Below are 72,089 nucleotides of genomic sequence, written 5' to 3'. Positions count from 1 at the left end.
GTTTTCTAGGACCCACCTTTCGTGGTCCAATTCACCTGTTTGAGTCACCGATGCCTGATGTGACATCGGCCTCACTCTGCTGCCAATGACACATCGGTACACCCTGGTGATTGACACCCGACCACTAATCGGCACCCGGCTCGTGCCGCTTGTGAGACACTGTCTCATGCCACTCGTGGGACCTAGTTTACGTGTCCCACCATCACTAGCAGTCAACAATGTCCGAGGACTGGTCGGTACACTTTTTTTTTATATATAAAATGAGACAACTTTTTAAAAATATTTTTAAATTATAATAATTATATTATGAAATCATATTTTTAAAAGTAACATGTATTAGAAAAGTATTTGGAATATAAAATTGTAGTTTATATTTCTAAGAATAAATTAAATTACAATAAGAAATTATTTTAATCATTAATATTTAAAAAAAAATACTGAAATTTAATTGTAGATGAAAGCTAGTGAGAATACAAATCTCATTATATATGAAATGACTTATGTTTATTCTTTAAAATGTACAATTTTTTTTATCGATTAAAATAGATTTTAGAGTATTTAAAATTTTAACTTTCAAATAATTTTAAAGTACTTTAATTATTTCAAATTTATAATAAATTAAAAAAAATTATTTGTAGCATATATCACACATTAGTATATTAATTAGTGCAACGGATAAAATAAACTATTTGATTTTTTTTCTATTTCTTTCTTCTAAAACAGTAGATAACCTTCCACAAAATCTCATCGTGTCAAGACAAAACACGTGAATTTTACCATAAACGAACGGAAACTTAAAACTAAACAAGGTGAGATACTAAAATATGAACTTTTGGTATTTAGTTTGGTCCTTTATCTTCTTGGTTCGTTGGTTAGAGAAGGGCTTTTGTCTATTGTTGATAAGGGTTTAAGTTTTCTTGGGTTGATGAAATTGTTTTTGCTTGTCTGTGTTGGATCTTGATGTTGAAATTTAGAAGATGTTGATAAAGATTTTGGTTTTTTTGGTGATTTCTTTTAAAGTGGTTTTGTGGGGTTTCCTCCATCAATAACCTACTTTGACAATTTTTTCTGGATATGTAATCGGTGATGGTTGTATCTGACGCACTCCCAAGTATCCGAGGAAGAAGTGCTTTTCTAAGGAAAATACTGACACGGTTGTTGAGGCTAAATTTTATTTGAGATACATTTGGTCTATGACAATTTAAAGATAAGTAAACATTTTCATATCAACAAAACACATAAGTTTCTAAAAAGTTTTTGGTAAAATTTCTTCTTCAATGAAACAACACACAAATACAAAATAATAGAATGGAATTTTTTTATATTTACCACGTGCAAAATAAAATGCAAAAGAGGAAAAAAAATTCTTACCAATGGTATTTATTTCAGATTCTTAGGATTTCAAGAAAAATAATTCAATAGATTGCATAATAATTATGTTTTCATTATTCCTCTTTAGTTTTTTATATCCAAAACATGTGTTTTTGAAAAAAAATTAAATTCAAATTTTAATAACGATCAAATTTATCATATTTTAATATTATAAAAAATAAAATTAAAAAAAATATGTAGATAAAATAGAGAAATTGATGGAGATCAAGCTCAAGAGGACATGGAGGCCAATCATCAAGCTCAAGAAGAGGTGGAGGCACAAATGGAGGACGCCCATGGAGGTCAAAGTCCACCTCAAAGGATTACAAGAAGCATGTTCAAAGCTTTGGGAGCTAGAGGACATTTATTTTCTCTTTTTGTAATTTCTTTAGTTGAAGGTGCTTAGAGGAAAACATTAGAAACCTCTTTTGTTTTAGCATCTTGTAGGTTTTAATTAGGAGCTTTAGGGGGGTGTATTAGTAGAGAGGTGTAGGAGTAGAATAGGAGGTGCCATAGGATGTTTGTTTTAGGCGCCGGTTTCTAGAATAGTTTAGGAGGGAATTTTAAAATGTTTTAGCTTAGTTTTTCAGCACCTTAGGCTATATATAGAGGTGCTCTCTTTGTAAAATTCAGATTGGAATTAATCTAAGAAAACTCTACTCAAATTTTGAGTGACCTTTGGAGAGCTTTTGGAGCCTTCTTCTCTAGTCTTATCTTGATGGATCAATGGAGTCCTCAAGTGGCGGCATCACTCTCATCTAGGAGCATTCCACACTTCTAGTGGCGAGATCATCCATCCTCCTTCCATCTTCATGAGCATTCTCTTCTCCTTCCTTTCTTCTTCTTCAATTGTTCATGTTGCTTTGTGTTCTTGAGTTTTTCAGTTTCGGTTATTCTATTTTCCAGCACTATGTTCTGTTTCTGTTTTTAATTTCTGTTTTGGTTCGGTTCATTTGATCATTTGTTCAATTCTGTTCGGTCAATTCCAGTTTTAATCTCTTTGTTGATTCAATTTGACAATATTTGGTTCATCCAAATGAGTTTGGGATTTGGTACTAGTTATTGGTGAGTTCTTGTCTTAGAACAATGATCAAACTCTAAGAAAAGTGCCTCTATTTTTTCCAGCTCAAGGTGATTCCTAAAAATGTCAAGAATCTTGTTCTATGTGGCTATTGGAATCACATCATGTGGTATCATGAGTCTTAGGTTCATTCTTGTTTAATTGTTGAGTTGTGTGCACTTTATTTCAAGAGCTCTTTTAATTTCTTGCAATTTAAGTTTCTGTTTTAGAATTTTACTTGAGTTTTCTTGCTGTTTTTCTTTTACACCAAGTGTTTGTGAAAAGGTTTATAGCACTCATTCTTCTTATGAGTATGGTTGCTCTTTTGGAATGGCATTATCCTTCCTAGAGTTTACCTTAAGCTTCCTTTCACTTGTTACAATTTGTGATGTGTCTTTTAATTTTTGAATCATGTCAAGTTTTGTCTTAGTCATGTTATTCCATATATGTCATTACTTCTAGTAGTACTTTTATTGTTTTGATTGTTTCTTGCTTTGGTGTCATATAATTTTCTGATTTGATGTTGATCCTTTGTGCATTTTCTTTTTAGATTTGAGTTCATACTTGTATTCTAGACCTATACAAGTTCCAATACATCATTTTCTATTATGTCTTTGCTAGTTCATCATTCTGTTTTTTTATTCCTATTAGGATTCCTCTGTTTCTGAAAAATGTGCTTACTGTTTTTCCTTATTGCAACTGATTTACGTACTGTAAAATTCTGAAATTCTGGATTTGAGATATTCAAAGTGTTAGAAAAGAATAGAAAAAAGAATCATTAAAAAATATGAAGTACACAAAAAATGATAAATAAAATAAAAAAAGTGTACATTCCTGCCAAAAAAAATACGGTAATCTGGCAGCGATTTTAAAAAATTTATTTCTCTCAATTGGCTTACTGTTTTTATTTGATTCCAGTGCCATTTTTGAGTTAACATCTTGAAGTTTCTGTGGTATAAATTTCTTAATCCAGTTCGCTCTACAACGTTCCAGTTAAATCAGTGAATATCAAGCACAGTTTGCATTTTTAAAAAAAAAAATTTCCAGTAGCTAAATTTTTTGTTTTCTTCATCTACTCTAGTGCTTTTCTTTAGGTATTCTTTTGTGTGCCTACTTTTCTCATTGAGTTCTTTATTTTTCTTGATTGTCTTTCATTCTTACTCTTTGAGTTTGTCTTACATATAGTATTCCTTTTGCAATTACCTTTCCTTGCTTATACTTTTTCTTGTTTGTCTTTATTGTTTCTTTGGTTTTGTGGTGGTTTGCTCTTAAGATTGGTGTGCTTGCTTTGACATATTTCATTTGAGGATTCCAAGGCCTCAAGATCAGATTGGTGCAAGAACATTATTTCTTTGAGAGTGATATCTTTTTCAGCCTTAGTTCATTTCCGCAGTTTCATTGCCAAAAGCTCACTGTTTTTGCTAATTTTTAACTTGTTTGCTGTTTTTGTGTGTTTGCTGTTTTTTAATTACAAATGGCTGGATTTTCAAGTGATGCATCCTACAAACAGAATTCTCCTTCCAAAGCTTCCATTCTTGGTGAATTACATGAAGCTCAAAGAACAATTAGACGGTTGGAGGAGAAAATGCTAAAGATGGAGGTCCAACAAGCTAGACCATCTCCTTCTATCCATGATGGACATCATTCTCATAGACCATCTTCAAGAGCTTCATCAAATGATGTTGGCCGTGAAGATGAGCATAGGAGAAGGAGACCTCCACCCCAAGTCCATGGACAAAGACATCATCACCAAGGGGAAAGAATTCACTACGGCAATGGCTTCTACCATGATGCAAAGTCCAAGCTTCCTTCGGTCAAGCTCCCTTGTTTTAATGGTTCTAGTGATCCAAATGTGTATTTAGATTTGGAGGCTAAGTGTGAACAAATTTTTGAGATCCATGAGATCCAAGATGAGCATAAGCTCAAGCTAGCCACCCTAGAGTTTAGTGATTATGCCATGAAATGGTGGCATGGAATTGTAAAGGACATTATCTATCACAAGGGTCCTCCCGTGGACTCTTGGAACTCTTTAAAGGATCATATGCGCGCTAGGTTTGTGCCCCCACATTTTAGGAAAGACCTCATGTTGAGACTCCAACGGTTTCAACAAGGCACGCTAAATGTGGATGAATATTATAAGGAGCTTGAGACGCTTGTGCTTAAAATTGAATTAGAAGAAAGTGAAGAAGCCATGGTTGCTAGGTTTGTGAGTGGTCTTAGGAAGGATATTCAAGACATTGTTGAGTTACAAGAGTATTCATCATTGGGCTCTTTAGTTCATCTTGCAATGAAGGTGGAAGCCCAACTTGCTAAGAAAAACTCTTTTAAAAATGCTTCCAATGATGGATACTACTCCAAGTCTTGGAGAAACAAAACTTCTTTTTCTAAACATCCTTCCAAAGATTCTTCTTTCAAACCCAAGGAATCTAAGCCATCTACTTCTAGACCTAAGTCTCCCACTAGAACATCTAACACTAAATGCTTTAAATGTATGGGTTATGGTCATATTGCTGCAAATTGTCCTTCCAAACGAAGTATGTACATGCATGAGGGCATTGTAGTTAGTGAGCATGATTCAGATTCTCCAAAGCATTCATTGCATTCTCATGCATCTAGTGAGGAAGAGAGCGAATGTCCACTTGAAGGGGACTTGTTAGTTGTGAGAAGACTTCTTGGACAAGTTTCACAACCTTTTGATGAAAGTCAAAGGGAAAATATTTTCCATACAAGATGTCTTATTCAAAACAACATTTGTTCCTTGATAGTGGATGGGGGTAGTTGTGCAAATGTGGCTAGTACAAGAGTAGTAGATAAGCTTGGATTGCCTACTATCTCTCATACAAAGCCCTACAAATTACAATGGCTTAGTGAAGTAGGAGAAATAATAGTTAATAAACAAGTCCTCATCCATTTCTCCATTGGAAAATACAAAGATGAGGTATTATGTGATGTTGTGCCCATGGAAGCCACTCATGTTCTTTTGGGAAGGCCTTGGCAATTTGATAGAAAAGTTTTACATGATGGCTTTACCAACAAACTATCTTTTGAATTCCATGGTCACAAGGTTACTTTAAAATCTCTCTCTCCAAGAGAAGTCCATGAGGACCAAGTTATCATGAAGAAAAAGAGGGAGAGTGAAAAAGATCAAAAAAATAAAAAGGATAAGAGTTCTAAGCCTACACTCCTTGTGTCTAAGCGTGACATTGAAAGGGAAATAGTGGCTCATCATCCTCTTTTTTTAGCCATCCCTAGAACTCTTAGAGTAGAATCACTTGTTGATAGTCCTCATTGCTTGGAAAATTTGGTAGAAGAGTTCAAAGATGTGTTTCAAGATCCTCCAAAAGGACTTCCACCTTTGAGAGGGATTGAGCACCAAATTGATTTGATACCGGGCTCTTCTTTACCAAATCGTCCAGCATATAGGACCAATCCAAGTGAAACCAAGGAAATTCGCCAACAAGTTGAGGCTTTGATTGAGAAAGGGTGGGTGCAAGATAGCATGAGTCCTTGTGTTATGCCTATCATCTTAGTGCCAAAAAATGATGGCACATGGCGAATGTGTTCGGATTGTAGGGCCATAAATAACATAACCATTAAGTATAGGCATCCCATACCTAGACTAGATGATTTGTTGGATGAATTACATGGTTCTAAAATCTTTTCAAAGATTGATCTTAAAAGCGGCTACAATCAAATCCGTATCAAACCGGGTGATGAATGGAAGACGGCTTTTAAGACCAACTTTGGTTTATATGAGTGGTTAGTTATGCCTTTTGGTTTAACTAATGCACCAAGTACCTTCATGCGCCTCATGCATCATGTTCTTAGACCTTTCATTGGTAAGTTTGTTGTGGTTTACTTTGATGACATTCTCATTTATAGCTTATCTTTGAATGACCATAGGTTGCATGTTAGGCAAGTTTTGGAAACCCTTAGGAAGGAACATTTGTATGCTAACCTTGCTAAATGTATGTTTGCTCTTGATCATATAGAATTCCTAGGGTTTGTTGTAAGTTGTAAAGGGGTCCATGTGGACAAAACAAAGGTGGTGGCCATTCAAAATTGGCCTACACCGAAATCTTTGAATGAGGTCCGAAGTTTTCATGGGCTTGCTTCTTTCTATAGAAGATTTGTCCCAAACTTTGGTACCATTGCCGCACCACTCAATGACATAGTGAAAAAGGATGTGGTCTTTCATTGGGGAGAAGCACAACAAAATGCTTTTGATACTTTGAAAGAAAAATTGACTAATGCTCCCATCTTGGCCCTTTCTAATTTCACTAAGACATTTGAGATTGAGTGTGATGCTTCAAGCATAGGTATTGGGGCTGTTCTCCTTCAAGAGGGCCACCCCATAGCCTATTTTAGTGAGAAATTGAAGGGAAGTCATCTCAACTATTCCACCTATGATAAGGAATTATATGCACTTGTTAGGGCTTTGTTTACTTGGCAACACTATCTTTTTCCCAAAGAGTTTGTGATACATAGTGATCATGAATCTCTTAAATATTTGAAAAGCCAAAACAAACTTAACAAGAGGCATGCTAAGTGGGTGGAATTCATTGAGCAATTTCCTTATGTGATCAAACACAAGCAAGGCAAAATAAATATTGTGGCGGATGCTCTTTCTAGAAGATACACCTTGCTAAATCTTTTAACCTCTCAATATCTTGGTTTTGATCACATTAAGGAACTTTATCATGATGACCTTGATTTTTCTCCCATCTATCAAGAGTGTCTTAAAAGAGGACACAAAGACTTTTTTATTCAAGATGGCTTTCTTTTTAAAGGAAAACGTCTTTGTGTTCCCCAATGCTCTATTAGATTATCTCTTGTTAGAGAAGCTCATGAGGGGGGTTTAATGGGACATTTTGGGGTTGCTAAAACTTTGGATGTGTTGCATGAACATTTCTTTTGGCCTCATATGCATAAACATGTTCATAGTTTGTGTGATAAATGCATAGCTTGCCGCAAAGCTAAGTCTAAAATGCATCCCCATGGTCTATATACTCCTCTTCCTATCCCTTCAATGCCTTGGGTAGATATATCTATGGATTTCATCTTAGGCTTACCCAAGACATCAAAGGGAAAGGACTCCATTTTTGTGGTAGTGGATCGTTTTTCAAAGATGGCTCACTTTATTCCTTGCCACAAAGTGGATGATGCATGCCACATTGCAAACCTCTTCTTCCAAGAAGTGGTTCGCTTGCATGGGATTCCTAGGTCTATAGTGTCCGATAGAGATCCTAAATTCTTGAGTCACTTTTGGAAGACCTTGTGGGGCAAGTTGGAACTAAGCTTTTATTTTCTACCACTTGCCACCCACAAACTGATGGTCAAACCGAGGTGGTGAATAGAACTTTAGGACAACTATTGAGATGCTTTATTTCGGGGAATCCTAGAGTGTGGGAGAATTTACTACCCCATGTTGAGTTTGCATATAACCGAGTAGTAAATTCTACCACCTCCCATTCTCCTTTTGAGGTGGTCTATGGGTTTAATCCCCTAACACCTCTTGATCTTCTTCCTATTCCCCTTCTTGAAGATGTCTTGTGCAAAGATGGAGATGAAAAGGCTTCTTTTGTGAAAACTTTGCATAAAGACATCAAGAAGAGAATTGAGAAGAAGGTTGGCAAGTATGCTGAACTTGCCAATAAAAGGAGAAAAGCATTGTTGTTTGATGAAGGCGATTGGGTTTGGCTTCACTTGAGAAAGGATCGTTTTCCTACTCAAAGGAAGTCCAAACTAATGCCTCGAGGGGATGGACCTTTCCAAGTCCTCAAGAGGATTAATGACAATGCTTATGAGTTAGATATGCCTCATACTTTCTTAGGTAGTCATACTTTTAATGTCAGCGATCTAACTCCTTTTTCTATAGGTCTCCAGAATTCGTGGTCGAATTCTCTCCAACTCGGGGAGTATGATGGAGATCAAGCTCAAGAGGACATGGAGGCCAATCATCAAGCTCAAGAAGAGGTGGAGGCACAAATGGAGGACGCCCATGGAGGTCAAAGTCCACCTCAAAGGATTACAAGAAGCATGTTCAAAGCTTTGGGAGCTAGAGGACATTTATTTTCTCTTTTTGTAATTTCTTTAGTTGAAGGTGCTTAGAGGAAAACATTAGAAACCTCTTTTGTTTTAGCATCTTGTAGGTTTTAATTAGGAGCTTTAGGGGGGTGTATTAGTAGAGAGGTGTAGGAGTAGAATAGGAGGTGCCATAGGATGTTTGTTTTAGGCGCCGGTTTCTAGAATAGTTTAGGAGGGAATTTTAAAATGTTTTAGCTTAGTTTTTCAGCACCTTAGGCTATATATAGAGGTGTTCTCTTTGTAAAATTCAGATTGGAATTAATCTAAGAAAACTCTACTCAAATTTTGAGTGACCTTTGGAGAGCTTTTGGAGCCTTCTTCTCTAGTCTTATCTTGATGGATCAATGGAGTCCTCAAGTGGCGGCATCACTCTCATCTAGGAGCATTCCACACTTCTAGTGGCGAGATCATCCATCCTCCTTCCATCTTCATGAGCATTCTCTTCTCCTTCCTTTCTTCTTCTTCAATTGTTCATGTTGCTTTGTGTTCTTGAGTTTTTCAGTTTCGGTTTTTCTATTTTCCAGCACTATGTTCTGTTTCTGTTTTTAATTTCTGTTTTGGTTCGGTTCATTTGATCATTTGTTCAATTCTGTTCGGTCAATTCCAGTTTTAATCTCTTTGTTGATTCAATTTGACAATATTTGGTTCATCCAAATGAGTTTGGGATTTGGTACTAGTTATTGGTGAGTTCTTGTCTTAGAACAATGATCCAACTCTAAGAAAAGTGCCTCTATTTTTTCCAGCTCAAGGTGATTCCTAAAAATGTCAAGAATCTTGTTCTATGTGGCTATTGGAATCACATCAGAAATCGTCTTTTTGTATATTGCTATAAATAACTTATATAACATTTTCATTATTTTAATATTGTTGGTAGATATTTTGCTTAATTCTTATTGGTATTGAAATCATTTTCATTATTATCTATGAGTACTAAAAAACTTTTAAACCAAACAATCTATTTCAAATTTTATAATTAGAAAACAATAAAGGGAAATTTTACAGAAACCGAAATGAAAAACATAAAGTCATCTATTTTATTATAATCATTCGATTGCCTTTGTATTTTTATTAATTTATTGCAACGTGTAATAAAATGAGTTATTTAATATTTCTATCAAATTACAGAAAAGGTATTTCATTTTGATGAAAATCAATTTCCACAGCAGGAAGTTGAACCTGGATTTCAACAACGAAATTAAGCAGGTGTGCTAATGTGTATAACATTAATAATATTTATGCCAATTTATTTAATTATTTATTTTTATGGCACTTTTTTATGTAAATTTATTACACTAGGTTAAAGTTTACCCTTTTTAAGTTTTCCAACTAAAAATAGTATTTTTTAAAAATACAAAATAAGTATTATATATATATATATATATTTAAACTTATTAGTTAGTATGATACTTATAATTTTTACAAATATAAGCATTATGTGTAGTTTGTGTTGCTTGAATCTCAATAGTTGACTTGACCCTTATAACAGAGAATAACTTTAACATCAATAAGACCAAAATTGTTTAAAAATATTAGAACTAAATTACATAAAATGTGTAATGATTTGCAAAGAACTAGACTGAATTACAATATTGATTTAATTATTAAATATCAAATCATTCCAAAATAAAATTATTTGAACTAAACTAGACTATAATTTATAAGATCGAAAAATATATTAGCTATCCTCAATAATTATTTAAATAATTCGAATAGTTTTTAATTTAACTTAGTTCACTCGAACTATTATTTAATTTAATTTAATTTATTTAAAATGATTATAAAATTTAATTAAGTTTTTCCATCCTACTTTTAAAGTTTAAATTAATTTACTTCATTCATTATACCTCCTCTAGATGACACAAAAAGTGTCTTGGCTGCAAGAATAATCATAGTTAACTGGCAATTGAACAAGTTGCAGGCTACTTTTAGGCAAAAAAATGCAGATGATTAATGAAGAAATGGCCTCTTTTCCATTAGGATAGATGCATTAGATGAAAAGGAAAAGTATATGTGAATCTCTCACTTTCAAAAGTTTTTCTGCTAAAATTTTTAGACAGGTATATCAATTTAAAACTGAAAACCTTATAAACAGATGCCTGCCCCTCCGATACCTAACATTCAAAGTTTCCATTATTCCCAACATTATACCTCCTGGAATATCACTTTGCACTGTTAAAGGCCAACAAAGCAAATAAACTCACCAACCACTTTATCCTCTTTTCAAAGTGTAAGAAAATTGTTACACTAAACGTCTAATTTAAATTATTCTGATTTGTTTTTAGCTAATAAAGTGGACCTATTTAGTTTATATTATATATTCTATATATCATCCCTTATAATATAGTTTTTTTTAACAATATGTTAAACATAATATAAATTTTAGGATTAAGTATATTTTTATCTCTAATAAATTATCGGTTTTGTTTTTCTTTTTTGTCCTTCACAACTTTTTTTGAACTTTTTCACCCCTAATAAATTTTTATTTCTTTTTTTGGCTCCAGAACACTTTCTTTTTATTTCACTATTCAAAAGTACTATTGAAACAGCTTTTGGAATAAAAACGAAAAAAGAGTTCATTAGGGATGAAAATATTAAATAAAAATTACTAGGAATTAACAACAAAATTCAATACTTCATAAGGGACAAAAACATATTTAAACCGAAATTCTAACTATGTAAAAAAAGATAAATATATTATAATAAAGTCAACCTGAGAAGATTTAAACTAACCAACCAACCTTTATGTATAGTCGTCTTCCAAAGTCCGCGTGGTAAAACAAGGAATAACCAGTATGCTGCATAGTCTTTCGAAGTCCAGCATTAAATAGTGAGTGAAACATGTATAAAAAGGAAAATTAAGTAAACGCTTGCCTTGTAGTGAGTGAACATCGAATTATAAAACACCTAAAAGCTATGAGGATCTCATATACCAAATCAACAAGCACTTTTTGAACTTGATATTAGACTTTCATTTAACACAAAATATACTAAGACTCCTCCTTACCTTACTAGTTCTAGTTCACCAGATTTTCATTCGAACAGGTGAGTGCTGCACTATTTTATCATTCAATTTAAGCTCCAAATTGGTTCAAATCGAATTTTTCTAATTACTTTTTCAAAATACCAATTCAATCACTTTAAGGTTTGGCTGGTTGGAAAGTTTGGTTTTGGAGCCTTGATTGACGGCTAAGGATTTGCTCCCGATTTTCCAGGTTTAATCAGTTGACTCAGTTCACTTAGGGAAAAGCTGGGCCCAACTACAAATAAATACAAGGTAAAAGTAGTTTATTAAGATCTACTTTGAATGAACTTATCAATAAGAATCTATAACCATAACAGAACCTCAAATTCTAGCCTTAAAACTGTCTTAATAGTAGGATTTATAATTAAAAAGTTCTCATCAGAAAGTAATCAATTGTAGGCCCTAAATCACATTAATTGATTCTGTTAACAGGCCCTCCAATGAGGATAGTGTAGGAGATCGTACCTGTGCACTCACAATTCATGTCTGCAGCTTAATCAACCAAGCTGATTTGAGGAGACAACACTCATCCATTCTAAGAGAAATTTATATTACAATTATGTCTTGTAGAAGTTTTGTAAGATACTATTTTCATATGCTGGAGACTGGAGAGCCAAAGAGTTTCTATTGAGTATTGAGAAAGCCAATGTCATTTGTCATATATAAGTAATAAGTGATACATGCACAATTTACTGATGTATTTGTTGTTATTGTACCGAGAATGAGAGGAATATTCTGTACAGTTAACTCTACACAAGTGACCTAAAACAAACATAAAAGAAGCAAAACTGGGAGGAAAGCAGAAAGAGATAAATAAATACCAACAAAATACTACTGATCCTCATTGTGTTGGCACCAAATACTGAACAACTTGAAATCATTGTTACTGCTCCTGCTTCGGCATCAAACAAAGAAGCAGACATCATCAGGAATATAGAGCAACATTAGCATCGTCTTTCCAATCCAGGCGTCTTTAGATAAATTCTGGCAAAACACTGGTGGATTCCTCTTAAGGGGATAAACAAACCCCTGAACTATCAACAGGATTCATTTAACTCCTACACATAGTAGTCTCATGAAACACTGCCCGCAACTTCAAGACTTCTCTGTACATCTGAAACTACCTATATAAACCTGCGATTGAATAACTACCCTGCCAATTTTAAAACCAGGAAGCACAGTGAATCCCACCTTGGCCCTCCCCTTGTTTGGCCAGGTCAACCTCTTTGTCACATCTTCCATGTATATCATAGAAAACTCCACACCTCTTTCCACTTGAAAAATCTCAACTGCGGGTTCAAACGTGTAGGACAACTTATGCAGTGTCCAAATGGCACTCGCCATTCCAACAAACGCCTCATAAAACATACTCAAGGACCGCCACGAGTTCAACACAGCCTCCTTCTCCTCCAAATTGACAAAAATGGACGACTCCATCGATGGATGAATGAGCTTCTCATACTTGTGTTCGCAAAACCGCGAAAACTCACAACCAGGGTGAATACCCAACAAATCCATGGGATTGCTAGACACATGCTCAAGCAGATGCTTCAAACAACTATCTCTTTTGTCCACATCCGAACAAACTTGTTCGTTGGACACTGTTTCTTCCATTCCAAAATTTAAGGAGTCAAAACCATGAAACATCCCTAAACAAACGTAGGACAGAAGCGCGTACTGGTTGTGACCTTTCTTGGAATAATCAACATTGGGATGAACCGCGTTGGCCGCTAAGCCCAAATCCCACCCTGCTTTCCTCATCAAACCGATTAAAATCTTGGTAAACCTATGTGTCGCTCTAGAAGCATCGTGCAACAATAAATCGAACACCTTAACAGTTAACAAGACATCAGAAGAGGGGCTCAAAGCGCTAGTACAAAGCTTCTTAGACAAAGTCACGTTACCCCTGTGAATCTCGTCGAGTTTGACTCTCAGGGCTACCACCTCGTCATGCTTCTGCTCCAGCTCCCATTGCAAGCGGTTCGAGACGGTGCCGAGGGTTCTCAATTTGCTCTGATTCTCCTCCACTTCGGCTTCCAAACACGAACCGAATGGAAAACCACGATGTTCGGGAGCGAGGTAAAATTTCTTCAGTTCCGAGAGCCTCTGCAGATGCGAAACCAACACCTTGTCCGCACTCATCACGTGCTCCTCCACGAACGGCACGTGCGCGCTCTGGAGCTGGAAGTAGGAAGCTTCGAAGGCGGAGACGGCAGCAAAGACCGAAGAGGTCAGGGCGTGTGCCGTTTCTTTGATCTGAGCTTCGGTTAACGGCGGCGCCTTTTCGGGCTCGGGAGACTCGATGGCCGGAGGAGGGATCTGCGGCGGCGGATTTCGAGATTCTGGCGGGGATTGCGGAGGCGGGGATTGCGGTGGCGGGGATTGCGGAGGCGGAGAGTGCGGAGGCGGATCGAAATTGTGGGAGGGATCGGGGTCGGGTTTGATGACAACGACTTTTTGGTCGGGAATGATCTCTTCGGTGGAGTCGAGGAGAGAGAAACCGTCGATGTCGTCAAGGGGAGAAACGTTTTCGTCGGAGAAGAATTCGAAGGTTTTGGTCTTGAAAGCGAGGGCGAATTTCTGGAACATTTCTGAGATTTGGGGGGGTTTGGCGGAGGAACCATCCATTTCAGGCATCTTGGTTGGGAAGTAGAAAGGGAGAGGGATTTTGAGAGAAAGGCTTAATTAAATTCTGCTATGGTGTTTGTTGGTGCGTAATCTTAGTGCCAGCTACTGAATGATGGTGGTGGGAATGTGCTTTGGATGTCTTGGAAGGAAGGGCACATGGGGTTAGTTCGGTGCTTTCTTTTTCTTTCAGACATTTCTTTTTTTTATTTTCTTAACGTGCTCTTTTGGGCATCTTCTCTTCTGTTCTCTTCTGTGTGTACTGTTCTCTCTAGGTTATCACTTTTGAAAGGGGAATTCTATAATTCTCATTCTCGTTAACGGTAAAGTCAAATAAAAGAATGCCGTGGCAGAGGTGCCAATTCGTCTCATTCTCACCGTTAATCTTTACTTTTTGTGGAAACAAAATTACCACTGCTACTCATTTCACTCATTTTAAGCAAGAGGATGAATTGGTTTTGAATATATGCTAAAAAGATTAATTACTTCTTAAATTAAATCTAATTAAAATAAATAAATGCAAATGAATGTGTAATAAGAATGATAAAGATAATATATAAAAAAATCAATACACAAGAATAATATGTAAAAATTAGAAAAAGGATTAGAAAAATTAAACAAAATATATACCGATCTAGATCACAATGGATTCTACATTTAGTCTTAAATATTCAACCTTAAAACAACTAAAATCAAGTATATTTATGTGTCTATGACAAACACTCGACATATATAAGATAAGAAATTGTACTAGTCGGACGTGTTTGGGGTCCGACCCAAACACCTAAACTTGTTATCCTCATTAGTCAGGTCTATAAGGACAAAATACTTAACTCGACCCAAGATAATAATACGTCAAGAAGTGGGCCCAAACAACTGACAGTCTATATTAAAAAGATAATTAAAATAAAAACAACAGAAGGAATAACATATGAGCTAGGCACAAATATTACTTTGAGGTTCAATGAAAATAAACAGTTAGAAATAATGTTCTACTTGCACCCCTAAAATAAAGGGAACATATTGACAAAATATCTTTATGTTTATGAACTCCTGAAGTGAGATCTACGAAGGCTATAAAAGGGCCTCGAAACCCTAAACAAAGGTAAGTTTCAATCTAATGATACTACACCCATACAGATACTCTATATTTAGATACTCATAGTTATATGCTCTCACTGACTTGATCGTCAGAGTCTTGTCAACAAGTGGAGCTCTCCTCACTGTGAATTATTAGCATCCCAAAGCAACAACAACAAAAGAGAAAAGTCAACCCGAAGTCCACCATCAAGGTCCGATCCAGGTCAGCCGGCGAGAACATAAACAAAAGTAGATCAACTCCTCAATACACTCAGGGAGGATATGTCCAACTCTTGGACCACACCAATAGAAAATCAACAAACCACCCTCGAAAAAATTTCGAGATGACATAATCTCGAATTAATCCACTAACACAATAATAAAACTATATTACCATATGCACAAAAAAAAAAACAAATACTATAAGAATTTTAGTACCAATACGCAACCTTAAAAACTCTTTGACAAACTAAAAGAGAGTTTAAACATTTCTTTAAAATTCTTGGATACACTATTGAAGCAAATGAAAATAACTCAGATTAATCTCTCTAAATGTTCCTAATCATTCTTTGTAAAGTATAATATATGTTATCTCAGATTGAACCAAAGATTCAATTTATAGAAGTTTCGAAAAGTTGTTTAAAAATTGATTTAGATACATTTAATCGATTGTTTTATGTTGTTAATGGATTATTCTTATAAGAAAATGAGTTTCAGACAAACATGCTCTTTATTTAAATTGATTATAATCTCAATAATCAGTTATTTTTTTCTTCAATGTTTTTGGAAAAACTTAAGAACATATTGACTTATTATTAAACATGTTACTCAATTATTCTAAAAGACTAGTCAAAACTCATTTGTTGATTTTTTGTTTTAATTCATTATCAAAATTGATAATCAATTATCCTATTCTGGAAATATATCAAGAATAAATTAATTGAATACATAAAACCTTAATATATTAAAACAAACTTAAAACATTTTCTAATGGAAAAATATCTTCCATGCGCATGACATGTTCTCCTTCTTCAATGTTTTGGTTTGAATTTCTTCTATAAATGATGAATGACAATGAAGCATGTTGATGGCATTTTCATGAAGTTCTTCTTGAATCAATGTAGAGTATGGGGCGGAAGCAATGAATGAGAGTGAGCAAGATCCTCCTAAGAGTGGTGTTGATCTTGTAGGTGCATGATAGGTATGGGTATTGAGTGGTTCGGCCAGCTCAAGGGAAAAGATGAAGGAATTGAAGTTTAGAGCCTAGGATTCTAGGGAGAAGCAAAGTTGAGCACAAATGGGCAGCATAACTTTACTCACAATAAACTTGAAAATACAAGGTGTAGGCTCCTCCTTTTATAGGCTAAGGAGGACCATAATGCAACCCTAATGCTAGCCAAATGAAATGTAAATGTGAAGCACATGGGTGCACATGGCACATGGGTGCACAAATGAGCACATGGAAAGCTTCTAGAAAGTTTCACTCAAATATGCTTTCTACACTACTCTATTTACTAAGTACCCCTAATGGGCCTTTATGCAACAAAGCCTTCTCTTCACAAAACCGTAGCTTGGCCCATGTATATGTGAAGCTAGACGGTCTAGGACTCTTCATAGATGCTCCTTATGTAGCCGCTCCACTTCATGGCCTAGACGCTCCTCATCATGGCTAGACGCTCATTTTTTAGGCTAGACGCTCTCATCATGGCTAGACGGTCTTAGTCTTGGAAGCTTGGCTTTCATAGTGTGGTGAGCTTGGGCCTTCCTCCATCATCCCCTCCCTCTTGAAAAGGATTTGTCCTCAAATCCAAGGCTTTTGCTAAGGGAATGGTTGTGGTTGAATGGTGTCCATCATCTCCTCCGTCTTGAGAAGATCTATCCTCAGATTTGCTTTCTTGATCTTGGATAGCAGCCTCTTGCTTCGTCAAGATGTGTCCTCCAGGATCAAATATCAACCTATGTGAATCTTGAAACAAAGCAAAGGAGTTAGGGTGAGCCTTTGGAGAACAAAGAAGTGTGTGAAGTTGCCATTTTTGTTTTTCTCTTGTTTTGGCCAACTTCTCACAATACCTCTCTTTTGAGGGTTGTAGGTGCTCTCTAATCCTCTTATATTTTCTAAAATTTCCAAAAGTAGTTACTTTTCCTTTAGGCATAAGCCTTTTAAGAGATGGTAACAACTTTAAAATGGTAAGAGGACATTGGCCACATACAACTTCAAATGGAGAAATATGAGTAATCTTGTGGACTACTCCATTGTATGCATGTTTATAAGGAAAAGGATTCTTATCCCAAGATTTGTGAGTGTCTTTCATGATTTCGTGAAGCATAAAAAGAAGAGCTATGTTTGCAAATGTTGTAGCTCTTTCATTTGAGAATAAATCATGGAAGCTTGTCACGTTTCTTAGGATGAGTTTATCCACATCCATGAAAAATGAAATAAGATCTTTTGTCGTCCTAGGAAGATCTAATTTGAAATGTGTGTCTTCCCAAGGATTTTTTACAAAAGGTGAAGGAGGATAGAGTTCTTGGGACTTCGCTTTAGGTGTAGTTTGAAAACAAGAGGTATACCTAAAGTAATGTCTTTGAACTTCTTTTCTCATGGGTGACAAAAGTTTTCCTCTTAAAAGCTCTAGAGTTTTATCAACTCTCATTTGTCCCATGAGTTCTCTTTCTTGTAGACTTTTTCTCTTATGTGCAAAGAGAGTCTCGTTGGTACAACCATGGTTTATGAAAATTTGTACATTTTGCAATGGTTGTCTCAATAAGACATGGCAAGTTGTTCTAGGCACTACTTCATACAAAAATTGGTAGGTGCTTATAGATAACTTGTCATTCCCTTGGGGATATCTTAACACATTTGAGAAATAGTCTTGATCTATGCAAGCTTCTTTTAAAGACTTTTCTTTTGTGCTTATGCTTGCAAGTGTTCCTTTACAAAAGGAAAGGCTAGGTTGTTCAACAAGAAGCATGTTTGTAAAGGTATTTTCTATGTACTTGACTTGTTGAATGACATTGTGGGAAGGAACATTATTCTCCCACGCCTTTTGTTTCCCAAAATTTTTCTCTTTTTTCTATTTTTTCTTCATCCCTTTTGTGTTTCATTTGTATTTGGTCTTTTACCACTTGGGAATGTGGTAAAGGACTAAGTACAAACCTTTTGTGCTTGTGGATGAAAGAAATCTCGTTAGTTAGACCATTATGCGAGGTTTTCTTATCAAATTGCCATGGTCTACCTAATAAGATGTGGCAAGCTTCCATAGGTACTACATCACATAAAACATTGTCTTTGTAGTTACCTATAGAAAACTCGATTTCCACTTGTTTGTCTACACGTAGTTCTCCATCCTCATTGATCCATTGTAAATTGTACGGTTTTGGATGAGGAACTACTTGTAGTTTTAGTTTTTCAATCAATCTAGTGCTACAGCAATTGCAGCATGATCCACCATCCATAATAAGAGAGCATATATTTTCTAAAATATTGCATCTAGTATGAAAAATGTTCTCTCGTTGTGTCTTAATGGATGCACTAGGTTGATTGTGGAGGATTCTTTGAATCATCAATAAGTCCCCCTCCAAAGGATTTATCCTCTCTCCTTCGCCTTTTCCTTGTGTACTAGGTTCATCCTCACCACTTGTGTACTCATCTCTTCCCTTTAAAAACAAAACCCTTTGGTTTGGACATTGTGCTTGCACATGCCCTCTTCCAAAACATTTAAAACACTTGGTGTCCCTAGCACGGATGTATGGGGTGGAGGCATCTTTTACTAAGGGTTTGGTAGTTTCTTTGGATTCCTCTCTAGGTGTACTACCCTCCCTTTTAAAGTCTTTCTTGGGATAAGAATTGGAGTAAGAACCCACCCTTTGACTTGAAGTTTTGCGCAAATTTTATTGTTCAACTTTAATGCAAAGTTGAACCAAATCATTCAAGTCTTGGTAGGGTAATAGTTCTACTCTATCCCTTATCTCAAGATTGAGCCCACTTAGAAACCTAGATATGGTGGTGGTTTCTTCCTCTCTAATGGATGCTCTCATCATGTAGAGCTCCATTTTCTGCCTATACTCTTCCACACTTAAGTTCTTTTGTTGGAGTCTTTGGAGCTTGTCCATCAACTCCCTATGGTAGTAGGAAGGTATGTGGCGACGTCTTAGGGCTCCCCTAAGGTCATTCCAATATTCTATGGAAGGCTCCCTATGAAGACGTCGGTCACTCTCTAGAGAGGTCCACCAATACATGGCATTGCTTTGGAAACTAAGGGTTGCTAAGGGTACCTTCCTCTCTTCACTCACCCTATGGCAAGCAAAGAGTTGCTCTACTTTCATCTCCCAATCTAGGTAGGCCTCTACATCTTCCTTACCATAGAAATGGGGTAGGTCTACCCTTACTTCCTTTGGGCTCTCTTGCTCCCTTTGTCTAGTTCTTCTAGGGGGTGGTTGGTAATAGTCATTAATTCTAAGGCTTCCCTCCCCTAGAGTCTCATTACTTTTAGAATGGGATGCATGAGTTTTTTTTTATTTTTGTGAGTTTTGTGATTTCTCTTCTTGAGCTTTAGCCAACTCATTGATTTTATTCTCATTCTCCAATTGTCTAAAAGAAATTAATTGGACCGCTTGTGATACTTCTTTCAAAAGAGTTTTCAAAGATTTTACTTCACTTTCTATAGACTTCGGAGAGTGAGGAGAAGAAGACATGGCTAAAACTTTGTGTATATAGGTGTTTTACTTTGAGAAAGTTTAGGAAAGTTAAAGAAGGTAGTTTTCCAGGTAAGGGAGGTGAGTCACAAAGGACTACTTAAGTACCAAGCCTTTTCCTTGCCAAAAATTATCCCTCAATATCTTCACACAAGACTTTCTCTTAGTGAAACACTTAGAACACAAATAAGTTGAGAAATAAATGCAAGAAAACAATGCAAGCTAACTATGCAACAAAACTAGTCGGTTTAGCACAAAATTTAAACAAAATTAAACATGCAAGCGTAGCTATGAAAGCAAAAGAAAAGCAATTACAAACAAGTAACAATTACTAATCACGAATGCTATACTATTCGGCCCTAGGTGAGGCTTCTTGGACACTTTGAGCCCTTGAAGACACACTCACCGTCTAAAACGTAATTAACAAGGTAATTAACAATAAACCAAGTTGCAAAGGAAAAAGAGAACTCCCTTTGTTGATCCTCTTTTTGGTTAGTGCACTTCCTTGTTGTCTTTGCTTGTTGATCTTCCAAGTGTTTGTAGTGTTTTCTCAAGAATGCTTGTTTCGGCTTTGGCCTTGTCTTCTCCTTAGAATGATGGCCTTTAATCCTCCAATTTCCAGCACCTAGCAAAGGGCTAAACCTTAACCAAATCAAGTTCCCATTCACATAGGCACCAAAGAAGAATTAAATTCCAGTACCCAAATTAGAGGTCAAAGAACAAAAGCAAGAAACAAATTTAATTGAATAAAACAGTACCACCAAAAGGATTTAGATTATGACAACTAGAAAGAGAGTCAAGTAATTAAAGCAAACAAATAAAGGTACTCAATTAAAGGTTGGCACACAAAAGAATTCCTAAAGAAAAGCACTAGATTAGATGACCAAATAAAAAAAACAACACCACTGGAAAATGTTGTGGGCCAGAAACGTGTTTGTTCCCCGATTTATGCTGAGCTGTATTTTTAAAATTTGACTCTGAAATTTGTTATGCTAGATATTCAGGATCTTATCTAAAATCTGGCTTTGGAATCACTCAAAACGCATGCACCATTTTTTTTTAATAAATTTTTCAATTTTGGTGTTCGGTTAGGCCAGCTGGAGCGCTTCAGATTTGCACTCTGATTTTAAAAGATTTATCATTTTTTTTCTGTTGCTTCTTTTGACCTAATTCTTTTTTTGTCCTTTCTATAACACTTTAAACTTGCATTTTCCAGAGAATCAAAATTTTCCTATGAGTGGAAATATTTTTCTGGGTTAAAACAGCCAAAACAGAGAAGGTGAAAACAGGGGAATCTGAAAACTGGAAACAAAAACAGCAAGATACCAAAGTTTAGACACAAAGGAAATTTGTGAAATAGAATTGTGTAGAATCTAAACACAATATGAACTCAAACTAAAAATTAAAAAGGCACCAAAGGAGCAAAGAACAGCATATTCAAGCAAAATAAAGAGACCCAAAATCAAGAAACAATCAAGCCAAATAAAAGGACTACTATGAATTGTTGACAATATGGATGAACATGACTTGACAAAACATGTATAGATTCAGAAAATTAAAGACTCAAAGCATAATATGAACCAAAATAATGAAAGCAATAAAGACTCAAAGCCTAAAAGAAAATAGCAACACAAAGGTGTATGGAATCCTATCACAAATTGCACAAGAACTTGTTCAAGATCAAATGAACAAGAGTGCTTCGGTTGTGATGGCATTTTCATGTGTTCTTCTTGAATCAAAGTAGTAAAAAGTGATGCGGAAGCAATGGGTGAGTGAAACAAAGCCCTCCTAGGAGTTGTGTTGGCTTTGAAGGTGCATGATGAGTGTGGTGTTTGAGTGGTTCGGCCAGCTCAAGGGAGAAAGGTGAAAGGATTGAAGTTTATAGTCTAGATTTCTAGGAGAAGTAAAGCTAGTGCACAAAAAATGGCAGCATAACATTACTCAATTAAACTTGTCAAATACAAGGAGATAGCCTTCCTATTTATAGGCTATGTGGACGTAAATGTTAAGCCCCATTTCTAAAGAAAATAAAACCAAAATTAAATCTAAATTCTAAGGTGCAATGACCGGCCATACACAACCCTAGATTCTAGAAGGTTTCCATCCAAAATGCTTCCTACACTATCCTTTCTACTAAGTACCCCTAATGGGCCTTTATGCAAACATATACAAAGCCTTCTCTCTTCCATCCGTGGCTTCATTGGCTTGTGTGTGAACATGTTTGGCCATGGATCTTGTAAGGGGGCCTAGACGGTCTAGCTCCATGGATAGCCTCCCTCCTTCACGTCCTAGACGCTCACCTTCACGTCCTAGACGCTCACTTTCACGTCCTAGACGCTCTCCTTGGTCGTGGTCTTGGTCTAGACGCTCTCCTTGGCTTGTGCCTTGGCTTCCTTGGGTAGGTGTGCTTGGCCCTCCTCCATCATCCCCTCCCCCTTGGAAAGGATTTGTCCTCAAATCCAGCTCGTCATCGTCATTGGTACCTACAAATGGAGAAAGATCAATTACATTAAAAGTGTCATGTACTCCATATTCAATAGGTAGGTCCAACTTATATGCATTGTTGTTGACTCGCTTGAGAACTTGGAAAGGTCCATCACCTCGGGGACTTAGTTTGGACTTCCTTTGATTTGGAAATCTATCTTTGCGAAGGTGAAGCCAAACTAAGTCTCCTTCCTCAAAAATTATTTCTCTCTTCCCTTTGTTGTTGTATTTTGTGTACTTCTCATTTTGTTGTTGTATTTGAATTTTAATCTTCTCATGCATTTTCTTGACAAAATCAGCTTTGAGTACTCCTTCCTTATGCACAAAATCTTGTGGATTAGGAAGGGGTATCAAATCCATGGGCGTGAGAGGATTAAAACCATATACTACCTCAAAAGGAGAAGCATTAGTAGTCTTGTGAACTACTCTATTGTAAGCAAATTCAATATGGGGAAGGTACTCATCCCAAGATTTGTGGCTGCCCTTCATGATAGCCCTAAGCATAGTTCCAAGAGATCTATTGACTACTTCGGTTTGTCCATCCGTTTGAGGATGACAAGAAGTTGAAAATTGTAGTCTTGTTCCAAGTTTACCCCAAAGAGTTTTCCAAAAGTGGCTTATAAACTTGGGATCTCTATCGGACACTATACTTCTAGGGAGACCATGGAGTCTCACCACTTCTCTAAAGAAGAGTTTAGAAATATTTTGAGCATCATCTACTTTGTGGCATGGAATAAAGTGGGACATTTTGCTAAAACGGTCCACTACCACAAAAATAGAGTCGTGGCCTCTTGCAGTCCTAGGAAGTCCTAAAATGAAATCCATGCTAATGTCTTCCCAAGGAGCATTTGCAATCGGCAAAGGGGTGTAGAGTCCATGCGGCATTGTTCTAGACTTTGCTTTTAAACATGAGATACATCTAGAACAATGTCGTTGGACATCTTTCCTCATGTGTGGCCAACAAAATTTTGCTTTTAAAAGATCTAGAGTCTTATCAACTCCAAAATGGCCCATGAGTCCCCCTTCATGTGATTCTTTGACAAGGAGTTTCCTATGTGTTCCTTGGGGAATGCAAAGTTTTCCTTCTTTAAAAGGATATCCCTCGGACACATAGTAACCTCCTTGTGCTCTATGTAGACATTGAGCATAGATGGATGAGAGTTCTTGGTCTTCTTGGTAAAGCTCTCTTATGTGGTCAAATCCAAGAATTTGGGCACCTAGTTTTGAAAAGAGTGTGTGCCGTCTTGAAAGAGCATCGGCCACTATATTGGTGCTCCCTTTCTTGTATTTGATTACATAAGGAAATTGTTCAAGAAATTCCATCCATTTAGCATGTCTCTTGTTGAGCTTGTGTTGGCCCTTTAAATATTTTAAAGACTCGTGATCACTATGGATAACAAATTCTTTGGACACAAGGTAGTGTTCCCAAGTCTTTAGGGCTCGCACAAGAGCATAGAGCTCTTTGTCATAGGTGGGGTAGTTGAGGGTGGCACCATGGAGTTTTTCACTAAAATAAGCAATGGGGTGTCCACCTTGCAACAAAACCGCACCTATGCCTACTCCCGATGCATCACACTCTATCTCAAAAGTTTTGGAAAAATTTGGAAGAGATAGAATGGGTGCATTGGTGAGTTGAGCTTTGAGCCTTTGAAAGGCTTGCTCATGCTTTTCATTCCAACAAAATGCAACATCTTTTTTCACAAGTTCATTCAAAGGAGAAGCTAGACTAGAAAAATTAGGTACAAACCTTCTATAGAAGCTAGCTAACCCATGAAAACTTCTTACATCACTTACATTTTGTGGAGTTGGCCACTCGCGGATGGCTTTGATTTTCTCGGGATCTACATGCACCCCCTTTTTGTTAACTATGAAACCTAAGAAAACTACACTATCTACACAAAAGGTACACTTATCCCTATTGGCAAAAAGACTATTTTTCCTAAGAACTAGAAGAACTTCCCTAAGGTGACTTAGATGGTCTTCTAGGCTTTTACTATAGACTAAGATATCATCAAAGTAAACTACTACATATTTACCTATACAATCTCTCAAGGTGTGATTCATAAGCCTCATGAATGTGCTTGGAGCATTAGTAAGCCCAAAGGGCATCACCAACCACTCGTATAATCCAAATTTGGTCTTAAAAGCGGTTTTCCACTCATCACCCTCCTTGATTCGAATTTGGTGATATCCACTTTTAAGGTCAATCTTGGAGAATAGAGTTGACCCATGCAATTCATCAAGCATATCATCAAGCCTCGGGATTGGATGCCTATACTTGATGGTGATGTTGTTGATTGCTCTACAATCACAACACATACGCCATTTTCCATCTTTTTTTGGCACCAACAAGACAGGTACAGCACAAGGGCTTAGGCTCTTTTGAACCCAACCCTTCTCCAACAAGTCTTGAACTTGTGATTCTATCTCCTTTGTTTCCTCGGGGTTGGTTCTATAAGCAGGCCTATTTGGTAGGCTTGCCCCCGGTATAAAGTCAATTTGATGTTCTATCCCCCTAAGAGGAGGAAGCCCAATGGGTCCTTCTTGGGAGAATAGATCTTCAAATTCACTCAAAAGGTTTTCTACTTGAGGAGGTAAAACCATGAGTTCACTACTTGTGGCAGTGCATGTAAGTGCTCCTTTACAAAAGATAAGGCTTGGTTGTTCAACAAGAAGCAAGTTTTCAAAAACATTTTCAAGAGGTTTTTCTTGTTGACCAACCTTGTGGGAAGGAACACTCTTCTCCCACGCCTTTCTATCCCTAAGGATTTTCTCTTTTTCTAGCTCTTTTTTTTTTTTGTTTTCTTCATCCCTCTTTTGTTTCATTTGTATTTGGTCTTTCACCACTTGAGAATGTGGTAAAGGACTAAGTACAAACTTCTTATATTTATGGGTGAAGGAAATCTCGTTAGTGAGACCATCATGCAAGGTTTTCTTATCAAATTGCCATGGCCTCCCTAATAAGATATGGCAAGCTTCCATAGGCACTACATCACATAAAACTTTGTCTTTGTAGTTCCCTATGGAAAACTTGATTTCCACTTGCTTGTCTACATGTAGTTCCCCATTTTCATTAAGCCATTGAAGTTTGTAAGGTTTTGGGTGAGGAACTACTTGTAGCTTAAGCTTTTCAACCATCCTAGCACTACAACAATTACAACTAGATCCACTATCCACAATGAGGGAACATATATTTTCTAAAACATTGCATCTTGTATGAAAGATGTTCTCCCTTTGTGTTTCCATGGATGTGCTAGGGTGATTGTTGAGGGTTCTCCTAATCATAAGCAATTCTCCCTCTAGTGGAGCTACCCTCTCATCCTCTCCCCCTTCCTCTTTCTCACTAGGCTCATCCTCGCCACTAGTGTACTCGTCTATACCTTTTAAAAACAAAGTCCTTTGGTTTGGACATTGTGCTTGCACATGCCCCCTACCATAGCACTTAAAACACTTGACATCTCTAGCTCGGATGGGTGGGGTTGAGGTTTCTTTGGTGAAGGGCTTGGTAGGCTCTTTTGGTTTTTCCTTGGATGTACTACCCTCCCTTCTAAACTCTTTCTTGGGATAAAAGCTAGAATAGGGGCTCACCTTTTGACTTGAGGTTTTGCGCAAGTTTTGTTGCTCAACTTTAATGCAAAGTTGAACCAAATCATTCAAGTCTTGATAAGGTAAGAGCTCTACTCTATCTCTTATCTCAAGTGATAGGCCACTAAGGAACCTAGCTATGGTGGTTTCCTCTTCCTCTCTAATAGAGGCTCTCATCATATAGAGCTCCATCTTTTGTCTATACTCCTCTACGCTCATATTTCTTTGTTGGAGTCTTTGGAGCTTGTCCATCAACTCCCTATGGTAGTAAGAGGGTATATGTCGACGTCTTAGGGCTCCCCTAAGGTCATTCCAATATGTAATGGAAGGTTCCCTATGAAGATGTCTATCTCTTTCGAGAGAGGTCCACCAATACATGGCATTCCCTTGGAAACTAAGGGTGGCTAAGGGTACTTTTCGTTCCTCACTTACCCTATGGCAAGCAAAAAGTTGCTCTACCTTCATCTCCCAATCTAGATATACTTCTACATTTTCCTTACCATGAAAATGAGGTAGGTCTACTCTTGTTTCCCTTGGCACCTCTTGTTCCCTTTGCCTAGTTCTTCTAGGGGGGGGTTGGTAATAATCATTGATTCTACGGCTTCCCTCCCCTAGAGACTCAATACTTTGAGAATGGGATGCATGAGTTTTTTTTTATTTTTGTGATTTTTGTGATTTCTCTTCTTGAGCTTTAGCCAACTCATTGATTTTGTTCTCATTCTCCAATTGTCTAAAAGATATCAATTGTACCGCTTGGGATACTTCTTTTAAAAGAGTTTTCAAAGATTTTACTTCACTTTCTATAGACTTTGGAGAGTGAGAAGAAGAAGACATGGCTAAAACTTTGTGTATATAGGTGTTTTACTTTGAGAAAGTTTAGGAAAGTTAGAGAAGGTAGTTTTCCAGGTAAGGGAGGTGAGTCACAAAGGACTACTTAAGTACCAAGCCTTTTCCTTGCCAAAAACTATCCCCCAATATCTTCACACAAGACTTTCTCTTAGTGAAACACTTAGAACACAAATAAGTTGAGAAATAAATGCAAGAAAACAATGCAAGCTAACTATGCAATCAAAGCTAGTCGGTATAGCACAAAATTAAACAATACTAAGCATGCAAAACGTTTCTACCAAATCAAAAGAAACACAAGTTCAAACAAGCAACAAATTACTAAGCAAAAGTACTATGCTATTCGGCCCTAGGTGAGGCTTCTTGGACACTTTGAGCCCTTGAAGACACACTCACCGTCTAAAACGTAATTTAAAAGAGGTAAATAACAATAAACCAAGTTGTAAAGGAGATAAGAAAACCCCCTTTGTTGTTCCTTTTTTTTTTGGTTAGTGCACTTTCTTTGTTGTCTTGATTGTTGATCTTCTAGGTGTTTGTAGTGTTTGTTTCAAGAAGCTTGTTTCGCCTTAGCTTTGACTCCTCCTTAGAAAGTTGGCTTTAATTCTCCAATTTCCAGCACCTATTCACAAGGGCTTAACCTTAAACCAAGTCAATTTCCATGCACATAAGCACCAAGAGAGAATTAAATTCCAGCACCCAAAATGAGAGGTCAAGAAACAAAAGCAAGAAACAAATTTAATTGAAAGAAAACAGTACTACCAAAAGGATTTATAATATGACAACTTAGAAAGAGATTCAAGAAATTAAAGCAAACAATTAAAGGTACTCAATAAAAGTTGGCACACAAAAGGAATTCCTAAAGAAAAGCACTAGATTAGATGACCAAATAAAAAAAAAAACAGCACCACTGGAAAATGTTGTGGGCCAGAAAACGTGTTTGTTCCCCGATTTATGCTGAGCTGTAATTGTAAAATTTGTTTCTGAAATTTGGATGCAAGAAAATTCAGGATCTTATCTAAATTTTGGCTTTGGAATCACCTAAAACGCATGCACCATTTTCTTTTAATAATTTTTGCAAATTTGGTGTGCAGTTAGGCCAGCTGGAGCGCTCAAGATTTGCACTCTGATTTTGTAAGATTTATCATTTTTTTTCTGTTGCTTCTTTTGACCTCATTCTTTTTTTGTCTTTTCTATAACACTTTAAACTTGCATTTTCCAGAAAATCAGAATTTTCCTATGGGTGGAAATATTTTTTTAAACAAAAACAGCCCAGAACAGAGAGATGATACAGGGGAAATCTGGAAAACTGGAAGAAAACAGCAAGATAACCAAAATGAACACAATGGAAAATGTAAGAATGGAAATTGTGTAAGAACTAAGACACAATTATGAACTCAAACTAAAAATAAAAAGCACCAAAGGATCAAAATAACAGCAGATTAAAGCAATATAAAGAGACCCAAAAACAAGAAACAATCAAGCCAATAATAGGACTACTAAGAATTGTTGACAAATATGGATTCACATGACTTGACACAACATTTATAGATTCAGAAAATAAAGACTCAAAGCATAAAATGAAGCAATTATAAGAAAGCAATAAGGACTCAATTTCCTAAAAGAAAAACAGCCACACAATGGTGTAAGGAATCCTATCACAAGCTGCACAGAATTTGTTCAAGATCAATTGAACAATTGTGCTTTGGTTGGATCTTCCATAAGCACACCAAGAACAATTTAAAATATAAAAACAGCAAGACAAGTAAGGAATTGAAATGACAAAGATGAAATAAAGAAGAACTGAAATTAAAAGACCAAGCTACTCATCTTGAAGAACCAAAAGCTCATGATACCAAATGATGGCATTTTCATGTGTTCTTCTTGAATCAAAGTAGTAAAAAGTGATGCGGAAGCAATGGGTGAGTGAAACAAAGCCCTCCTAGGAGTTGTGTTGGCTTTGAAGGTGCATGATGAGTGTGGTGTTTGAGTGGTTCGGCCAGCTCAAGGGAGAAAGGTGAAAGGATTGAAGTTTATAGTCTAGATTTCTAGGAGAAGTAAAGCTAGTGCACAAAAAATGGCAGCATAACATTACTCAATTAAACTTGTCAAATACAAGGAGATAGCCTTCCTATTTATAGGCTATGTGGACGTAAATGTTAAGCCACATTTCTAAAGAAAATAAAACCAAAATTAAATCTAAATTCTAAGGTGCAATGACCGGCCATACACAACCCTAGATTCTAGAAGGTTTCCATCCAAAATGCTTCCTACACTATCCTTTCTACTAAGTACCCCTAATGGGCCTTTATGCAAACATATACAAAGCCTTCTCTCTTCCATCCGTGGCTTCATTGGCTTGTGTGTGAACATGTTTGGCCATGGATCTTGTAAGGGGGCCTAGACGGTCTAGCTCCATGGATAGCCTCCCTCCTTCACGTCCTAGACGCTCACCTTCACGTCCTAGACGCTCACTTTCACGTCCTAGACGCTCTCCTTGGTCGTGGTCTTGGTCTAGACACTCTCCTTGGCTTGTGCCTTGGCTTCCTTGGGTAGGTGTGCTTGGCCCTCCTCCATCAGGTTGGATCTTCCACAAAGCACACCAAGAACAAATTAAAATGTAAAAAAACAGCAAGACAAGTAAGGAAAGTAAATGACAATATGAAATAAAGAAGAACTAAAATTGAAAAGACAAGGAGCTACTCATCTTCAAGAACCAAAGCTCATGATACCAAATGATGGCATTTTCATGAAGTTCTTCTTGAATCAATGTAGAGTATGGGGTGGAAGCAATGAATGAGAGTGAGCAAGATCCTCCTAAGAGTGGTGTTGATCTTGTAGGTGCATGATAGGTATGGGTATTGAGTGGTTCGGCCAGCTCAAGGGAAAAGATGAAGGAATTGAAGTTTAGAGCCTAGGATTCTAGGGAGAAGCAAAGTTGAGCACAAATGGGCAGCATAACTTTACTCACAATAAACTTGAAAATACAAGGTGTAGGCTCCTCCTTTTATAGGCTAAGGAGGACCATAATGCAACCCTAATGCTAGCCAAATGAAATGTAAATGTGAAGCACATGGGTGCACATGGCACATGGGTGCACAAATGAGCACATGGAAAGCTTCTAGAAAGTTTCACTCAAATATGCTTTCTACACTACTCTATTTACTAAGTACCCCTAATGGGCCTTTATGCAACAAAGCCTTCTCTTCACAAAACCGTAGCTTGGCCCATGTATATGTGAAGCTAGACGGTCTAGGACTCTTCATAGATGCTCCTTATGTAGCCGCTCCACTTCATGGCCTAGACGCTCCTCATCATGGCTAGACGCTCATTTTTTAGGCTAGACGCTCCCATCATGGCTAGACGGTCTTAGTCTTGGAAGCTTGGCTTTCATAGTGTGGTGAGCTTGGGCCTTCCTCCATCACATGTAATAAGTGCAACAATGTCGCGGTTTGGATATGAAAATTATGTGTTTAATTCTAGGTCAGGTTAGGCCAATACACTAGTTTTTAGAATGAGGTTGGACCAACACTATTAGTAGAAGTCTAGAATTTTGTATACCAAGAAGACGACTGTAAACAAAACTTTTACAAGTTGAAGTGTCTCAAAATTTGGACAACATTTTATTACTCAAATCAAAGTTAAATTTCATGTACAAGGAACTCCCTTAACTTGTTGTTTATAGATGCATGTTTCTCTTTTATATTAAATTTTCTTAGGTCTAGTAGTGTGCTTAATGCTCAACGATAAGGATCGATCGTTGACTGTCCATAGAGCATGAATGAGGCCAGAAGGTGATTTCATGTTTTTGAACCCTATTCAGCCAACGATAAGACTCAATGGTCGCATAGCACAGAGCTGAGACTATGGTGAATTGTTCCATCTTAATGATAAGGTAAGATCATAACAATGGCTAACTGCTCTAGATAACCTTGCACGAGAAATCGGCTTTGTTTAGCCAAAATAGGAACAAGGATCTTGAATAAAACATTGCATCTGCGAAACAACCGATTGTTTTTCTGGTGCTATGCTTTTTGCTTTGTGTTTTGGCAAACTGATTTCTACATCAAGTTATTCTCGAAGTAATTTCATTCTTGGCTTAAAAGTTTGCGAAAACCCTCTTTAAACCATTCACCCCCCCTCTAGTTTAAAGCCATACATTCTAACAGTTATTGGGTCGGATTAGGAAGTTGGGCCATGCTTAGGAGTCCATTACCTAGTGCTTGATCGCTGATTAGTCTTGTTAATCCTTTTTAGGCTCAATGTGTTTGATCATGTTGGTCGGTTTAGACCGAGTGTCTAGTTAGGGTCTCAATCGTACGAACCGTACCAGTACACTTGTCCCTAGGCTCGAAGATGTTTAATCCGAAGAGTCTTTATTCGAGGTCGTTGTGACGGTTGGGCTTGCTAAGGTGAGACGTGATGTTGGCGGCATCGAATGTTTGACGTGACCTGTAATGATGACTTAGGTTTTTTGGCGCCATTCGTCGTGGACCGTTGGATCAAGGGAGATCTAACGGTTGAGATGAAAATGACGCTTCATCTTCCGACCTCTTCAAAGGTTATAAATAATTGTCCCACCACTTTTCCTCACCACTGCTCTCTTGCTCTGACTTCCGAAACCAATACATAATGGCGAGGTGTGTCCCCTACGTCCCGAAAGGTTAGTCATGTATTATTCCAACTCTTTGTCTTCTTTGTTGTCCTCTTCTTCATCTTTGTCTTCCACTTCTTCATGCTCTTCCACGACTGAGCCCTTGTCGGTCAAGGCGATTTAAACGTTGCCCCCCGTGGAGGATTTTGTAAGGATTAATGACCTGGACGATGCTACTGACCAGTTAGAGCCCCTTGGAGAGGAATCTCATAGTTAGAGACTTGACTGGGTTGACCCCAAGGTGACCGAGTTTATCTTTGTCTATCGGGACTCGTCTTCCATTGACTCCTTCATGGATAGGCATTATATGCTCAAGCTGGGTGCTTCTGATGGCATCTTGACCATCGATTATTGTCGTCCGATCGACACTATTTGTATGAATCTTTCGTCCTCTGATGTCCTTTTCTTTGTTTATTTTTGCCTTTTTTTTCAGAACTCCATGTTGCCTTGCCTTTCGATGACTTTATGATGGGTATCCTATGGGCGCTCAAAATTGCCCCTTTGCAACTCTACCCAAACATATGGGCCTCCCTCCAAGCCTTTCTGCTTATGTGTGATATGCTTCGTCTTCGTCACACCCATCCGACCTAGTTAGCTGGTTGTCCCTTATCAGCCGACTGGGTAATATACTTTTCGCCCCCTTCACGTCCTCATACAAATTTTAAGAGAGATTTTTTTAAGATTTTTATCGAGCTCGAGGGTAGGGAACTCATTTTTTACGAGCTCAGGCAATCCAATTTCCTTTGTACTGGACCAAGACCCTTACTCACTTCAAGTAGTGGCCTCATCCGGTCACCAGTGGTGAGGAACGAGAACTCTATGATTTGTTTGAAAGCCTCCTGAGAAGGCTTCCTACCCGAAAGATCTTGTTTGTATATAAGTCGTCCTAGTGGTGGACTGATTTTCAAGGTATACTTGTTTTCTTTATCGCTTTTCTTCTCAGTCGGGACATGCTATTAATTGACGAGTCCTTTTTTGGTTGCAGGTATCATGACAAACGAAGCTCCTCAAGCACTTGACGTGCTCACTGCTTTCCGGAATAAGTTGACTGATATGGTCAGGAGAAGCTTGGAGACCGTTGCTGCCAGCAACCTCTCCAATACTGGGGTTGGTACCTCTATCCCCCCTAAAGAAAAGAAAAGGAAGAGGAGGGACATCACCAACAATACCCGATCACCGAACGACACTCCATAGCGACACCCCCCCCCCCTCCATCCTTCTCCAATTCGGCTTAAGACCCCCTCGTCGTCGAGGACCCCTCCAGTTGGAGCTGTCGTTGACCACCTATTTGCACTCCTTGGGGGAGACTCCAAGTTCTCAAGGGGCGTCCAAATTGGCCTGACGCTGACCTAGGAGAACCTCCTCTCCTCGGTTCCTGAAGATGAACTTCTCATTACCTCCATAGAGTTGCACTGTTGAGGAGTTATTCTGGCGCTCCTAGCTGCTATTTCCTGCAACCGAAAAGTTGAGGAGATATCTCGGTTGAGGCCACCACTTCCTTGAAGTTGTCTCTAGAAGCAGTGTCGGCTTATGAGTCAAAGGCGGTTTGGGCGAAAGCTGAGCTTGAACTGAGTAATGCTCGGTGTGCTGAGGTAGTGGCTTGGGAGGACGCCAAGAGGAAGAAGGTGGTCGATCTCAAGAAGGCCATGGAGGTGTTAAGGCTGGAGAACTCTGCCTTGGAAGCCAAGAAGGTGTTCTTGAAGGACGAGCTCTTGACTCAGCAAGGGAACATCGTCTTGATGTTGGGTTAGACCTTTAACCAGGTCGTCCGACAAACCCACCTAATGTATGGGGGTCCCCCTACCGAGGGTACTTTTGATTCGAACAAGGACATTCATGAGGGTCAAACAGTGACCATTGTTAAGTTGGTCAAGCTTTAGGCATCAACGTCGAGGGTTGCGCACAATGAAGAAGACGAAGACCATTAGGTTTTAGTCATTATTGCTTTTTTCCCTCGGGGTCGGGATGTGGCCTCCTTTTTGTTCTTTTGGGGCCGGGGTGTGGCCTCCACCTTCTTTTATCCATCAATGTATCGATTGTTCCTTTTTTAATCCTGGTTTGATATAATACAAGTTATAAGAAATTTTAATTGCCAATCAGTCGAACGGTATGACCGATTTTAATTGTAAATAAGATTTATCTTGCTTAAGTTATTGAGTGTCTGACGATATGATCGATCAGGTCGAGCATGGTTGGTTAAACTAAGTCTTTGAGGTGTTGGGAGAGTATACCGATTAAGGTTACATCCTTGTCCGAACCGAGTCTTTAAGTGTCAGAAAGGTATACTGATTGAGGTTACATCCTTGAATGAACCATGTCTTTTTAGGTGTCGGGAGGGTATACCAGTTGAGGTTACATCCTTGACCGAACCATGTCTTTTTAGGTGTCGGAAGGGTATACTGATTAAGGTTAATCGAACCATGTCTTTTAGGTGTTGGGAGGGTATACCGATTAAGGTTACATCCTTAACTGAACCATGTTTTTAGGTGTCAGGAGGGTATACTGATTAAGGTTACATCCTTAACCGAACTGTGCTATGAGAAAATTAGATACACAATCTTGTAAAGAAATTCCTCAATAAAACCTTCTTGACCGAAAACCCTCCTTAGGGAAAAATGGTCGAGTGAGGAAAGTGATGGAGGAGGGCCAAGCACAACCTCTCATGAAAGGCTAGACCCCAAGTCAAGAGCGTCTAGACCCAAGCCAAGCGTCTAAAGATCAAGCTAGGAGCGTCTAAGACCAAGCTAGGAGCGTCTAGGACAAGAAGACTTGGATCAAGCTATGAATGGGAGAATGACATATTGGTACATGTTCCGTGAAGGCCCATCAAGTGTAGCCTAGTTTTAATTGGGTGTAAATAGCATAGCCATGTGGACAAATGTTTATTTTTCTGCACATTAGAATTAAGGAGAAGTTAACCTTGATTAGCTAAAGGTTTCTAGAAGCCTTCACTAATCAAGTTCGGCCATGTGTAAGTTGGAGGGCCATGTGCACCCATGTGCCATGTGCTCCATGTGCCTCCATGTGCCACTTCTTTACATTTCATTTGGCTTACATTTGTGTAGCATTTAGGTCATCAAATCTGGTCCTCTTTAGCCTATAAAAAGAGGACCCTACACCTTGTATTTTCAAGATTAAATTGAGTAATGTTATGCTGCCCATTTAGTGCCATACTTTGCTCCTTGCCTAGTTTCTAGATTTTAATCTTCTTTCACCATCTATCAAGAGGCTGGCCGAACCTCCCCTCTTTCCACACTCTTCATGCACCTTCAAGGTCACCACAACTCCTAGGAGGACCTTGCCCATCTCCTACATTGAGCTTCCGCACCATATTACCGAACATCCAAGAAGAGCTCCTTGAGAATGCCATTAGAAAGAGTACATGATTTTATCAATCCTTAACTGTAATAAAATTTAAGGTGCGTGGCATTCCATGTCCTCGGTACAACTTTCCCCGATAACTTTTCTAGGTGGTATCCTGCTCCGGCTGCAACATCTCAGATTCTGAAGGGGCCTTACCAGTTGGACGAGAACTTGTCATCCGTCTTCCTCGCCTTGCTTCTCATTTGCCATACGAGGTCTCCCCTTTGAAAGCTCCTTGGTTGGACTTTTGCATTGTACTGCCTGGCCGCCTGTAGCTTGCATGCGGCCTCGCGAATTTTGCTTTTGTCCCGAAGCTCGTTTATCAAGTCGAGTCCGATCGATAAACTCTCCTAGTTGAGGGATAAGTCGAAAACTTGTCTTCTGAGGGATGGCTCCCCAACTTCGACCAGAATCATAGCCTCAGTGTCATAGATCAGGTTGTAGGGTGTTTCTTGGGTCGAAGTTTGGAGTGTGCAGCGATATGCCCATAAGACTTCTATCAAATCTTCGGTACACCGTCCTTTTGTCGTACCTAGCCACTTCTTTAACTCATTAAGGATCACCTGGTTTGCGGCCTCAACTTGCCCGTTAGTTTGGGGGTGCTCGACCGAGCTGGTTATTGACTTTATGCTGAGATCCTCGTAAAAAGACTACAGATCTCGGTCGATGAATTGCCAACCATTGTTAGTAATTATGGTGTGGGGGACCCTGAACCGGCATACAATATTGCTCCATACAAAGTCTTTGATATTCCAGGCAAGAGGCTCAGCCTCGATCCACTAGGTGAAGTAATCTACCCCGACCAAGAGGAACTTTGTTTGCCATTTGCTCGGACCGAAAGGACCGATGACGTCCATTCCCCAAATGGCGAACGACCATGGGGACATCAGGTTGTGTTGTGCCTCGGGCTAAAGGTGGGACAAGGGACCATAATCCTGATACTTGGTGCATTTCTTCACGTATTTTGTGTAATTTCTCTGGACGGTCGGCCAATAGTAGCCAACCCTGAGGACCTTGGCGGCCATCATTTGTGTGCCTGAGTGATTTCCACATGCCCCCTCATGGATCTATCTAAGAATATACTTTGCTTTCTCCTTCATGACGCATTTTAAACGGCCTAGAGTACTTTCTTCTGTAGAGGTCCAGGTCGATCATGGTATACCTGGCACACTGCTGCTTCATCGTCTTTTCCTCCTCTGGCTTGCATATGCCGAGCTCCATGTACTGAATAATTGAAGTCATCCAACTGACATTCTCAATTACAACCAGGCATTCAACCTCTCCCATGTTGGGATTCTTCAGGAATATTTGTACCACAGATCTGTGGTGGCTCTTCTTCTTAGTCGTGGCGAGCCAAGATAACGCATCGACCCTCGTGTTATCTTCCCGGCGAATATGTTCCACAATTACCCTCTTGAATCAGGCGATGAGGTTGGAGACTGTGTGGTAGTATCTTTGCAACAACGACTTCTTCACTTCGAACTCCCCCTTTATCTGGCCAACCATAAATTGGGAGTCACTTTTACATGTTACCTCGTGAGCTCCTATGTCGTACGCTAAATTTAGACCGACCAGGATGACCTCGTATTCGACCTGGTTATTGGTGGCCTTGAAATCGAATTTAAGCGCCTGCTCTAGAATCAGGTCACCCGGACCCTCTAGGACGACTCCAACCCCACACGCAACTTTGTTGGACGAATCATCCGCATACACCGTTCACTTGGGCGAAAGATCTTGTTGGAGAGTTAGTTCGATAGAGAAATCAGCTAAGCATTGGGACTTTATTGCTCCCGTCGGCTCATATTGGATGTCAAATTTTGACAGCTCTATTGACCACCCTATCATGCGCCCTACAAGATCTGATTTAGATAAAATTTTAAAAATTAGATAGTCAGTACATACTGTGATTATATGGTTCTGGAAGTGTGGTCTTGTTCGTTTGGCCGTTAGGATGAGTGTGAACGCAACCTTCTCTATCATTTGGCATCTTGTCTCGACCGTGTGGAGCGTCCGACTAACGAAGTAGATTGGGCGCTCTTCCTTCTCAACCTCTTGTACCAGAATCGCGTTAACCGCCTCCTCCGAGATCGACAAATAAACTATTATCGGTTGGTCGGGTCTGATAGCTGTCGTTTTGCTGTCAAATTAATATGATTCTAGCGTAGACTTGTCTAACACTAGAGAGATGATAGTATAATTGTGGACAAATGTCCCCAAGTCGTCTCCCAACGAATCCAATAGTAAAATCAGTTGATCAGGGTTTAAAATCTATCTGCATGCAATAAAAGTTAGCAAAAACAGTAATAATAAAAAGGGGGTTTGAGATAGTTGTGCAAAAAATATAAAAGAGATTAAAATAACAAATAAAAAGCGGTTGATCCCAAGTTCTTCCACCATTGAATTCTTCACAGGTTCTCTAAAGATTAATCTTTTCTCAATCCTCCAACAGAGCTAAACCAGATTGAACATGCGTCGATCTGATTCAACTGAAACTCACCAATAAAGCATGCGTCTACTAGTTTAATCAATACCCACTTTGTTCCATGCGTATACTCCATGGGAATGCTTACCTCCTCTCCCTTGAATCATGCGCCCAAGAAATTAATTAGAACAATGCGAACTAACTAAGAAACCAAAGTTTAAGATAAGGAAGACTCTCAATCATGCGTTCAAGTACAACCTCTCACAAAAACCAGTTTTCCAGGAGATTAGACAATAAAAACAACTGCTATAGAGAATTAAAAATCGAAACTTTTATAGAACAAAACCTCAGAACTCAATGGGAAATTACAAAGGAATCAACCAAAAAGGTTTAGCCTTCCATGCGGAGGCAAAACAAAAGAATTATAAAGAAGAAAAGAAACTAAGAAAACCCTATGAAGCTCTCCCCTTTCTCCTTGATGCTTGTGTCCTTTTATAGGCTTTTCTGCTCCAAGGATCTTGGGAAAATATTGCAGTTTAGATTTTGTAAACAGTTTCCACTTTCCATAATTCTTTTTCTTTTGCAGAAGATTTGCTTCCAATTCTGTTTCTGGAATCTTGTAGCTTTTATTTTCTCTTTCTTCTCCTCAGAATTTGTTTTTTGTTTTGATTCAAAGAAGCAACTTGGACTTTTGCATATTTGGCCCATTCACAAGGATAGATGCTTCAGATCATTTACCCTATAAACACAAAATTAACAATAATAATATATAAGGCCCAAATAAACCCAATTATAAGAATATTAATTAAAACAATGGATTTATTTATTATTATAGTCCAATAATCTATGATTAAGGCTATTGAATGTGAATAAATATATGCTCATCAGGGTCTCATCTTCTGAATGACCATCGGTGAAGATAAAAACGTTTTTAGCTGTTGGAATATTTCTTCACACTTTTCATCCCAGCTGAACTTCGCTGCTTTGCAAAGCAATTGCACCATTGAATGCATTTGGTCGACTAAGTGAGGGACAAACCTGTAGAGGGCAGTAAGACGCTCGATGAGTTGTTGCATCTCCTTCACATTTTGAGGGCTTCTCATCTCGGTTATCGCTCGGCATTTGTCCGAATTTGCCTCAATTCCTCGACGGGTTAGAATGAATCCCAAAAACTTACCTCCCTCGACGTCAAACGCACACTTCTCGAGGTTGAGCCACATGTTCGTCCTTCTTAGAACTTCAAATACTTCTTCCAAGTCTTTGACATGTTGGTCACATGAGTCCGACTTTTTGACTATATCGTCCATGTAGATCTCCACGTTCCAGCTGATCATCCCCTTAAAGACCTTGTCCATGAGCCTCTGATACGTAGCGCCAACATTTTTCAGGACGAATGACATCACCTCGTAGTAATAGTTCACATTGTTCGTCATTAAGGTGGTCTTGTCCTTTTCCCTTGGATGCATGCTTATCTTGTTATAGCTAGAATATGCGTCTAAAAAACTTTGAATTTTATGGTCGATTGCGCCATCTACCAGTCGGTCGATGCTAGGAAGTGGATATAAATCCTTTGAGCATGCCTTGTTGAGATTTGTGTAGTCAACACACATCCTTCATTTGCCAACCAAGTGGTGTATCGTGCCTCTCGTATGAACCCAACCGCCAGGTGATTTTCGGCCTCTTTCTTTGCTACCAACCTCTTCTCCTCCCCCAGCTTGTGCTTCTTCTAGGCTACCAGACGCGCCTCCCTGTAGATTGAGAGCTTGTGGGTAATGATATCTGGACTCACTCCCGTCATATTGAATGTCGTCCAAGCGAAGAGATCAATGTTCCTCTTCAACGCCTGGTGTACCAGCTTGACCTCGGCCGCCACTATGGTCATGCCTACACAGATGCTATGTTCCTCATCAAGGAGAGGAACCCAACGTAAATCTTCATTAGCTTCGAGCCTTGGGTCGGCCTTTCGGGATCTAGGTCGACTAAAGTGACCGTATGCTCTTGCGCATCGGTTGAGCTTCTCTTCGAGGGGACTTTCGTCCTTGAGAGGATTTTCGTCTAGGGAATCAGTCATCTCGTTGTGTAGGTCCTACCTTTAGGCTTGTTGCATAACATTACCGTGCTACTTTCTGATCTACATGCACTGTGAGAATGTCTCCCGAAGGGAATTTGATGGCCAAATGAGGTGTGGAGACAACCACCCTCAACTTGTTGATGGACGGTCGTCCCAACAAGATGTTGTAGGAGGTGTTGGCATCTATCACTAGATACCGAATTTTGATGGTCTTGGTCGCGTCACCCTCGACGAAGGTGGTATAAAGCTCAATATAGCCTCCGGTTCCTACTCTCTCACCCGAGAAGCCGACCACCTGATCATCATATGGCTTCATCTCCTCCTCAGTTATTCTCATTTATTTGAATGTCTTCCAGTAGAGGATATCCACTGAGCTCCCCTGATCTACCAACGTTTTCATAATGGTGAAGTTTTCGATATCAACTGATATCATCATAAGGTCGTCCTGCAAAGGGTCGACACCCTTGAAATCTTCGTCGGTGAAGGTGATGTGTGGCATTCTCGGCTGGAAAGATATGATATTCACCTGTTGCACTGCCCTCAGGTGTTTCTTCCTAGTCGTGTTGGAGCTACTTCCCCCGGCAAAGCCTCCAACAATAGTGTTGATGACCTCTTAGCCACCCCTTCCTCCTTCCCTTCTTGGAGGGTCCTCCCTTCTCGGTCGACGCTCTGGTCGGTGGTCGTCCTCTCTTGCCCTTTGAGGGGAGTAATCCCTCCGCTACGTTGCCTCTTCTCTTCGTGGGGACCGTTTCGAACCTCGGTCCCCCTGCAAATCGACGGAGATGTCCGACTTGGCTAAACTCTTCAACCTTATCCTTGAGCGGCTGCATTCCTCAGTGAAATGTCCACTTTTTCTATGATACCCACATCGACAAGTTCAGTCGCCATTCACAATGCTTACAACCATCCTCGGTGGTGGAATTAAATCGGCACTCAAGGCTTCATCCAAATTTTTTCCTCTGTCAACACTTAAGGGGGTGTATCTTGTGAACCGAGGGCCCCGATTGTCCCTGTGCCTATCCCCTCGATCGATAGTCGGTCGGTTCAGACGCTCCTTCTCTTTCTCTTTCCCTTTATCGTCGCCTACCTCAGCCCAGGCCTGATTCCTTAATTTTCTCAACTCTTCCAGGTGCATGAACCTAGCGGCTCTCCACCTAAGCTCATCCAGGTTTGCGGTTGGCTCCTTGCATAAGCTGTCAGCAAACACTCTCAGTTGTAGGGCCATGACCATGTGATGCATGGCCACGTTTCTGGATGTTCAGGCCTACCTTATTAAACTTGTCCATGAACGTCCTCAGAGATTCACCCTTGTTCTGGCGAATATTGACCAAGGCAATGGAAGTTCGGTGATGGGATCGGCTGGTAGCGAACTGTGTTTCAAACTTGGACACCAGCGTCTCAAAGCGAACTCCTTTCAACGAGGTTGGGAACACTCGTCACAAGATTGCGTTGTCCGAGGTGTACAAGCTCATGTTCATGGTGTACATGTCCATGTGTTCGTCAGGGTTGGTCGTGCTGTCATATTGGTCCCTGTTAAAGTATTTTCGCCTAGCCGGTAGCGGTACTCCAATTATAGAGTCGGTGAATTGGTGTCGGGGGGTCAAGTCCAGGGTACCAGTTGTAGGGATCGACCTATTCAGATAGGACGTCCTCGGTGTGGACCTTATCCTTTGGCTCCTCAACAATTCTAGGGCCAGTGGGGGTGGTGAAGGACCTCGCAATGAGGTTGGTCAGCCCGACAGACGGACCCCTTTCCACAAACTTTCTCTTCATTTCTTCATTCTCTTTTCTAAAAGCCAGAATCTCATCCTCATTCCTTCATTTAGTCTCCTCATTCCTTCTCATCATCTCAACCATCTCTCTCAGTAGGGACGTCAAGAGTGCCATCTGCTCAGCATCAGACATCTTCTCATTCACCATGCTTCTGGTTGACACCATTTGTTTTCTTCTTCACGCTAATTCTCTTGGCCCCACGGTGGGCACCAATTGTTATCGAACAGGGTTGGAACCAAGAGAACAATTTGAACACTCCTTACTTAATGCTTGAGTCATGATTAGGAGTACATTACTTAGTGCTTGATCACTGATTAGTCTTGTTAATCTTATTTAGGTGCAATGGATTTAATCACGTCGGTTGGTTTAACCTAAGTGTCGAGTCAGAATCTCGATCGTAGAACCATACCAATATAAAAGAAATCAAAGATATTTATCTAGTTAACTTTGAGCATAGTTGATGAGAGAAAAAGAAAGAGGAGACAGAGAGTTAAACTCTTTTTTAATCTTAATAAACTTTAATATGCAATTACGTAGTCATTATCTTTTTCATATTTTTTTCATTTACTATTGCTTTGTATTTAAATTTTCTTTTATTGAGTTTTCTTCAAAAACAACTTAATCTATTTCAAACATTTTTCTTCATTATTTCATTTTACAAACACAGGATTAAGCTTTTCTCTTTCGTCTTTTTTATTCTTGCCATTTTAATACAGTATATTACTTTTATGTTTTAATATGTTTTATAGATCAAACATATTTTATAAAAATAGTTATAACAATATTTTTATTAGAATAATGTTATAAATTTAGTTTTCTTTAATGTTAAATTACTGTAGTGCTAAATAAAAAGTCTTTTATACATTGTTAGTATAAATAAAAAGAATCAATAATTTTTTTTATTATAGTGTATTAATTTTATTATTATTACCAAACACACAACTAGAAAATATATCTTAGAAGTGGATCACGGCGTTTTATTATCCTAGTTTTGTGATAAAAAAAATAGTCCAGAATACATGTGGAAAAAATACTGGTTGATAATTTTTAGTAAGATTTTCTTAATTATACTTTTTTTTATTCAAAATTTAGAATCTAGAATTGATCGAGTAATTTAGGAGGAGATGTAAATTTTTCAAAAGGTATATATTTCTAAAACAATCAAAACAATATTTTGCATATCTAATTAATAAATAGTTAAATATATTTTTCAACGCTAATTTCCTGGACATTTGTTGTAAGGCAATTATTAAAATGAATCTTATCAATACTTTTTTAACATAAAAAAATGAATTTTCAGTATCAACTTTATTATAATATTATAATATTAAAGATAAATTGATATGAAATATGTTAATATTTATTTGTTATATAAAAAAAATTGACAATAACTTGCTTCAATATTTTGTTATCATAATTATAAAAAAAGTTGAACTAAAAATCAAAATAAATTTAAAAAACATATTTAATTCTTAAAATGACTTATATATTAGAAAGTTTATATATTTTCAAAACAAGATAGATTCCCTCACTTTCTCTTTAGTTAATGAATTGTCTTTTAATAAAAATAGAGACAAAGGTATGATACGTGATTTTGGTGCATTTGGTTGCCTGACCGATATTACCCTAATCATTGGGTGGGGTGCCAAGTGTCCGCCAATGCCTTTTAAAATGTCCATTTTGTCATTTCTATTTTATAGCCACATATTCAATCTTCTTTTTATGATTATGAAACTTGGTAAAGATTGTTTTTTGGGGGTGAAAGTATGGTGAGTATTGAATTTAATTGTATTGGGTAAGCTTTATATTTTATTGCAAAATATATGAACTACAAGAAATGTTTGATATTAGTTTCAAAAGTTTTTTTTTTAATCTCTCGATTTTTTTTATTAAACAATTTGAAATAATAATTTAAAGTTTTTACGATTGTGTTTTTTCGAAGACTAGCTACATCATAAAATTTACAATTAAAATGGGATAAGTCCTCCATTGCACAATCCAACCTAATATCTCATTCAAAAAAATTGAAATTGTGCAATTCAAAATAATATTTTCTTAAGCTTTATTAGAAAATATATTAGATATTTTTAAAACTCCTAATTTAAAAGTGTAATCACATATGCCGAATTTGAAAATTTATGATACATTTTTTTTCATATACAGATTTATAAAAGTGTGAAGAATGTTAGCCAATTTCAATGATCAGCAAATCTTTGTAAATTAAAATTTCATTCTACTTTTGCCAACATATGAAATGGGTATATGCATTTCATATTTTTCTCTTCGTGATTCAATTCATGATCAAATATCATGCAGATTATTTGATACGTGATTCTCGCATTATTACAAAATGGTCAAAATTCTATACGGGTAGAGTTTTATAAAATGGGCACATATGCTTTACTGAGTCTACTCTCATATTAATCATACAACATTATTGTGTATATAGACAACATTATTGTGTATGCAGAGTAAGGCTTTGGAAACTAAGGTTTGCTATGTGGATATACTTTTCATAAGTAAAGAAATGAATCATTTGGATCAGTATTTGATGAAAAAGATAGTGAGAGAATATACATCTGAATAATAAATATCTTCTTCCTACAAAATAAAGACATATAGAGAAAAAATCAAGCTATTATATATTATTTTTTAATTTATCCTCACTTTGTTATTTTTTTATTTTTCACAGTAAGATTTTTTAATATTAAAAAATAATATTTTTTATTTATATATAGTGATTTATTTTATAGTATATGTTTAATATTTAAAAAAATTATTTTATGTTCCATTTTTATTTAATTTGTTGTTGTTTTGATATTAATATATTTTTGTGTATAATTATTATGTTTATGAGTAATAATTTATTTGATAATAATTTGTTATGAAATTATTTTTAATTGTTAATTATATTATACTTTTGTTATTGTAGTATTTTTTTTATTTTCATTTTTCATTATTTTATGGTTTTTAATATTAAAAAGTAATATTTTATTTATTTATATAAGATCTAATTTATTTTTTGATTTATTTTTTAATTTTATAGTATATGTTTAATATTTTAATAAATTACTTGAAGTTATGTTTTTATTTAATTTATTGAATACATATTTTTTAAATCACATTGAAGAGTATAAATAAAAAAAAACTTAATCACGTTAAAATCCAATATATCATTCTTTATTGAAGCTTTAGACGAAATTTTCCCTAGACAAATTAAATCTTTAATTACCAAAATAGTCTTAAAAACATCAATCTTATCTTGAAATATAGCATAATTCCTCATACGTCATATCATCTAAATAGAAAAAATTATCACAACAAGCTTAATCAATTTAACAAATAACTATCATCACTCTTAATTAAAAAAAAAAGATCAATTAGAAAAATAAAAGTAAGAAAAATATGTCGAACCTAACTCTAAATATACAAAATATTAAAATATTTAAAAAATAAATATTGAATAGATTTACTGTGTTTTTCCCAAAAAGATACGCATAATACATATTTATTCTAAATATGATACGTAGGAAGCGGCGAAAAACTTTCTAAAGTCCTAGAGCATGTAATTTATGATGATTTTAAATGTTGTAATTGTTTAACTAGTCAAAAACGATGTCAGTACAAATAACAATGCATCTAAACGTTATTATTAACTTTATAGTACGATATTTATAACTATTATTATAATAAATTTTGAAATGTTATGTTAGTTCCAACTCTTGTAATTTAAATATTAAATATTATAATTTTTAATATTTAACTGAACATGTTCTCATAATAAATTGAACTTGTTTTCATGCTATAATTAAATATGTTTTTATAATTTAATCTCATAATTTAATTAAAACTTATATTCATAAATACTAATAAAATAATTCAAAAACATATACAGATTTATAATAAAAAAAAATTATTCATTCAAATATTAAAATATGAATACATAAAATGATAATTTAAGATTTTCAAAATACCCATTCTTCTTAACGTTTGATACAATATTATAATACACATCTTAATTTAAATTTATATTGTTCCTCATTTTACAATATTTTAATTTAATAATGAAGTACTACATTAAATATTTGGTGTCTGAAATAAAAAAAAATTAATTATTTTTAATTTTTATAAAATAAAGACAATATTATAGTAAAAGTTAAAATATACTAAATTATACCTCGTTAACTGATACCTGTCCCAAATCATTCTGCACTTCGGAAAACTTTATTTAAGTGGAGATTTTTTATAAAAGATTAGACAGAAAAAGTGTGGAAAAGATATATATAATTAATGTTATAGAAAGAGATATAAAAAAATAAAATTCTATTATGAATAATGTACTATATATGAGTATATATAATGTAATGCAAATGTTTGAATAGTTGAGAAGTAAAATAAAGGTAATAAAATAATAGCAATATGTATAAGTTGGCCTGACCGCAACATACATCAGCCACGTGATTACTATAATTTGAATAGATTCACATACATCAAAATGAAAATGTAGTCCTTAATTTTGCATAAGAAAAATGATTACATTTGATTTGATGACGAATAATAATAAGGTCAGGTGATGGATTGATGGCAGAGCAAAAGCAGTAGTATGTCATGTCTCCATCCTTTTGTTTTGTTTTTTCCAGTTGAAAATATATATAAAATATAATTTTTGTTTACTTTTTTTAATTTATAAATTTATAAATAATTTTACTGTAAAAAATTAGCAATGGACAATTTTAAATAATTTAAATAATGCTTTGAAAATATTTTGTGTACTTTTGAATGGAAGAAATATCCAAGTTGTGTGTGTAGAGCTTGGATTATCACTTCAGAGAAGCATGACCAATAATATAAGTTCAACAAAATTTCTTCGAGCATTCTTATTTTGTTCACTTTCCCAACCAAAGCTCATAATTTTTTGGGATTTTGTAACTTAAAACTTACCTGCACTGTGAAGCATAAACGAATCATTTATGATTGTCTGCAAGTAATCCAAAGATCTATTAAAAAAAATTTCAGAATAACATGGCATATGTGTGCATGTTTTGATCATTTATCACTTAGATTCCTACTTAGCTTTCCATATCCTTTCACGGTCCAGACTATCAATAACATATATCTAAATAAATAAACATATATTTATCAATTTGGCAACTATAGATTTGTATAATGATTTTTCAATTTAATAGATTACTACAAAAGGTTGTCTAATAATTACTACAAAAGGTTGTCTATATACAGTGACGATTTTAATATAACGGTTATTAATAATTTTTATAAGGATTCATAAAATATGATATCTTGATATCTTAATAACTGTTATAGTTATCTTTCAAAACGTGTTATTTTGAATTGTCACAATTATTCTTCGAAATGTATACTCTTTCGCATTTTCATTCCTTCCATATCATTTCTCATTTCCATTTTTTTGAAAACTTCATCATTTTGACTCTTTGGAAACTGAATTTGAGTTGGAACTCTCTTCACTGAGAGAACCTCTCACTCTCCCCATACCCTCTTCACTCTTCAGAAACCCTCAAACCCTTCACTCACCACTCTTCTCTGCTCAAAACCCTCAAACCCTTCCCTTCACTCTTCACTCTACTCGAAACTCTCACTCTCACTACAAACACTTCACCCTTAATGAAAACACTCTTGCGCCCTCTCACCGAGTCTCCACAAAACCTAATCCTTCCCTTCACTCTGCTCACGAAACCATCGTCGTCGTTTCTTTTGTTCACCGTTGTCACTGGCTTGAAGGAGGCCTCCTTACAATGATTTCAATCATTCGTCGTTGCAACAACTGTCGGCTTCACGGTATCATTTCAAGATAACCTTGTCTTTGAAATCTATTGTTGGATTGCCATTATAATTGTGAACATATACCTAGTTAATGTGTAAATTTGAAGTGTAGGGCTATGTTGTGGAGAAGAAATGCCTCCTAATAACTTCTGTAAATTGTATTGTACCTCTAATTGTAACTGATTTCCTCATTAAGTTATTTTATTGCTCCAATATTTTTTATTAGTTAGACAATTTTAGTCTAATTGACAGGTTCTCCACCACTCTAAGTTTAAAGGGAAATTAGAGATATTAGTTCAATTTACATTTCACACATTATTGAAATGTCTTCAAGTTCCCTCTCATTCTATTTTGTAAACACTGTCCAGTTTAGATAATGCATTTTAATAATGTGGAATAAGCAAGTGTTGTTATTAACCCTTGAGTTTGATAAAAATTTATTTTATGTCAAATGCATTATGCTACTAAACAAGTTGGTTTCCCCTCACGTAAACTGTCAAATGAAACTTCTTTCAACACTACTACTATATATTGAACAAGATCTTAGCAATGATCATTCTTTTATATTACTGAGAGAAATGTGTTTCTTTTCTTTTCTTTTAGTACAAGGACTTATGAACTTATTTGTTGGTTGCTTGTGACAATTGTTTTGTGTTGTATGGAGGCAAGAAAACATCAGAGGCAATTTGTGTATTAAATAAAACCTTAAATAATGTTACCTTTAATCAATCTGTGCCACATCAGTGTTAAGATAAATAATATGAATATGGAATCACTAATGAAGGGTTTCTTAGCATGTGAATTTGGCCTTTTGAGTAATTCAACTATGGTTGATGATGAGCTAGGGTTTTTGTTGTGACTATTGTCATTTGTGCAAATTATCCATGCAACTTCTATGAACTTTTCCTTTCAGTGTGTTGCTTCAACATCTATGATCTTTTCCTTACACTTTTGTGTTGCTTGTTATCTTGTCATCTATTGTGAAGCTACTCACTACATGTGTTGTGTGCATAATACAAAAAAAAAATGCCAAGTCTTATCTAGGTAGGTATGATGTGACTTGATTTTAGATTGACACATTGTAGAGGTTTCACTTCTGATTAAGCTTTTTGAGATTAACAATTTAAGGTGAGAACCTAAAGAAGATCCCCTTGGACACGAACTTAACCAAGTGGTTAAGTAAGTGTGAAGGTTCACTTCTAGAGGGTAAAGAGAAAAACACAAATAAGGTGATTATGATGATGAAGGTAACTTGCGGAAATAAAAAGAACATAAGATGAAGAATGACAAGTGAAAACCAAAATAAAGACAAGCATAATAACATAAAGGGAAAAGGGAATGATGGCTTAAAAAGAAGATAAAAAGAGGAAGGAATGAAGGAAGTTTATGGAAGAAGAGAGGTTGTCACGCCACTTGGAGAAAAAGGTACTCCAAGATGAGTGATAAAAGAGTCACCACTTGAGGTGATGCACACTCAAGATAAGACCCAAGATGAACATTAGTCTCACTAAACACTCCTGCAGAGTTTCTTTACTATATTCAAATTCAATGTGTGAAATACTTAAGGCAAGGCACTCTATTTATAAGAGAGAGTGTCTTGGAGAGCAAGATAGAAGGGTATGGTTGTCATTTGTGAGAAACCTTCTAGAAGGTAGGTCAAAGAAACCTAGGTGAACATGTCATGAAAGGTGGGCTTGGTACAAACCCAAATTAATAAGCACACCTTACTCAAATACTAAGCACACCCTACTCAAATTACTAAGCACACCCTACTCTAGGTTATTCTTCTATTTTTCACCCTTAAAGTGAGCCCAATTTATTTTACAGAAACTTATCTTGTGAAAAGACTAGAAGGAAAAACAACTAATATTCTGGTCCATGTTTGGTTCTTCTTATGTTGAGGCTATTCTGAGGCCTGATGGGGTCTGGTCCTGTATGTTGAGATGACTGACCTAGTTGTGAAGTGTTTGTTGTGTCCTCGGTTATCTGCTTGTCGAGTTGGGTTGTATCAAGGTAGGTGTTGATAACTATGAGTTTCATTCAATCCCTGTGTCTTTGGCCTTAGTTTTAACTGATGGACCGTTGACAATGGTATGTTTAGGGTTTCAAATCCTTTTCAAAAACGTCTAAGTGTAAAACAACCGGTTGAAATGACAATTCAACAGGTTGATTTTCCACTTCTCTTTGATTATCCTTTCACGCCTTCCGGTCAGCCTGGGTCCAATACCAAGCCTAGTCAACTCGAACCCATATTAAGCCGAGTCGGGCCAATGTCGAGCAGAGTCGACTCAAGCCGATGTCGAGACGAGCCGGTCCAAGCCCATGTCGAGCTAAGTCTTTCGGGTCCAATATCGAGTTGAGCGGACTCATGCCAATATCGAGACGACTGGGCTAGGGCTGATATCGAGCCGAGCGGGCCCAGGTCAATGTTGAGCAGAGCAGGCCCGAGCCAATGTCGAGCCGAGCGGGCCAAGGTTGATATCGAGCCAAGCGAGCCCAGGCCGATGTAGAGCCGAGAGGGTCTGGGTCGATGTCAAGCCAAGTAGGTTCGGGCCGATGTCAAGCTGAACGGGCCCGAGCCGATATCAAGCCGAACGGATTTCGATCGATGTTGAGCCGAGAGAGCTCAAGTGGATATCGAGCCAAGCGGGCCTGAGCAGATGTCAAGCCGGGCGAGCCCGGGCGGATGTAAAGCCGAGTATGCCCAATAGATGTCGAGCCGAATGGGCCCAGGCTGATATCGAGGCGAGAGGGCTCGAGCCGATGTCGAGGCGAGCGTGCTTGGACCGATGTTGAGCCGAGCGGGCCCAGGCTGATGTCGAGCCGAGTGGGCCCGGGCCGATGTCGAGTTGAGCGAGCTCAGGTCAATGTCGAGCTTGGTGGGCCTGGCGGATGTAGGGACGAATGAGCCTGGGCCGATGTCGAGATGAGCGAGCTTGAGCCAAATTTGTCTATGTCGATATCAAGCAGAATCAGCCTGAGCCCATGTTCAGGCCCATGTGCAACTGAGTTGATTCGGGCCAATGTCGAGCCGAATCGGTGTCGAGGCGAGTAGGTATGAGCCCTTGTCAAGCCGTGTTAGTCCAGATCGATGTCGAGCCGAGTCGGCCCCAGCCCATCTCATTCCAAATAAGTCTGGGCTGATGTTCAGCTGAGTCAGTTTGAGCCGATGTGGTGTCGAGTCGGCCCAGGCCGATGTCAAGTGAAGTCGGCCCAAGCCCATGTTGAGCAGAGTTGGTCCTGGTCCATGTAGAGCCGAGTCGGTTTGGGTCATTATTGTGCCGAGTCGGCCTGGGTAAATGTCGAGCTGAGTCGGTCAAGGTCGATGTCGAGCAGAGTCGGCCCAGGCCCATGTCGAACAGATTTGGTCTTGGACAATGTCGAACCGAGTCGGTTTGCGCCGATGTCAAGCGGAGCCGGCCCGGGCTGATGTCAAGCAGAGTCGGCAGGGCCATGTTGAGTCGAGTCGGCCTGGGACCATGTCAAACTAAGTCGGTCTGATGTCGAGCCGAGTTGGTTCGCGTCCAGGTTGAATCGACTTAGGCCCAGTTCGAACTAAGTTAGTCTGTGTCCATATCCAAATGGATTTAATGTACTTGACAAAGTGGATTTAATCTAATTAACAAAGTGGATTTAATCTAGATTTAATCCACTTTAAATGGATTTAATAAAATTCAAATTAATTTGATCTAGTTAAAATGGATATAAATTTTAAATCCAATCCATTTGTTTGGATTTGGATTGGAACTTGATTGGATTTTGAAAAATCCAATCCATGACCACCCTTAATTATTTTGATGATGATTATAATTTCTTAAAATGTCCATGATATATTGGCTGGTCTAAAATGTTTTTGGTTTCCATTATGTTTTGATTGTAAGTATTAGACAATGAATTGGTATTATAGATAACAATTTTGTTGGTTTGATATTGGAGGTTCATTATTATTCTGGAATTGGTTGATTGCTGGTTTGATAAGGTTTATTGTTGGTCCAGAATGTTTGATGTTTTGATAGTGATATATTGATCATGATATACTATTTTGATTGTAAGTATTAGACAATGAATTGGTATTATAGATAACATTTTTGTTGGTCTGATATTGAAGGTTGATTGCTGGTATGAAATTGGTTGATTGTTGGTATGATAAGGTTCATTGCTGGTCTGAAATGTTTGATGTTTTGATCATGATATATTGATCATGATATATTGTTTTGGTTGTAAGCATTAAACAATGAATTGGTATTACTGATAGCAATTTTGTTGGTCTGATATTGGAGGTTCATTGCTAGTCTGAAGTGGGTTGATTGTTGGTCAGATAAGGTTCATTAGTAGTCTAATATATTGACAATGATATATTGTAGATGATATCTTGTATGCTTGATGATGTTGATTCATAACAGTTTTTTAGAATTTCTGTCATAATATGTCCAAGTCTTACAAGTATGCTGTTTTGACAATAATGATCATTACTTTCAATTTTATCAAGGAAAAATTGATGAGCTAATGTTGACAAATCCAAAAACCGCTTCAGATATATCTCCAGATGATCCAATTGGTGTCATATTTGGTAAGGAGCATCCAGGTCAAGTTAGAGGGCTATCATATGAAGGTTGTCCCAAACTTGCATTTGAAAGATCCACAACAAGGTTAAGTGGTATGAACTATGCTTCCTCTAGTTCAACTTCATCAAATGTGGAGGAAAAGGTAGTTCAAATGGAAAGTCACTACAAAAAACGCTGTATATAGTGACAATTATTTTCGTATAAATTGGCGTTTATAAATGCCACAATATACGCGTGTGGCGGTTACCCGAAACGACATAGAATTGGCCGCCACAGAGTTTAATGTGGTGGTTATAAGCTACCCTTCGCAGCACCCGTCACTTTAACACTTTGTCTAAAGTGGCGGTTTTTATCTGTAAATAGTGTCAGTCATAACTATTGCAATTTAATTCATTGAAAATGATTTCAGTGCCATTATATATGTATAATGTGACGTTTTTAATTGTAAGTATAATAATAAAATTGTAAAAATAATACATTGGTTTCAACGACATAATTTTAATTTTAAATAAATGGAATTTAGCAACCCCTTTTTTATAATCTGGTTTACACAATTAAACTAAACATAATATATTTTCATAATAAAAAAATACTAATTAAATAAAATAATATATTAAATTATAAGCATCCATTCATTGCATTAAAAATTAAAACACACATAATATTATTCAAAAGTTGATACATAATTGAAAATTAAAACATAAATAATTTTTTAAAAGTTGATACATAATTTAAAATTAAAACACGCATAATTATTCAATAGTTGATACATAATTTAAAATTAAAACACACATTGTTCATCCCTAATCAGTTTTGCTTCTAACACTTGATCATATTACTTGATTAGGTGAAGAAACACCATTTCTAATATCTGATGCCTGAAATAAATAATTTTAAGTTGATGATTTTCAATATTTATAATCTATACATAATACAAATGGACAGGACTCTCAGGGTAAGTTTAAACACGTGTCCTCTCCAGAAAATTTTGAAAAAATAAATAAAAAGATTTAATACTAAAAGTAGTAAAACTTCCACCAATCAACACAACACACCAGGGCAAACCAAAACGTGACATGTGCCATGTTTTAAAACTCACTTTCCCGTTTGGTTTCCCCATTCTCCCTCATTTCGCTTTCTCTGTTCTCTTTCTTTAACATTCTTTTTCTCTCTCATCCTAATTTTCTCTGAAACCCTAAACTCCTCTCAATCTTTTGCCCCCTTCTCTCCTTTTTCCCCTTTACTCTTTTCACCATTTCGGCAACTGCAGAGCTGCTCTATTGGAAAGTAGTTTTGCCTAAAAACACCATTACCCATCTTTAGAAATGGCGCCTTCTTTTGAAATTTGAAATGGTAATGACGATTTTTTTCACTATATATTGTGTTGTATCCAACGCTTTTTCATTTCTGTTCCATTTTCTTCTGTTCATTCTCCATGGACCAGGTAATGCTTTATATCTTTTTGTTCGTCTCATTATCACATCTATGTTCTGTTTTACGGTTAATTTTTATTTTGCTGCAAATCCACCGTATATTCATTCACCTATTGAAGATTTTTTTCCTTTTTTGCATTCTAAGGTTTTCGATGGTTTAATCGTTAATGGCGTTGTTGTTTTTTCAGTACATGGTTTTATGGTTGAAAACGTCAAGATTAACAAAGCACGTAAAAGGTAATGATTTTGACCTCCTCTTTTGGTTATTTTTTATAATTGTTTGTTGCGTCCTCTTCTGATTCCATGGTTCATTAAAAGATATCTCCTTTTTACGGTTATATTCAGTCACCGATTGAAGATTTTTGTGCTTTTTTGCATTCTAGGGTTTTCGAGGGTTTAATCCTAAAAGGTACTGAGTTTTTACCTCCTCTTTGGATGCATTTGATAATTGTTTGTTGCGTCCTCTTCTGATACATAGGTTCTATAAGGAGTGACCATGGAAGAGAATTTCAGAATGAGAAGTTTGTCAAGTTCTGTGAGAAGTTTGGGATTCTGCACAATTTCTCTGCACCAAGAACACCACAGCAAAATGGAGTTGTAAAGAGGAAGAACAGGTCTCTTGAAGAGCTTGCAAGAACAATGCTTAGTGAATCATCACTTCCTAAGTATTTTTGGGCAGATGTAGTGAGTACCTCTTGTTATGTGATGAATAGGGTACTTATAAGGCCCATTTTGAAGAAAACTCCATATGAACTTTTCAATGGAAGGAAGCCCAACATCAGTCACCTTAAAGTCTTTGGCTGTAGCTGTTTTGTTCTCAACAATGGAAAGGAAAGCTTGGGAAAGTTTGATGAAAAAGCTGACCTTGGTATTTTCATTGGTTATTCACTCACAAGCCATGCATATAGAATATACAACAAAAGGTTGATGACTGTAGAAGAATTTGTTCATGTTGTCTTTGATGAGGTAGATCGCAGAATCAGTCAAATCCCAAAGATCAGTGCTGAGGAAGATGAACAGAGAATCAGTTTGGAGAAGCTGGAAATCTGTGCAGAAAAACAACCGGTTGATTCGCAGAAACAATCGATTGAAATTCTGCAACAGAGTGAGCTGCCCAAAGAATGGAGGATTCCTAGAGATCTGTCAGTGGATAACATCATAGGGCAGATAAAGGAAGGTGTCTCCACACGTAGCTCCATCTCAAACTACTGCAGGCACACAACTTTTGTCTCTCAAATTGAACCAAAGTCAATTGAGGAAGCTCTCAAGGATGAGAAGTGGGTTGAAGCTATGCATGAAGAGCTAAATCAGTTTGAAAGGAATGAGGTATGGTTTCTTGTCCCTAAAACTAATGAAATGAATATTATTGGTTCGAAATGGGTTTTCAGGAACAAGCTAGATGAGGATGGAGTGATCACAAGGAACAAAGCAAGGCTAGTTGCCAAAGGCTACAATCAAGAAGAGGGCATAGACTATGGTGAAACCTTTGCTCCTGTGGCTAGATTGGAGGCTGCGAGGCTGCTGCTGGCCTTTGCTTGTACGAGTGGTTTTAAACTCTTCCAAATGGATGTAAAGAGTGCATTCTTGAATGGCTACATCAATGAGGAAGTCTATGTAGATCAACCACCGGGTTTTGAAGATCACAAGTATCCTAACCATGTCTTCAAGTTGAAGAAAGCTTTGTATGGACTAAAACAAGCTCCAAGGCAGTGGTATGAGAGGCTTAGCAACTTTCTGCTATCTCATGGTTATGAAAGAGGAATGGTAGACAAAACTCTCTTCATCAAGAAGTCAAATGCAGAAATAATTCTTGTGCAAATCTATGTTGATGACATCATCTTTGGTGCTACACAAGATAGATTGTGTGAAGAATTTGTGGCTGCAATGAAAGGTGAGTTTGAAATGTCTATGATGGGAGAACTATCTTTCTTTCTTGGATTGCAGGTTAAACAAACAAAGGATGGAAGTTTCTTAAGTCAATCAAAGTATTGCAAGGAGATTCTTAAGAAGTTTGAAATGGAGAATTGCAAAGAAGCAAGCACTCTAATGCCATCAAGTTGCTACATGGATGCGGATGCTGCTGGAAAGAGTATAGATCAAACAAAATACAGAGGTTTGATTGGATCTTTGCTTTATCTAACAGCTAGTAGGTCGGACATCATGTTTGCGGTGTGTTTATGTGCAAGATATCAAGCAAATCCTAAAGAGTCACACTTCAAAGATGCAAAAAGAATTCTGAAATATCTCAAAGGAACATCATCTGTAGGACTATGGTATCCTTCTCACTCTCCAATACATTTAATTGGTTATTCAGATTCTGACTTTGCAGGTTGCAAGCTAGATAGAAAAAGCACAAGTGGCACTTGTCACCTTCTTGGCTCAAGCCTAATCTCTTGGCATAGCAAGAAGCAAGCATGTGTTGCTCTTTCTACTGCTGAAGCTGAATATATAGCTGCTGGTAGTTGCTGTGCACCTATGGCTCAAGCAACAACTTGCAGATTTTGGTTTACAAATCAGCAAGGTTCCCTTGATGTGTGATAACACAAGTGCAATCAATCTTACCAAAAATCAGATTCAGCACTCAAGGACCAAACATATTGAAATAAGACATCATTTCATCAGAGATCATGTGCAAAATGGAAATTGTGAAGTGAAGTTTGTGGAGACCAAACTGCAGCTAGCTGACATCTTCACAAAACCATTACCAAAAGAAAGATTTTTCTTCTTAAGAAATGAGTTAGGTATTCTTGATCTTAATAATCTCTCTTAAATCTGTTTTTGATACATGTTAAAGTCTATTTGTGAAGACAAATAGGGGGAGAATTATTGGTTCTTGTATATCTTTGTCTGGTATTGCATAAAATGTTAAAATCTCTGATATAAAAAGTGTTATCTGCTACTGCTGATAGAAACAACCGATTGTTTCGTGTAAACAACCGATTGTTTATCATGTTTTATACCTTGAATGTGCAATAAACTGCTTTGCTGCTGTAAGAAACTTTTGATAGTATAAATACTATTTTCTGCAGGAACTGCTTCAGATTTAATCAGGTACAACACAAGCACCAGGAATTTGTCTTCATCAAATAGGGGGAGATTGTTGAACCTTGTGATGTTCAATGTTTTGAAGAATCCAAATCCTTTGAAGGATGTTGAAGCCTCTGCTTTGCTTGATGTTTCTGTGCTTGTTTAAGCTTTGTTATGGGGTAGTTTATATGTTGTAATCCACCATTGTATTAAATCTCAAGCAATTAGCATCTCAATCTTTATAAAAGTAAAATGTTTTTCAAACTAAGTTGAAACAACCGATTGTTTTTTCGAAACAACCGATTGTTTATACTTAGGTGTTTTGAGAAAGATTGAAAACTGTTTTCAAATAGTTGAAACTGTTAAGTACCAAAACAACCGATTTATTCGAGGAAACAACCAATTGTTTATTTTGGGACCATAACAGAAAAACCGTTTTCTTTGACTGAGCTTTAAATGCATTAACTGTATACGCTCCAGTCATTAAATGCTTTGACCAATCTTTTAATGCAATTGAAGAGTTTTTTAAGATTTGATAACAAACTATATCTTTGAATATATTCAGAAAAACAGATTTAAGAATTAAGAATCTTTTGACAAAGTTTTTCTAAGAGAGTTTTCAAAGTGCTGAGATTGCTTAAGAGTTTTTGTGATTGATCAAGGTGCTGGAATAGGATTCTACTTGTATTGTGATCCGGTCGGTCATCGGTTTAGAGTGACATCAGCTACTGATGGCCACGTGGGCCGTTCTTAACGGGACGTGTGGGCCAGGGAAGCTGATGTGTCTTGAAGAGGGTGATCAGGCGGAGATCGGTGATCAGAGGGGATGCGCGATCGTCGTCTAGATGAGCCACGAGGCTGATCGGTCGTCGTGTCACACACAGTTAAGCCAGGAATGAGAGGGGATTCCCGGTGAGAGCGTTGCATGCGAGCCTCGTGTGGCAGAGTATCAGAGATCAGAGAGATTATGCGCTTTGCGGTACCATGCATGAGAGTGGTCTAAGGGAGCTAGCAGTCGGTCGGTGATTGAGGCTCTCTTAGCCCATAACATGCATGGGACAGAACAGAGGTGATCGTTCACGCGATAGGTAATGCTTGGTATGCGCGCTTGTCCAAGTCGCACCTGGTACTCACGCTGAGGCTGCACGAGACACCCAATGAAAGAAACACGCTAAGTTACATCGTACGCGAATAACTTGGGCACGCGGCAGGGTATATAAAGGCATTCCACGCTCATTGCGAAGGTACGTTTTCATACTGGCAAGTGACTAGTTTACACAGAGAGAGAAAAGGGAGAATCACAGAGTGCACGAGTCTCACTGAGATTCTGAGTACACGATTCTTTGGTGGTCTTGTTTGACTGACTTGAGCGTCGGAGTGCAATCGGCCGCTAGAGGCGCCGTTTGTGGTTTTTTCGCAGGTTCGCTCGGAGCTGGTTGGAACGTGCTTGCAGAAGACGAAGCTTGACATGGCGAGACCTTCAACGATCAAGTCACCTGCAAGATCATATTGATTTTAGATATTCATATGTAACAAGTGTAATCTTTGTAATCTGTTGAACAATTCGTTTCTGTGTTTGCTGAGATTGGCTGTGTGTTCTTGAGGTGTTCAAGATCAACAATCTTAGTGTTGGCCAAGGAGAGTGTGTTTCTTGAGGTGTTTCAAGGTCATTCTCTTGGTTGTGGTGTAAGTGATCAAGTGGTGATTGCTTAGTGGATATCCTCAGGGTTTCTGAGAAAACTGGATGTAGCTCTAGTTTGGAGTGAACCAGTATAAACAACTCTCTATCTCTAACTCTTTAAATTCAGTTTTGATATTGAAACTGGTATAAACAACCGATTGTTTCGCTAAAACAACCGATTGTTTTTCCAGCTTTGTGCTTTTGCTGTTTTGATTTGAAAAACTGAATTCTTAATCAAAGTTCTTTTGAAGAATTTTCATTCTAAGCTTAAAAGTTTACTAAAATCTTTCTTAAACAATTCACCCCCCTCTCGTTTAAGGCCATATATTCTAACATATATTTTGCACAGTAACAAATCAAATAAGTATTTTTATTAAATGTATTACGGCAGAAGTAATGAGACATAAGGAACTAATGTTCCTCCAAATCTCTAAAAAATTTGGCGGCAAAAGAAAGATAGTGTAGACACTAAGTAATTATAACAATAGGATTTGTATACCTGAAAATAGTTATTTCTGAGTACAAAACTCTCTGAAGTTATGGAGGAACTGAGGCCAAAGTTTACTACAACAAATGGAGTTGGTTCCATTCTCAAGCAAATGGTAATGAATCATGGTATACAACTACATTTATATTTACGTTTCTTGAGTCATATATGTTCTTCATTGTTTTTCTGAACATGCACATCAGTGTAGTTTGAATTCGTAAATATTATTTGTTAGCCAAAATAATGAGAAAACATTCTTATATGTTTTTTTTCTGTTTCAGCCAAATAAATCCAGCTTTTTTTTTAATTATAGCATCAGAAATTGTAAATGGAATAACATTAACTCAGATAAGGATTTCAACTTGAATTAAATCTATGCTATTTTATTTCATATTCACATATATGTATATAATATAATTTATTGTTATTTGCAGAACAAGTCATTCTCAACAGAGAACCATTAATTGAGATAAGTAATGGTAAGTTGATTTTATTTTTTGTTTTGCTTTAAATGAGAAATCTTAGTGTAAATTTTTTTACTTTATTTTCTAATTTATTTTGTTTAGTTTGTCATCCTGAAAATGCAAGAAATGGAAGAACAACAAAATCTAATCATCAAAGTCAGAAAACAATATCCTTATCTGGGAGAAGCCATGATAAACTTAATTTTATCTATTTTTTTACTTCAAACTACTGTACGTTATGTGTGTGTATATATATATATATATATATATATATATATATATTACTAATTACTTTTGTTTTAGTTTTGGATCCTGATGATGCAAACTCTGCCACAAGAAAAAGAAAAAATATACAGTCAGAATTGTGCAATACAAATATCAAAAGAACAGGTACTCTACCTCTCTCTATATTTTATATTCCAATTACAGTTAAAATTATTTGTTCTACTAAATTGAATTTTGTAAAAGAACAATTAATTTAAACCATAGAATCAATTCATTTGTAACAATGACATTTCGTTTTTTGTTTAACTAACACACTATGTCATTGAATGTAATTAGCTCCTAAGTTTGTTAATTACATTATCTTCTTACAATGAATTGCGTACTAATTATATTATTACAGTACTGAAGATAATTCAAATAACTGATTTGAAATTATTTTTTGAAGGTCAAAATACTGTCAAGTCAATTCATTATGTTTCTTCTCAATCATCGGTTATTACGGGAAGAGATTATGCAGTTTCTGAAAACATGACTGCAAACAAAGAAGTCAACACCATGCATTCAACTACAAAAGTAGTGTCATCAATGGGAACAATTACTAATGGACAAAATAGCCTTACAGAATACCTTGATGGTGAGTTCACAACTCCTCATGTAATTAGGTTCATTAAAATTGATACTGATAATACAGAGTAAAACATATACTAATACAGATAAATGTTATTTTGTTTCTATTAATCCAGATGTGGCCAAAAATACAGGAGGAAATAGCAAAAACTTAATTGCTAGATTGCGAAAAAAATATAATCCAGGAAGAGGTACTACAATTATAAATTTAAAAATTACTATTTTTGATACATTTATGACAAAAAGTAATTACAAATTGATATTGACTTTGTAACTTACCAAATGTTTTAATACTTATTAAATGCACTTTTCTACAGGTAATTACAATCGTGGAAATGTAGTTAATAAAACAATAAGCTTAGATAACATGTCCAGGGCAGACAGTGTTGAAATCCTGCAATCAGTGACTAAGAGATTGAATTTTGAAGATGTGCAAAATGAAGCAAATAATGGTAATAACACAATGTTGTTAGATAAAAGCTCCAGTACATACAGTGCTCAAATCCTGCAATCAGTTACTAAAACCTTGAATTTTGAAGAAGATGAGGAAAATGAAACAAATAATGGTGATAAAAAAAAGTTTAAATGTTATTTTTAATTTAGTTAATTGCTTCAAAAGCACTTTGATTTACTGTGTTTCGTGTTCAGATGAGAGCATAGAAGTTTACACTTCTGAATTGTATTCAAAAGCTGAAAATGAAGGTGCATGTCTCTAACTTTAACTTCTGTATTCAAATTAAATTCATTAATGTAAAGGTAATATATAACCTTATTTAATATTTCAATATAGATAGTTTCATTTGGACAACCTAATATACAATGTGAATATTGTTTGGTCGAGGTGTGGTATGAAGAAAGATCCTTGAAAGCAAAGACTTGCCTAAAGGTTGATTTTTCTATATGTTGCCAAAAAGGAAAAGTACAGCTACCTTTCCTACAACAACCTCCTAAATTGATGCTAGAGTTATTAAATGGTCAAGATCGATGAAGCCAACACTATTTACAACATATCAGAAGTTACAATAGTATGTTTTCATTTACTTCAATTGGAGGAAAAGTTCACTCTTCCGTAAATGATGGGTTTGGGCCTCCTCAATTTATTCTGCATGGACAAAACTATCATAGGATTGGAAGCTTACTCCCTGACAGTGGAGAAACGCCCAAGTTCGCACAACTTTACATATATGATACACAAAATGAAGTCTGAAACAGAGTATCTCACTTTGGGTATGTGTTACATTAGGTTAGTTTATTTTAAGTAGATTCATTTATAAGATTATTTTGAATTAATTATTTATTTAAATTTTATTTAGGTCCAATTTGAAAGAGTTGAAGTTTGATAAATCATTGATTCAAGATCTTACCAAGATGATTGATGATAACAATGTTATGGCAAAAAGTTTTAGAAGGGTCAACGATTTTGTAAATTCTTATGTACATTCAGAATTTGGATTGAGGTTATTTAGACATCGTTTCAAAGATCCAAGAGTGTAAAATACCCCTACAACTGATGAGATAGTAGCGTTAATTGTGGGTGATATGAGCAACATGGATGTAGGACGAGATATCATAGTGAAAAAAAATTCTGGACAATTGTTTAGGTTGCATGAGACACATACAACCTTCATCCCATTACAGTATCCTTTAATATTCCCCTTTGGAGAAGATGGTTATCAAGAAGATATTCCAATATGTAATTCTCGAAGTAATAGCAAAGAACGTAAAAGAAGTCGTATATCGTTAAGAGAATTCATTGCATTTACAATTCAAGAAAGAAGTGTTGTGATGGCAAATTTCATGAAGGTCTTCTTGAATCATGTAAGAAAAGGGTGCGGAAGCTATGGAGGTGTGTGAGCAAGATCCTCCTAAGAGTGATGTTGATCTTGTAGGTGCATGATAGGTATGAATATAGGGAGGTTCGGCCAGCCCAAGGAAAGGTGAAGGATGTGAAGTTTAGAGCCTAGAGTTCTAGGGAGAAGCAAAGCTTGGCACAAAATGGCAGCATAACTTTACTCACAATAAACTTGAAAATACAAGGTGTAGGCTCCTCTTTTTATAGGCTAAAGAGGACCATAATGCAACCCTAATGCTAGCCAAATGAAATGTAAATGTGAAGCACATGGGTGCACAAATGAGCACACGGGGGGGTGTGTCTAGTTTTTATGCTCACCCCCTCCGTGGGCTTTCTAGACCGGCCTTGGTAAATTTAGAGGTTTTTTTAGAAACTCTAAGTTTACCTAGGTTGGTGTTTTAGGTGCCAAAATTAATTCTAAGAAAATTACAAATAAAGTTCCTATGCTAATTTTGACAAGAAATTAAAGTCTACTCTACACTAGAGTTTATGGCATTTGAACATGTAAAAGAACGTCTTCTTGGATCCTCTTGGTCATAACTCTATGGTTGGCCCAAATCTACCCTTTGGTGGGCTTGTGCTTGGGCCTCTTCCATCATCCCCTCCCTCTTGAAAAGGATTTGTCCTCAAATCCATTGCTTCTTCTTCTTCATGGCTAGGGGAATGGATGTGGCTGGATGGTGTCCATCATCTCCTTCTCCTTGAGAAGATCTATCCTCAGATCTAGAGATTTGATCTCGGATAGCAGCCTCTTGCTTCTTCAACTATGCTTGCCCTCCCGGATCAAACGTCCACCTAGGGGAATTATCAAATAAAGCAAATGAGTTAGTTGAAGCAGTTATATACAAATCAATTTTATGAAGTTGCCATTTTTGTTTTTCTTTTGTTTTTGGCAACTTTTTACAATATTTCTCTTTTGATGGTTGCATGTGTTCTCTAATCCTCTCATGCTTTGTAAAATTTTCAATAGTGGTTACTTGTTCCTTAGGCATAATTCCTTTAGGAAGTGGTAACAACGCAAAAAGAGAAAGAGGACTATGTTCACATACAACTTCAAATGTAGAAATATTAGTAGTCTTGTGGACTACTCTATTGTATGCATGCTCAATAGAAAAAGGATACTCATCCCAAGAATTGTGGTTGTCTTTCATGATTTCTCTAGGCATAGTAACAAGAGCTATGTTTTCAATTTTATTTTGACCATTCTTTTGAGGATGATAAGAATTTGAAAAGGACAACTTAGTTGCAAGTTTTTCCAAGAGAATCCTCAAATGATGGTTTTCAAATTTTGGAGCTCTATCCAACACTAAGTTTGAAGAGAAATCATGAAGACTTGTCACTTCTTTAAGGAAGAGTTTATCCATGTCCATGAAAATGGAATCAAAACCTTTTGTTGTCCTAGGAAGATCTAATATGAAATTTAGGCTTATGTCTTCCCAAGGATCATTTGCAAAAGGTGAAGGAGTATAGAGTTCATGAGACATCACCTTAGATGTATTTTTAAAACACGGAATGTATCTAGGGTAATGTCTTTGAACATCTTTTCTCATGGGTGACAATAATTTTCCTTTTAAAAGCTCTAGAGTTTTATCAACTCTAATTTGACCCATGAGTTCTCCTTCATGAAGAATTTCTCTTTTATGTGTGAAGGTAGTCTCGTTGATACAACCTTTGTTCATGGAAATTTCAATTCTTTTCAAAGGTTGTCTCAATAAGACATGACAAGTTTCTTTAGGCACTACTTCACATAAAAAATTGTCTTTGTAGATGCCTATAGATGACTTGACCTTCACTTGGTGATATCTTGGCATGTATGTAAAATAATCTACTATATTTTTATCTATGCAAGCCTTTTTTAAGGATTCTTCTTTTTTTTCTAGGCTTGCAAGTGTTCCTTTACAAAAGGTAAGGCTAGGTTGTTCAACAAGAGGTATATTTTCAAATGTATTTTCAACTTTTCCTTCTTGTTGAATGATCTTGTGGGAAGGAACACTCTTCTCCCACGCCTTTTGTTTCCCAAGGGTTTTCTCTTGCTTTTCTATTTTTACATTTTCTTCACTCTCACTAGCTTCTTTTTCTTGGCTACTATTCTCATCTTTGTCCCTTAAGATCATAGATCTTTCATTGAAACATTGAGATGCTAATTGATCATTGCCAAGGTATTCTAAACATGGAATTTCTCTAGCTTGAGTGTGAGAGATATGCTTGGTTAGGTTTTCTTGTCTCTCTTTCCTAGCTCTCCTAGGGAATTGTTGATGATATTCATTTTTCCTAAGACTTTCTTCCCCAAGATAATCATGATGTTTAGAGCTAGATGCATGAGAATGTAATTTTTTAGAAAATTGAGACTTCTCATTCTTTGCTTTAGTCAAAACATTAATTTTAGTCTCACTCTCCAATTGTCTATAAGCAATTGATTACACAGTTTGTGAAACTTCTTTCAAAAGAGTTTTTAAAGATTTTAATTCACTTCCAATAGACTTTGTAGAATGAGAAGAAGAAGACATGGCTAAAGCTTTGTGTGTACAAGTATTTTACCTTGAGAAAACTTAGGAAAGTCAAAGAAGGTAGTTTTCCAGGTAAGGGAGGTGAGTCACAAAGGACTACTTAAATACCAAGCATTTGCCTTAGCCAAAAACTATCCCTCAATGTCTTCACACAAAAGTTTCTCTTAGTAAACCACTTAGAACACAATTAAGTTGAGAAATCAAATTTTCAATGAAAGAAAACAATGCAAGCTACTAATCAACAAAGCTAGTCGGTTTATCTCAAACTTAACAAAATAATCATGCAAAGCGTCACTAACTAAGCAAAAGAAAAGGCAATTACAAACAATTAACAATTGCTAACTAAAAATTCTATACTAGTCGGCCCTAGGTGAGGCTTCTTGGATACTTTGAGCCCTTGAAGACACACTCACCGTCTAAATCGTAATTAAGAGGTAATTAACACAAATTAAGTTGCAATGAAATTAAGAAAACTCCCTTTGTTGATCCTCTTTTTGCTAAATGCACTTCCTTGTTGTCTTTGCTTGTTGGCCCTCCAAGTGTTTGTAGTGTTTTTCAAGAAAGCTTGTTTCGGCCTTGGCTTTGTTTCCCCTTAGAATGAAGGTTTTAATTCTCCAATTCCAGCACTTATCAAAAGACTAGACCTTACACAAGTCAAGTTTCCATTCAATTAAGCACCAAAGGAGAAATAAATTCCAGCACCAAATTAGAGGTCAAAGAACAAAAGCAAGAAACAATTTAATTGAATAAAACAGTACCACCAAAAGGAGTTAGATTATGACAACTAGAAAGAGGTCCAAGAAATATTAAGCAAGCAAATAAAAGGTACCAAAATAAAGGTAGGCACACAAAAGAATCCTAAGAATAGCACTAGAATTAAATGACCAAATAAAAAAAAACAGCACCACTTGAAAATGTTGTGGGCCAGAAACGTGTTTTTCCCCAATTTATGCTGAGCTGTGTCTTTAAGATATGATTCTGAAATTTGATATGCAAGATATTCAAGTTCTTAGATAAAATCTGGCTTTGGAATCACTCAAAACGCATGCACCAATTTTTTTTAATAAATTTTGCAATTTTGGTGTTCAGCCAGCTGTAGCGCCTCAGATTTGCACACTGATTTTAAAAGATTTATCATTTTTTTCTGTTGATTCTTTTGGACTAATTCTTTTTTTGTCCTTTCTATAACACTTCAAACTTGCATATTCCAGAGAATCAAAATTTTCCTATGAGTGAAAATATTTTTCTGGAACAAAACAGCCAGCACAGAAAATTTGAAACAGGGGATTCTGGAAACTGGAAACAAAAACAGCAAGATACCAAAATTTAAACACAATAGAATTTGTGTAGGATCTAAACACAAATAGGAACTCAAACTAAAATTAAAAAGGCACCAAAAGATCAAAGAACAGCAGATTCAAAGCAATTAAAGATACCCAAAATCAAGAAACAATCAAGCCAAATAAAGGACTACTAAGAATTGTTGACATTGTGGATGAACATGACTTGACAAAACATATATGGATTCAGAAATTAAAGACTCAAAAGCATAATATGAACCAAATAAGAAAGCAATAAAGACTCAAATTCCTAAAAGAAAAACAGCAACTCAAGGTGTATGGAATCCTATCACAATTTGCACAAGAAATTGTTCAAGATCAATTGAACAAAAGTGCTTCGGTTGGATCTTCCAAATAGCACACCAAAACAAATTAAAATGCAAAAAACAGCAAGACAATTATGGAAAATAAGATGAACAACATGAAAGTAAAGAAGAACTAAAAATGAAAAGACCAAAAGCAACTCATCTTGAAGAACCCAAGCTCTGATACCAAATGATGGCAAATTTCATGAAGGTCTTCTTGAATCATGTAAGAAAATGGTGCGGAAGCTATGGAGGTGTGTGAGCAAGATCCTCCTAAGAGTGATGTTGATCTTGAAGGTGCATGATAGGTATGAATATAGGGAGGTTCGGCCAGCCCAAGGAAAGGTGAAGGATGTGAAGTTTAGAGCCTAGAGTTCTAGGGAGAAGCAAAGCTTGGCACAAAATGGCAGCATAACTTTACTCACAATAAACTTGAAAATACAAGGTGTAGGCTCCTCTTTTTATAGGCTAAAGAGGACCATAATGCAACCCTAATGCTAGCCAAATGAAATGTAAATGTGAAGCACATGGGTGCATAAATGAGCACATGGGGAGGGGTGTGTCTAGTTTTTATGCTCACCCCCTCCATGGGCTTTCTAGACCGGCCTTGGTAAATTTAGAGGTTTTTTTAGAAACTCTAAGTTTACCTAGGTTGGTGTTTTAGGTGCCAAAATTAATTCTAAGAAAATTACAAATAAAGTTCCTATGCTAATTTTGACAAGAAATTAAAAATCTACTCTACACTAGAGTTTATGGCATTTGAACATGTAAAAGAACGTCTTCTTGGATCCTCTTGGTCATAACTCTATGGTTGGCCCAAATCTACCCTTTGGTGGGCTTGCATGTGGGCTTGTGCTTGGGCCTCTTCCATCATGTTGAGTTTGGAAATATAGTCCATTCACGTCGTATGTTTCAACAATTCTTGGTTGATGCATATACTATGGTTGAAGCTCAAAGATTGTCGTTCATAAGAGGAAACCAAAAAACAATACGTTGTGATATTCTTAACGATGTACAAGAGGCAATGAATATAGGAGAAACAAATTCTTCTGCAGTTGGGAAGCGTATAGTTTTACCTGCATCATTTACAGGAGGAATGAGGTATATGTTCAACAATTGCCAAGAAGCAATGGCAATTTGTAAAAGGTTTGGATATCCTGATTTATTTATCACTATTACCTGCAACGTAAATTGGTCTGAAATACGTGAGTTTGTTACATCAAGAGGATTAACTGCTGCTGATAGGCCAGACATAGTTTGCAGAGTATTCAAGATGAAATTAGATCAAATGATGGTTGACTTCAAAAAAGATGAATATTTTGGAAAAGTTAATGCAGGTAATGACATTAATCCATATTTTAAAATTATGTTCAAATTTTCTGCATTATAATTCAATCAATTTCTATCTTATTATAGGTATGTACACTATCGAATTTCAAAAAAGGGGTTTGCCTCATGCCCACATATTATTGTGGTTGGATGGAGAGAAAAAGTTAAGAACTCTAACAGACATTGATGGAGTAATTTCAAAATAATTACCGTAGGCAGATTTATATCCTAAATTGTCAAAGGCAGTTGCAACGTACATGATACATGGTCCATGCGGAGCCGCTCGGTTTTCCTCACCTTGCATGACTAACGGTAAATGTTCAAAATTTTACCCAAAGAAATTTAAATTGTTGACTACTATTGATGAGGATGGATATCCATGTTACAGACATCAAGATAAAGGAATATTCATTCTTAAAAATAGAATTAAGTTAGAAATAGGAATGTTGTCCCATATAGCCCATTACTACTACTGAGGTACCAGGCTCATGTTAACACAGAATATTGCAACAAATCAAATTCAATCAAGTATTTGATTAAATATATCAACAAAGGTCCAGATAGAGCAAATTTGAAAATTACTAATCCTCATAAAGACTCTACTGAGATACCAGTTATAGATGAAATTAAACAATATTATGATTGTAGATATATATCTCCCTATGAAGCTGTGTGGAGAATATTTGCCTTTGACATTCATCATAGATGGCCTCCAGTTCCAAGGTTGACTTTTCATCTATTATACGAGCAACCCATTCTATTTAAGGACAATGAAGATATTGATGAAATATTTCATACAAATGAACATAAAAGAACAATGTTTTTAGCTTGGTTTGAGGCTAATAAAATCTATCCAGAGGGGAAAAATTTGAGTTATTTTGAATACCCTAACCATTTTGTGTGGATGGCAGAACAAATAGAATGGAAACCAAGGAAGAGGGGAGTTAGTATTGGAAGGCTAACATATATTCCTCCTGGCTTAGGGGAATTATATTATCTCATGTTATTGTTGAATTTTAAAAAGGTTTGTTGTAATTATGCTAACATCAGGACTATTAATGGTGTAATTTACAAAACTTATAAAGAGGCTTGCTATGCCATGGGGCTGTTGGCAGAGGATAAAGAATTTATTGATGCCATTATAGTGGTCAGCACCCTTGCTTCAGAAACTCAGTTGAGATGATTGTTTGTTACACTGCTACTCATGAATACTATGTCTAGACCTGAGGAAGTTTGGAACAAAACTTGGAAATTGTTATCTGATGACATTGTATACCAAAAAAGAAAAGAGTTTAACCTACCAGGTATAACTTTCTGTTTTCCTCAAACTTTATAACATATTATTTTGTTCAAAATATGAAATGTTGTTGTTTTGCTAGGTCTTACAATTGAAGATGATCAAATACAAAGTTTGTCTTCAACAACTAGAAGAATTATTTATTTCTAATGGTAAATCTTTAAAAGACTTTAACAGTCTTCCACAACCTATTCATTCAGATTCTTTTATTTATGAGAATAGATTCATTATTGATGAATTAAATTATGACAAGATACAAATGTCTGAAATTCATTCTTCTCTTTTTCAATCTCTAACTGCGAAGCAACTGGTTGTGTATGAGAATATAATGACAACAGTACTTTCACAAGTTTAAGGTTATTTTTTCCTATACGGGTATGGTGGCACAGGAAAAACCTTTATATGGAAAACTTTGTTTACTGCAATTAGATCAAAAGGGTTGATTTTGTTAAATGTAGCTTCTAGCGGTATAGCTTCTTTGTTACTACCTGGAGGAAAAACAACTCATTCTACGTTTTGCATTCCTTTGTTAATAAATGAACATTCAACCTGCAACATACCTCAAGGAAGTTTTCAGGCCAAATTGATGATTGAAATTAATTTAATTATATGGGATGAAGCTTCAATGATCAATAGGTTCTGTTTTGAAGCTCTGGATAGAACTCTAAGGGATATCATGAGGGTTGTAAGTGAAGAAAATGCTCTTAAACCTTTTGGTGGCAAAGTCATTGTCTTGGGAGGTGATTTTAGGCAGATATTGCCTGTTGTAAAAAAGGGATCAAGATATGACATTGTGAAGGCAACAATGAACTACTCAAAATTGTGGAAACATTGCAAAGTCTTCAAACTTACAAAAAATATGAGATTAAACAGTGAAAAATCAAAGCAAACTGCATCAGAAATAAAAGATTTTGTAGATTGGATACTTCACATTGGAGATGGAGATATGGACTTAAATGAGTTGGGAAGGGCAACTATTGAAATACCACAAGACATTCTAATTCTAAATGTTGAACAACCTTTATTGCACTTGGTTGAATTTGTTTATCCAGGGTACATACAGAATCTGAACTCTGATGGATTTTTTGATGATGGTGCAATATTGTGTCCTACTACAGAATGTGTGGACCAAGTGCATGACTTCATTCTAATCTTAATCCCCGGAGAAGAAGTTACTTATTTAAGTTCAGACTCCCCTTGTCAATCTGATCAACAAGAAAATGCTCAAGCTGAGTGGTTTACAACTGAATTTTTGAACGATATCAAATGTTCCGGAATTCCTAATCACATTGTTAAATTAAAAGTTGGAGTTCCAATAATGCTTCTAAGGAACATTGATCAAGCCAATGGACTTTGCAATGAAACCAGATTAAAAGTAATTCACTTAGGGAAAAATGTGATTGCTGCCAAAGTTATTACCGGAAAAAAAATATTGGTGATAACATATTAATTCCGAGAATGAATTTGACTCCTTCTAAATCAGGCTTGCCTTTTAAGTTCCATAGAAGACAATTCCCAATATCTTTGTGCTTTGCTACGACAATAAACAAAAGCCAAGGACTAACACTTAATAAAGTTGGTTTATATTTACCACGTCCAGTGTTTACACATGGACAGTTATATGTTGTTGTTTCCAGAGTAAAATCCAAGAAAGGGTTGAAAATATTGATTTTGGATGATGATGGAAATACTACTAATTCAACTACTAATGTGGTTTACAGAGAAATATTTGAAAATGTTTGAAAATATTATTACAGCAATACTTATCAGGTATGAAAATTCTTTAATACAAAACTATTTATATTTCTCATATTTTTCTTCTAATATAGCAAAAGTAAACCAATATTTTTTTTTGTATTTACAGGTTTCCTCTTAATTTCCATAGTAAATCTTTCATGACTATAATGCATTACAAAGAAAGGTATTCATCTATATCTTCTTAATAAATTTCATAATTTAAATTGTGTATAATTTTGTTTTGATGAATTTGTTTCTTGGGAGGTTTTTAATACAGGAACTCCATTGTACTTAGTGAGAAAGAAGGGGATATTTAGTACAGAAAATAGGAAGCTATTATACTTTACACATGTTCTATATTATAATATTTTACACATGTGTTGTTACATAATTCTTCCTAAATAAAGTGATCAAACTTCAGTTGTATTCAGACAGGTATATAGTTCTTTGTTTACAAAAACAAGCAGCATAATCACCAAAAGTCAATAGAACTTTTGCTAATTAAATTTATTGTATCATATTATTCTATCTTATTTGTTTCATAACTATTAACTTCGGCAGTACATTTCTTTAAACTACTGAGACAAAGACCTATGACAGGTACAAAATCATTCTTATTCATTTTCAATATTTACATAATTCTATTAATTGTCCATTCTTATATTGACATTTCTCTTTTATTTATTATTTTTTTGCAATGATGCAATTAACATAAGATGCGAAATGAGATGTGTTGACATTAAATACAATATTGATCAACCCTCATATTATAGCACCTAAAGAAAAACAACTATATAGTCCATTTTGTATTATTTTTAGTATGTTTTGTTCTTTTACTGAGTATATTTTCTGTTATAAAGCTTTGAATTTAACAATACATCTTACTTCTTTTGTTATGGAATTTATTTTACATTTCCCATGAAATTGTTGAAAAATTGTTGTCTGAATTGAGCCTTACATAGACTTGGCCACAAGTAATGAAGTTCATATTTATTCTATAATAGTATTTCCTATAATTAATGAGATATTGCGTTATGTTACAATTTACTATGTCAAAAGTCTTTATTTAATAATATGAAAACAGAATACAGTGAGTTACAATATTATGCATACATGTAGGTGTATACATTTAAGTTCTGGCTTGTTGTTTTTGGAACAATGTGTTTATCTCATTTTCTATGTGGTTAATATCTATAAGACAGCTACATGAATATATATGACTACCTCATGGATATTGTATCTAAAAGATTCTGTATGCTTTATATTTTGCAGCTACAAAACACCCATTGCCAATTTGATGAACAAGAAAATGCTCAAGCTACAAAATACCCCTTGCCAATTTGATCAAGAAAAAGCTGAAGCACAGTATTTCACAACAAAACTTTACTATTTACGGATCAAGTATGCCTTGCCTTTTAAATTTGAGAAAAGATCTATCTAAATATATTTATACATTGCTATGACAATAAATATAATACACAATGTTATTTGTAATTTGGGTCATAAATTTTTATTTTTGTTTTTTATGTATTCTTAATTGTTTACTAATAATTGAATAATTGATCTATTTGATTTTTTTTAATTCTTTAGTAATAATTCAATAATTGATGTAATTTTGATTTATAATTTTAATTGACTCTACAATAATTTTTAATTTTGATATATAGATTTATTATTATAATATATTTAAATTATAAATATTTAATTTCGTGTGTTGCCCGGATCAACATACTAGTTATAAAATAAAAGACACCAAATTAACTGTCATGGCAGCAAAATGTTCTGGAACATATTTTGTTAGAACATCTAGAGTGACTTTTATTGACTATCATCTTATTCTATATTGTTTGATCGGCTCCTTTCTAAAAATAATAGAATACCTATAAATTTCAACCACAAGGAAAGAAAAAACGGACCTGAATATATTGCATTGGACTTGAACCAAGTAGAACAAATTGTCCTCCTAACTTATTGCATGTCTAATAAGATGACACACTTTTGTGAAACGAATCTTGTTATACAATCAACCTATAAAAGAAGAGAATAGAAAATTTGAATTAATAAAGCATTTTCAATTATAATAATAATACATGAATTATTAATAAGTTGAAATTGTTAGTATTAATATATATGTTAGTCTGTTATAGCCTTTGGGTAGTTAATCTGTTAATACAGTTTGGGTAGTTTCTTTTTATTAGCTCTGTTGCGTCTGTAATTGGTGACCTTATATATCTTGGGTTGTACACTCTGCATGAAGATTGCAATCATATAATCAATAATAT

At 36.3% G+C, this 72,089-nt stretch overlaps 1 protein-coding gene and 1 pseudogene across 1 annotated transcript; one reads left to right on the top strand and one right to left on the bottom strand.

Annotated features, from left to right (window-relative positions):
- Positions 1-12,174: 12,174 nt before the first annotated feature.
- On the bottom strand, positions 12,175-14,559 carry LOC137825559 (DUF641 family protein (DUF641)). The gene has a single exon (XM_068631254.2). It carries the CDS (start codon positions 14,175-14,177, stop codon positions 12,636-12,638), a length of 1,542 nt encoding a protein of 513 aa, XP_068487355.1. The 5' UTR covers positions 14,178-14,559; the 3' UTR covers positions 12,175-12,635.
- A 26,038-nt stretch (positions 14,560-40,597) lies between these two features.
- On the top strand, positions 40,598-69,813 carry LOC137824919 (uncharacterized; annotated as a pseudogene).
- The last annotated feature ends 2,276 nt before the right edge of the window (positions 69,814-72,089 follow it).

This window comes from Phaseolus vulgaris, chromosome 8 (assembly GCF_051622355.1).
Source record: "Phaseolus vulgaris cultivar YP4 chromosome 8, ASM5162235v1, whole genome shotgun sequence".
Taxonomy (NCBI): Eukaryota; Viridiplantae; Streptophyta; class Magnoliopsida; order Fabales; family Fabaceae; genus Phaseolus; species Phaseolus vulgaris.
This window is presented reverse-complemented; position numbering and strand designations above follow the sequence as displayed.

What these genes read in the sequence shown, in the direction of transcription:
- LOC137825559 (XM_068631254.2), bottom strand. Translation starts at nt 14,177, where the DNA reads ATGCCTGAAATGGATGGTTCCTCCGCCAAACCCCCCCAAATCTCAGAA.